This window comes from Heterodontus francisci, unplaced genomic scaffold (assembly GCF_036365525.1).
Source record: "Heterodontus francisci isolate sHetFra1 unplaced genomic scaffold, sHetFra1.hap1 HAP1_SCAFFOLD_935, whole genome shotgun sequence".
Taxonomy (NCBI): Eukaryota; Metazoa; Chordata; class Chondrichthyes; order Heterodontiformes; family Heterodontidae; genus Heterodontus; species Heterodontus francisci.
In genome coordinates, this window is record NW_027141705.1 from 150334 (window position 1) to 222422 (window position 72089).

At 44.2% G+C, this 72089-nt stretch overlaps 1 protein-coding gene across 1 annotated transcript; it reads left to right on the forward strand.

Moving 5' to 3' along the window:
- Positions 1–34447: 34447 nt before the first annotated feature.
- LOC137364440 (probable G-protein coupled receptor 139) lies at positions 34448–38166 on the forward strand. The gene is made up of 3 exons (XM_068027666.1): positions 34448–34574; positions 35353–35391; positions 37265–38166. The coding sequence occupies exons 1-3, from the start codon at positions 34448–34450 to the stop codon at positions 38164–38166; spliced, it is 1068 nt and encodes a 355-aa protein (XP_067883767.1).
- The last annotated feature ends 33923 nt before the right edge of the window (positions 38167–72089 follow it).

Consider the following 72089-nt stretch of genomic DNA (forward strand, 5'->3'; position numbering starts at 1 on the left):
GAAGGTCTGGATGTTGTATAAGTCTGAGCTTTTACATTCCATTATTGTCGGTATTAATTTGAGAGATAATATTTTTTGAGGGACAGTTTTAGTTTAAAACGCTGTTTTAGTTTAGATTCTATATTATCATGATGAACTGTGTCCTCTGTGAGACTGCTTTAGTTTGATGGGCTGCATTAGTTTGAGCAAATAAATTAGATTTCTATAATTAAACAGAAGTAGAATATTGCAGATGCTGTAAATCTGAAAGACAAGCAAGAAATTCTGGACGTACTCAACAGGTCTGGCAGCATCTGTGGAGAGAGAAGCAGTGCTACACTTTCAGGTCAGTGAACCTTCATCAGAACAATGTCCCAGACATTGGCATCACCATTCCCAGGTATGACCTGTCCCACCGCAAAGACAGGTCAACCAGTGATGGCAGCACAGTGGTACACAATCGGGAGGGAGCTGCCCTGGGAGTCCTGAAAATTGACTCCGGGCCCCATGAAGTCTCATGGCATCAGGTCAAACATGGGAAAGGAAACCTCCTGCCGATTACCATCCACCGCCCTCCTTCAGCTGATGAATCAGTACTCCTCCATGTTGAACACCATTTGGAGGAAACACTGAGGGCGGCAAGAGCGCAGAATGTACCCTGGGAGGGGGACTTAAATGCCCACCACCAAGAGTGGCTCGGTAGCACCACTACTGACCGAGCTGGCCGAGTCATAAGGGACATAGCTGCCGGACTGGGACTGCGGAAGGTGGTGAGGGAAGCAACAGGAAGGAAAAGCTTTCTTGACCTTGTCCTCACCAATCTTCCTGCCGCAAATGCATCTGTCCATGACAGCATTGGTAGGAGTGACCACCACACAGTTTTTGTGGAGACGTGGTCCCCCCTCTACATTGAGGATACCCTCCATCGTGTTGTGTGGCACTATCACTGTGCTAAATGGGATAGATTTCGAATAGATCTAACAATGCAAACTTGAGCATCCATGAGGCGCTGTGGGCCATCAGCAGCAGCAGAAATGTACACAACCACAATCTGTAACCTCATGGCCCGGCATATTCCCCACACTACCAAGACCACCAAACCAGGGGACAAATGTTCAATGAAGAGTGCAGGAGGGCATGCCAGGAGCAGCACCAGGCATACCTCAAAATCAGGTGCCAACCTGGTGAAGCTAAAGCACAGGACTACTTGCGTGAAAAACTGCATAAACAGCATGCGATAGACAGAGCTAAGCGGACCCATAACCAACGGATCAGATGAAAGCTCTACAACTAACTGGAAGAGGTGGCTCCACAAATATCCCCATCCTCAATGATGGGGCAGCACAGCACATCAGTGCAAAAGAAACGGCTGAAGCATTTGCAACAATCTTCAGCCAGAAGTGCCGAGTTGATGATCCATCTCGGCCTCCTCCTGAAGTCCCCTGCATTACAGATACCAGACTTCAGCCAATTCGATTCACTCCACGTGATATCAAGACAGGGCTGAAGGCATTGGATACTGCAATGACCATGGCCCATGACAATATTCCGGCAATAGTACTGAAGACCTGTGCTCCAGAACTTGCCGCACCCCTAGCCAAGCTGTTCAAGTACAACTACAGCACTGGCATCTACCGGGAATGTGGAAAACTGCCCAGGTATGTACAGCCCACAAAAAAATAGCACATGTCCAATCCAGCCAATTACCACTCCATTAGTCTACTTTCAATCATCAATAAAGTCATGTAATATGTCATCAACAGTGCCATCAAGCGGCACTTGCTTAGCAATAACCTGCTCAGTCATTCCCAGTTTGGGTTTTGTCAGGGCCACTCAGCTCCTGATCTCATTACAGTCTTGGTTCAAACATGGACAAAAGCGTTGGACACAAGAGATGAAGTGAAAGTAACTTCGCTTGACATCAAGGCAGCATTCGACCGAGTATGGCATCAAGGAGCCCTAGCAAAACTGAAGTCAATGGGAATCGGGGGAGGGGGGGGGGACGCTCTGCTGATTGGAGTCATATCTAACGCAATGGAAGATGGTTGTGGATGTTGGAGGTCAATCCTCTCAGCTTCAGGATATCACTGCAGCAGGTCCTCAGGGTAATGTCCTGGGCCCAAACTTCTTCAGCTGCTTCATCATTGACCTTCCTTCAATCATAAGGTCAGAAGTGGGGATGTTGCTGACGATTGCACAGAGTTCTGCACCATTTGCGACTCCTCAGATACTGAAGCTGTCCGTGTAGAAATGCTGCAAAACCTGGACAATAGCCAGGTTTGGGCTGATAATTAGTAAATAATTTTTATGCCACACAAGTGCCAGGCAATGGCCATATCCCACAAGAGAGAATCTAACTATCTCAGCTTGACATTTGATAACCTTACAATCGCTGAATCCCCATAACATCTTAAGGGGTACCATGGACCAGAAACTGAACCGCAGTAGCCATATAAATACCGAGCAGATCAGAGGCCAGGGATCCTGCGGCGAGTAACTCACCTCCTGACTCCCCAAAGTCTGTCCACCATCTACAAGGCACAAGTCAGGAAAATGATGCAATACTCTCCAGTTGCCTGGATGGGTGCAGCTCCAACAACATTCAAGACGCTCGATACCATCCAGGATAATGCAGCCCGCTGCATTGGAACCCTATCAACGTACATTCACTCCGTACACCACCGGCACACAGTGGCTGCAGTGTGTACCATCTGCAAGATGCACTGCAGCAACGCACCACGGCTCATTAGGCAGCACTTACCAAACCTGCGACCTCTAACAACTAGAGGAACTAGGGCAGCAAATGCATGGGAACACCACCACCTGCAAGTACCCCTCCAAGTCACACACCATCCTGACTTGGAACTACATTGCCGTTCCTTCACTGTCACTAGGTCAAATTCCTGGAACTCCCTTCCTAGCAGCACTGTGGGTGTAACTACTTCACATGGACTGCAGCGGTTCAAGAAGCAGATCCCCACCACCTTCTCAAGGGTAATTAGGGATGGGCAATAAATTCTGGCCAAACCAGCGACGCCATCATCCCATGAACGAATAACAATAAAAAAGAACTGAAAAGTGTTATAAATGTAATAAGTTTGAATCAAATAAAGTGGGGGCGGCGGAAGTCATAACAAAATGCAAGGTGTTGATAGGACAGAGGGTCACAGAGAAGAACGAACCAGAATCAAAGAGCAAAAGCAAACGGTATGATAATGGTGCGCTGAAAATCAATGCGTTTGTCCAGAGAGGATATTAATTGGCACAAAAATGATCAGCCTTGGATCAAAGCACAGATACGAATAAAAATGCGTAGTCACGAGGTTAAAAATAGGAATGATGAAACAAACTCAATTAAAATAATCAATTTTTTTACAAAAAATACTACAAATGAAAAGCGGGTCCATCATGCTCTGAAATTATTGAACTGAATGTTCATTCCGCCAGGCTACAGCATGCCTAATCGGCAAATGAGATGCTGTTCCTCTGGTTTACGTTCATGTTCACTGGAACACTGCAGCAATTCCAGGAGAGATTTGTGGGCATGAGAGAAGGTGTATGTGTTGAAATGGCTAGCAACCGGTAGATCAGAGTCATGCTTTCAGACTGAGTGGAGGTGTTCTGCAAAGTGGTCATCCAATCTGCGTTTTGTCTCCCCAATGTAGAGGACACTACATTGTGTGCAGCGAATACAGTGTAGTAAGTGGAAAGAAGTGCAAGTAAATCCCTGCTTCACTTGAACGGAGTGTTTGGACCTTGGATAGTGAGGAGAGAGAAGGTAAAAGGGCAGGCGTTACACATCCTGCGATTGAATGGGACTGTGCCTTGGGAAGGTCTCGAGGTGTTGGGCGTAAGGGATGGGTGCACCAGGGTGCCATGAAGGGAACGATCCCTTCGGAATGCTGACAGGAGAGGGGAGGGAATGTTACGTTTGGTACTGGCATCATGGGTGGATGTGGCGGATATGGCAGAGGATGATCCTTTGGATGTGGAGTCTGATGGGGTGGAAAGTAAGGACAAGGGGAACCCTGTCGCGGTCCTGTGAGGGAGGGGAAGGGGTGAGGGTGAAGATGTGGGAAATGGACCATGGACGGTAAAGGACTGGAGGGGAATCCTCGGTTGAGGAAATAGGAAGACATATCAGAAGTGCTGTCATGGAAGGTTGCACCATCAGAGCAGAAGTATCGGAGATGGAGAAACTGGGGGAATGGATTGGAGTCCTTACAGGAGGCAAGTTGTGAAGAAGTGTAGTCGAGGTAGCTGTGGGAATCGATGGGCGTATGATGAATATTAGTGGACAGCCTATCCTCAGGTTCCAAAATGTTCTGCTATGGTTTCCTGCATGGGTCCCAGTTATGCCTATCTTTTTGTTCCTGGTTTCCGTCCGAATCAGGCCCCCTCCCCCAACACTTTTTCCATTACATTGATGAATGTATCGGTGCTGTTTCCTGCTCCTTCCCGAACTGAAAAACTTTTAAAACTTTGCATGCTTCTCTCACCTTTACATGGTCCATCTCTCACACTTCCCTTCCCTACCTCGACTTCTCTCCCACCATCTCTGGGGATTGGCTGTCCTCTGAAATTCATTATATTCCCACCGACTCCCACAGCTACCTCAACTACACTTCTTCACACCCTGCCTCCTTTAAGGACTCTATTCCATTCTCCCGGTTTCTCTGTCTCCCACGCATCTGCTCTGATGATGCAACCTAAAATAACAGCACTTCTGATATGTCGTCCTTTTTCCTCAACTGAGGTTTTCCCCCCACTGTGGTTGAGAGGGCCCTCAACCGTGTCCGGCCCATTTCCCACAACTCTACCCTCAACCATTCCCCTCCCTCCCAGACCACGACAGGGTTTCCCTTGTCCTCATTTTCCATCCAACCAGCCTCCACATCCAAAGGATCATCTCTACATCTGGAGTATTGTGTGCAGTTTTGGTCTGCTTATCTGAGGAAGAATATTCTTGCCATGGAGGGAACGCAGAGAAGATTTACTAGGCTGATTCCTGTGATGGCAGGATTGATGTATGAGCAGAGATTGAGTCGACTAGGCCTATAATCACTGGAGTTTCTAGAAATGAGAGGAGATCTCATAGAAACCTATAAAATTCTAACAGGACTAGACAGGCGAGATGCAGAGAGAATGTTCCCGTTGGCTGGGGAGTCCAGAACGAGGGGTCACAGTCTTAGGGTACGGGCTATACCATTTACAACCGAGATGAGGATAAATTTCTTCACTCCGAGAGTGGTGAACCTATTGAATTCTCTACCGCAGAAGGCAGTGGAGACCAAGCCATTAAAAATATTCAACGAGGAGATGGATACATTTCTTAATGCCAAAGGGATCAACGGATATGGGGAGAAAGTGGTAAGATGGCACTGAATTAAACGATAAGCCATGATCTTCTTTGAATGGCGGTCCAGGTCCGAAGGGCCTACTCCTGCTCTAATTTTTCTATGTTTCTATCATCCTCCGCCATTTCCGCCACATCCAGCATGATGGCACTACCAAACGCATCTTCCCCTCCCCTGTCAACACTCCGAAAGGACTGTTCCCTCCGCAACACCCTGGTCCACTCCACCATTACACATACCACCTCGCCCCCTTCCCACGGCACCCACTCATGCAATCGCATGAGGTGTAACACCTGCCCTATTACCTCTGCTCTCCTCATTATTCAAGGCCCCCAAAGAACTTCTTTCAGATGAAGCCGAGATTTACTTGTATTCTTTCAATTTAGTATACAGTATTTGCTGCTCACAATGTGGTCTCCTCAAATTTGGGGAGACGAAACGCTGATTGGGTGACCGCTTTACGGAACACCTCCACTCAGTCCAAAGAAATGACTCTGTATTTCCGGTTGCATGCTATTTCAACGTCACCTCGCTCTCATGCACACATATGTCTCCATGGCTTGCCGCAGTGTTCCAGTAAACAACAATGCAAGCTCGAGGAACAGCATCTCATTTACCTATTAGGCACGCTACAGCCTGCCGGACTGAACATTGAGTTCAATAATTTCAGAGCATGACAAACCCCCTTTTTATTTTTAGCTATTTATGCTTTCTTAAATTTGTTTATTTTATTTTAGTTTGCTTTATCATTCTTTTTTTTACTACGTGCCTACCCTCTGTTTTTATTTCATCTTTGTGCTTTGGGCCAGGGATGTTCATTTATCTGTCACCGAACACACTCTCTGCACAAACGCTTTGTCTTTCAACACTCCACTGACATACCGTTTGCCTTTGCTCCATCACCTTCTGGTCAGTTATTCTATGTGCTCCTCTGTCCTATCAACGGCATTCATTTTGTTATCTCTTGCCAGACCCCCGCTTTAGTTGCTTAAAACCTGTTACGTTTCTAACACTTGCCATTTCTGATGAAGGGTCACTGACCTGAAGAGTTAACTCTGTTTCTCTCTCCACAGATGCTGCCTGACCTGCTGAGCATTTCCAGTATTTCTTGCATTTATTTTATATTAAATTTTTGGTGCTGCATTAGTTTGATAGATTGTATAGTTTGACGATCACGAGACAATTTATATATTGAATTGTTTAATTGAATTAACACAATAAAAGTCAAAAAATCAGAGAGCTGTGGAGGAAGCCGGAGAGTGAAAACTAACATCAGGATTTCAATTTCAGAATGGCCACACCAATATGAAAGCGAACACTGACACAATATGAGATCTAGAGATGGGACCGGTGATATTTGAAGGAATATATCAATTGTTGAGTGCATACGACATTAAATTATCTTGTGTTAATTCATGCAATGTGACGTGAACTTATTCCAATTCAAAATAAGAGCTAAATATAGTCCAGCACAACAGGGACTTAACTCAGCTGTCATAATCTGTTTGTTCAAAATACAAAAAAAGACAAATTAAACAGGTTTAAATTTGCATACTCCTTGGAGATTCCACAAGATATAAATTAAAGGATTTGGGAATGCATCGTCTCAACGTTTCTTTCATATAGATTTCTGAAGCACCAAGGGATAGATCACTTCACGTAAAGAAATGCATCTTCCAAGACAAATGGTTGACAAAATATTCTATATGGTTCTTGCCATTGTTGGTGTTCCCAGTACTTCACACAATATTGAAGTGGAATTTGTTTGAAATGCCTCTAGTTTTAATGTGTGATTTATAAAGTGAAGTGCTGAACTCGTGCTCGCCGTTTTAAAGATCTGTGCTATTATGTAATTAGCCAAACAGATTGAATTGCCTCTGCGTTTTATTCCATTAGCTACAATGACAACAAATCTGTCTGCGGCATACACTAAGGCAGAGGTAGATAGATTTGTGACTAACAACAGAGTCAATTATTCTTGGGGGTAGGTGGGAATGTGGGGTTTAGGCCACAATCAGATCAGCCACGAGCTTGCTGAATGCCAAAGCAGGCTAGAGGGGACAAATATTCTCCTCATGCTCCTACTTTGTATGTTGGTATGTTCGGATGAACACTTTCTTTCATTCTCAAGTAATTGCGTTTAGTTAAATATGGTGTAATGTTGAGTCAGATGTTAGTGTAGGTACCTAACTGAGGGAAGGTAGTAGTACGAGGAACTGTAATTACAGAATTTTACTGGGCACATGTCACTAACCGGATCAGAACTCCTACTCACAGTGACATAACCTTACTTGGAGTATCTGCTACTGTGAATGATACCATGGATCTCTAACTGAAATGGAACAATCCGGTTTTCCTTTGTAATCATTGTGTCACGAAATTGATCTCTGCAACCCATGGTACTGTTGGTGTGTTTTATGGATGTAAACGTTGACAAGGGGCATGCTATCTCTGTACGTTGAATATGCTTTATACTACGTGTTTAATGTGAAATGCATTGGTGTTTTTCTGTGATCAATTGCACATCCCCGACTAAATCAATTCACTGAGGTAAATAGCCAGTGAACACCGTTAGTTCTTTCAAATCCTCTGCAAATTTACTTATAGTTACTCTAAGTTTAATTACTGAAAACACTTTATGGTGCTGAGGATTTCCTATACCTCAGTATGGCCCTGAGAATCTGGGAATCCTGGGTGCTGAATTTTATTACCTTGTTGTTACCTGGATGGATATGTGGCTGTCATTATAAACCATCTCACTTCTGTATATGATTAAGGTTTGACGAACCATTTAATAATAAAGGACCTAGGAATAGGAGAAGGCCATTCTACCCTTCGAGCCTGCTGCACCATTCAATAAGACCATGGTTGGCTGGATGCAGAACAAAATTCCATAACAATATTTTGAAGAAGAGTCGAAGAATTATCCCCAATGTGTTCGGCAAGAGTTAAATCTCAATTATAACCACAAATGGAACAAATGTTTTTGTCACTATCACATTGTGGTTTGTGGAAGCTTGCTTCGAGCAAATTTGCAGATTGCACCTGTGAGGACACTAATGGGGAGAAGGCAAAGTGAGACCTAAGCTTGGGGACTTTGACAGATTTGCAGTGTATCGGGAGTGGTGGAAACAGCAGTGGCTGTAGCGTTTGGGATAAAGTCAAACCGTAATATCATCAGAGAGTGGTGAGTTGATTGGCTAGTGTGTATTGCTGCTCGGGGCTGAATCTAAACAACTGGGAGAATAAAATTTTATAAAAGATTTCATATTATAAACAAGTAAAGCATAGTAGCGGGTAAGTCTTATATTTTATTTTAAGTAAAATATTTAACTATTAGTAAGTTTCACTATGATTGGAAAAGTGATTAATGATATTCTTAATTGATATTACCTTCGTTAGGTATTATTACTGTTGGTAAGGCATATTACCATCAGGAAGAGTTATTGGAATAGCAAAGTATATAAATAGTAGTAAGGTTTATTATTTCTGGGATGGTTTATTAACAGCGGTAATTTTTATTCGTAAAAGTAAATTTTATTCATAGTATTGAGCTTTACTATTAACAGTAGTAAGGTTTCTGAGAAAGTTAAAGCTTATTCGCAAGAGGTATTAACTAGAAATAGAGGAATGGTAGAGCTACACCGACCACTAGTGGGCACATTCTGCGCTTTGGGGGAACTTCAAGACGCTTCTTGAATTCTGCATAAATATTTGAGCAGTAAGTTTCAGCATCTTCCACCCTGATGGCAAGTTCAAGAATGCCACTGACAGCTGCATAACTCGCTCAGCGGGAGGGAGGGGCTGAACAGGCAGCAGATGCAGTCCACATTGGCGTGAAGGTATAGGTGGAAAGAGTGAATCAGCCATGCCGTCAGAATTTGGTAGTTAGGTAGAGAATTTGAAAGGAGGACTTCAAATGAAGCAATCTCTAGATTACACCCTGTACCACGTGCAAGGGAGTAGAGGAAGAGGCAGGATTTTATAATGTCTAGATATTGAGAAAACTGGGTGTATATTTTCGAAAGCATGGTTGTCACATCTTTTAGGGTGGAGGGTAGCTTTGCGATTTTTGCTTGGTCTCGGGATCTGATGAGAACATTTCGGAAGTTAAAGGTACTAAAAACGTATCGTACCAATAAAAAACAAAAAAAATGGGCATTTTTGTGAAGAAACTTTGAAATGAGAATACTAATTTGTTGAATTACTTTCTGGTCATTATATTGCAAACTGATTTAGTGACATACCCTGCATTATTTGTGCTTGCATGCACAGTCTATCTATGCCCACACACTTGATGTAGCGATGCAGAGTATTCTGGATAGATGTTTATCTCTCAGGAGAGACCATGATCCCTCTTGCCCCTCTCCCCGTGCTCTGTGTGTGTGTCTCCTTCTCTCTTTCTCTCTCTCCCACTTACCCCCCACCACTCATCTCTCTGACTAAGGGGCACAGAAGAAAATCGTTGTGCAAAAGATGAAGGAAGAATCTGAGGAAGCACTTTCTTACACAGCGGGTGATAATGACCTGGAACTCGCTGCCCAGAAGGGAGGTGGAAGTGGAGAGAAGCAATTATTTCAAGAGGAGGTTGGATGGCCACCTGAGTGAAGTAGAATTGTATGGCTACAGGGATCTGGAGGGGAATGTGGGACAGACTGCATAGCTCCGTGGAGAGCCAGCATGGACTCGATGGGCTGAAGAGCCTCCTTCTGTGCTGTAAGGAAATGACTCTATGTCTTCTCTCTCCTCCTCTCTCACACTCACTATCCCTCTCTCAGTCTCTCTGTCTCTCACTCCCTCTTTCCTACCTCCGGCCCTCTCTCGCCCTCTCTTAGTACCTCTTTCTCCACTCTCTCTGTCCCTCTCTTCTCCCCTCTGTTTCTCTCTGTCTGCACCGACCTCTGTCCCTCTCCCAGTCCCACTCTCCCCCTGCGCCCCATCTCTCTCCTCCCTTTTTCTATATGTCTTTCCCTCTCTCCCCTCCCCATCTCTTTCTTTCCTCTGTCCATCTCCACCCCACCTTGTCTTCCGTCTTGCTTGCTCCATCTTCCCTACTCTCCGCTCAGTGTCCCTCACTCAGTCTTCCAGTCTCCCACTCAGTTTTTCCTGCAGCAGCCATTCCCACAACTGAATACCTACCATGCCTGCATTATTTACGATGGGGTGAGCGGAGGCGTTCACCTGCTCACGATACAAGACATTTACTGAATAGCTCGAAAGCAGCAGGGGCAGCCGATTCCAGGGTCCCGTCTCCGCATTCCACCAATCAGCGCTAACGCTGCCTGGGCAACCGCAGTCAGCAACGGGGAGTGACAAATGGCAAACGGGGGTAACCCGGCCCGCCATAAACAGGTCCCGTCTACGCTCTCCGTCTGAGGTACATGGGAGTTGTCAATCAGAGCTGAGCCACAGGGCGAAAGGAAACCATCGGCGGACCGGATTCAGGCCCAGAGATTATATCTTGAACATCCTCGGTCTATAACCATGTGACATAGCTCCAGAACATGTGGCAGGTCATTTAAGACAGAGATGTGAAGTACTTTCTTCACTCAGGTGGTGGTTTATCTTTGAAATTCCTACCTCAGAGGACTGTGGAAGCTTAATCATTATTCATGTTCAAGACAGAAATCAATAGATTTTCAGATACTAATGACGTCAACATGGGGATAGCGCCGGAAAGTTTTTTTTATTCATTCATCGGATGTGGACGTCACTGGCCAGGCCAGCATTTGTTGCCCATCCCTAACTGCACTAACTAAGTGGCTTGCTAGGCCATTTCAGAGGGCATGTAAGAGTCAACCAAATTACTGTGCATAAATAAAAGCAAAATACTGTGGATGCTGGAAATCTGTAATAAAAACAAGAAATGCTGGAACCACTCAGCAGGTCTGGCAGCATCTGTGGAAAGAGAAGCAGAGTTAACGTTTCGGGTCAGTGACCCTTCATTCCGATGAGTGATTCCAGCATTTCTTGTTTTTATTTCAGATTACTGTGGATCTGGAGTCACATATAGGCCAGACCAGGTCAGGGCAGTAGATTTCCTTCCCGAAGGGACATTCGCGAACCAGATGGGTTTTAACAACAATCGACAATGGTTTCATGGCCATCATTAGACTAGCATTTTTTAAAAAAAAATTGAATTCTAGGTTTATTATTTGAACTCAAATTCCACTTTTATCAATGGTGGGTTCTGAACCCACGTCCCCAAAGCAGTACTCTGGGTTTATTGGTTTAGTGACAATACCACTGCGCCACTGCCTCCCCTAAAGTAGCGCTTGGGTCGATAATCAGCCATGATCAAATTAAATGTGAAGGAGTCTCGGCCGGCTGAATTGCCTGCTCCTGTTTCGATGTTCTAATGTTCCAAGTTGATGAGGCATCAAGATGAGATAACATGCGTCCAAGGACATTGAGGCAAGTGAAAGTGGAAATCGAAAAGACGTTGCCCATAATTTCCAAGAATTCCATAGATGCAGGGTGAAGCCAAAGGACTGGAGAATTGCAAAAGAGGGTGTAAAGATAATTACAGCTACTGCAGGTCTGTCAGTTTACCTTCAGTGGTATGGAAATATCGAGAAACAATAATTCAGGACCATATTAATCGTCGCTTGGAAAAAAAGGCAAGTTAATTAAGGCAATCCAGCGCGCATTTCTGAAAGGATAATCGTGTTTATGTAACTTTTTGGATTAGTTTGAAGACATAAAAGAGCGGGTTGATGAGGGTAATGCTGCTGATGTGCTGTACATGTACTTACACTAGGCATTTGATGCAGTACTGCACAACAGAACAAGTTATATCTCATGCAATAAAAGGTACAAGATCTTAACGGATATACAGCTGGTTGAATGATGGGAAATATAGTTTATTGGTGAACAGATTTTTTCTGGACTAGAGGAAGGTTTCCAGTGGAGTTCCTCAGGGGTCAGAGTTGGGATTGGAAGAATAGATAACATCGGCTTGATCAGTCATTTCCATGTTCTGTTCACTTCTCTCTCCCTCTCTCGCTGCAGTTAACTTAATGGCGATCCTGATCCTGTTCCGGGGAAAGTGCGGCCTCTCCACCTGCACCACTCGTTACCTGGTGGCCATGGCGACGGGTGATCTAATGGTTAGAATTAGAATTAGAATTAGAATTAGAATATTACAGCGCAGTACAGGCCCTTCGGCCCTCGATGTTGCGCCGATCATCTGACCTACACTATTCCATTTACATCCATATGTCTATCCAATGACCACTTAAATGCCCTTAAAGTTGGCGAGTCTGCTACTGTTGCAGGCAGGGCGTTCCACGCCCCTACTACTCTCTGCGTAAAGAAACTACCTCTGACATCTGTCCTATATCTTTCACCCCTCAACTTAAAGCTATGTTCCCTCGTGTTTGCCATCCTCATCCGAGGAAAAAGACTCTCACTATCCACCCTATCTAACCCTCTAATTATCATCACTGATGTCATACTGAGGCGGTTCCGTTATTATTATTACCCACTGTGTTTCCTGGACATGACCCTCGTGTGTACTGTTATCAATGTCCTGCTCCGTGCAGCAATTGACTGTTCTGTCTGGCTCACTGTCGTGTTCTCCTTTGATAGATTTGTTGCCATTTGTTGTCAGAAGCTGAAAACGAAATATTGCACAAAGAAAACTGCAGCTGTGGTTCTTGCAACAACCTGCACTGTGCTCTGTTCAAAAAATGTCGCCTGGTACTTTAGATTTAAATCTAAAAGAATAATCAACAATGTACCCTGGTTCTGTTCCAATAAGAATAGCTATTTTACTGACCCTAGGTGGGTGGCATTTACTTGGTTTTCAATGGTATTAACACCATTGATCCCATTTGCTTTAATCCTGATCCTTAACGCTCTGACAGTCAGACACATTTTAATGGCCAGCCGAGTCCGTAAGGCATTGAGGGGTCAGAGCAAGGGACAGAATCGCAGTGATACAGAGATGGAGAGCAGAAGGAAGTCCATGATTTTACTGTTAACCATTTCTGGCAGCTTTATTCTTCTATGGTTATTGTATATTTTGTATTTATTTGATGCCCTGGATCCCCATTTAGATGGTAATGCTTATGATATCTTTGAACAAGTCGCATATATGCTGCGAAATTTAAGTTGCTGTACAAACACCTTTATTTATGTGGCGACTCAGTCCAAGTTCAGAGAACAGTTCAAGACAGCGGTGAAATATCCGGTTGCATCAGTTACTCAGTTCATTAATAAATGCAACAACTGAGTGCAGCCCTAAAGTCCAGAGTGTATGGGGCAAAATTTGGCTACTGAAGGACCAGAGCAAAGAGTCTATTTGAGGAGCTACATGACCAAGATCCAGCTGACAAGTAGCAAGATGTGACTGCTGGAGGATAGGAAGGTAAGTGTCTTGAGGATCAAACAACCTTAAAGAGCTGGGAGAGGCGGGTAGGAGGTGACAGAGCTGGAAAACCGACGATATATTGGCAGGAAAAGGTCAGGGCAAGTGGGGATCCCCATAGAACGAAACATAAATGGATCTGAAACATTGTCACTGTGCCCACGGATAGTCAAAAGGGGAAACAACACAAATAATTCTCACCCCTACATCTATTGCTTCGATTCTCAGCACCTCACATCTGCACGCAATAAACTTATTCGAAAAAAGCAAAATCTTGCTGATGTTTGAAATCTTCCGTAAATTGATAATGATGCTAATAATAGCGACAATCATATCAAGCCCAACAAGTGGTAGAAGTGTCAGTGGGGGAGCATTTCGGGGACAGTGACCATAAATCTGTAAGATTTACGGTAGTTATGGAAAATGACAAAGAAGGGCCGGAAATAAAGGTACTGAATTGGGGGAAGGCCGATTTCAATCTGATAAAACAGGATGTGGCCAATGTGGACTGTGAGCAGCGACTTGTAGGAAAGCAAACATCAAACCAGTCGGAGTCATTCAAAAAAGAAATAGTGAGAGTTCAGGGCCAACATGTTCCCGTAAATGAACTACAGGTCCATGGAACCCTGGATGTCAAGGGATATAGAGGATTGGATAAGGAAGATAAAAGAGTCTTTTGGCAGATGCAGAGTGCTGAAAACAGCGGAGGCCCTAGAGGAGTATAGAAAACTGCGTAAGCAGCATGCGATAGATAGAGCTAAGCGATGCCATGCTCTGAAGTCCTGTCACATCCGTGAATTAGCCGTGAATGGTGGTGGACAATTAAACAACTAACTGGAGGAGGTGGCCCCACAAATATCCCCATCCTCAATAATGGGGGAGCCCAGCACATCAGCGCGAAAGATAAGGCAGAAGCATTTGCAACAATCTTCAGCCAGAAGTGCCGAGTTGATGATACATCGCGGCCTCCTTCTGAAGTCCCCAGCATCACATTGATATATGATATTGATATATATTGATATATATCGCCGTTCCTTCACTGACGCTGTGTCAAACTCCTGGTGCTCCCTTCCTAACAGCACTGTGGGTATACCTACCCCAAATGGACTGCAGCGGTTCAAGAAGGCAGATCATCTTCTCAAGGGCAATTAGTGATGGGCAATAAACGCTGTCCTGGCCAGCGTCGTCCACATCCCATGAATGAATTACAAAAAAGAAATTATAGGGGGGTACTTAAAAAAAAAGTAATTAAGATAGCAAAGAGGGGCATGAAAAAGCACTGGCAGGAAGACAAAGGAAAATCCCAAGGCATTTTATAAATATATTAAAAGCAAGAGGATAACCAGGGAAAGTTTAGGTTCCAATCTGTGTTTGGAGCCAAGGAAAGTAGCTGAGGTATGAACTGAACTGTGTTCACTATGCAGAAGGATGATGTGGGAGTACAGATCAGGGAGGCGGAGTGTGATATACTCGAACAAATTAGCATTTAAAGGGGCGAAGTATTAGCTGTTTAAGCGGGGTAAAAGTGGATAAATCCCCAGACCCAGATGAGATGCACCCCAGGATTTTATGTGAGACATCGGGGGAGAGAGCAGGGGCTCAGACGCAAATATTCCAATTCTGTCTGGCCACAAGAGAGGTGCTAGGGGACAGGAGGACAGCGAAAGTGGTACCATTACTCTTGAAGGGCAGCAGGGATAAACCAGGCCAGTGAGTCTAACATCAGCGGTAGGGAAATAATCGGAAAATAATTCTGAAGGACAGGATTAATCTCAAATAGGACAGACAGGAATTAATCAAGGATACTCAGCCTGGTTTTGTCAGGGGGATATCATAGTTAACAAACCTGATTGAATTCTTCGAGGAGGTGACTGGATGAGGGTAAAGCAGTTGATGTAGTCTACATGGACTTCAGCAAGGCTTTTGATAAGGTCCCAAGTGGGAGATTGGTTAAGGCAATTTGGAAAATTGGATCCAAAATTGGCTTAGTGGCAGAAGGTAGAGGGTGATGGTCGAGGGTTGTTTTTGCGATTGGAATCTTGTGACCAGTGGTGTCCCACAGGGATCGGTGCTGGGACCCTTGCGGTTTGTGGTGTACGTTAATGATGTAGACGTGAATGTAGGATGTATGATCAGTAAGTTCGCAGATGACACGAAAACTGGTGGTGTTGTGAATAGTGATGAGGAAAGCCTTAGATTACAGGACGACATAGATGGGCTGGTAAGATGGGCGGAGTAGTGACAAATGGAATTTAATCCTGAGAAGTGTTAGGTGATGCATTTTGAGAGGACTAACAAGAGGGTCAGCGTCTGAGGGACCTTGGTATACTTGTCCATAAATCACTGAAGGCGGCAGCACAGGTAGATGAGTTGGTTAAGAAGACAGATGGGATACTTGCCTTTATTAGCCAAGGCATAGAATATAAGAGCAGGGAGGTTATGATGAAGCTGTACAAAACGCTAGTTAGGCGACAGCTGGAGTACTGTGTACAGTTCTGGTCACCACACTGTCGGAAGGATTTGATTGCACTGGAGAGGGTGCAGAGGAGTTTCAACTGGATGTTGTCTGGGCTGGAGCATTTCAGCTGTGAAACGAGACTAGATAGGCTCGGGTTGCTTTCCCTAATGCAGAGGAGGCTGACGGGGGAGCCTTATCCAGGTGTAAAACATTATGAGGGGCATAGATAGGGTAGATGGGAAGAAACTCCCCCCCCCCGTTAGGCAGTAACCAGGGGCATAGATTTAAGGTAAGGGGCAGGAGGTTTAGAGGGGATTTGAGGAAATTCTTTTTCACCCAGATTGTTGTTGGAATCTTGAACACACTACCTGAAGGGATGGCAGAGGCAGGAACCCTCACAACATTTAAGAAGCATTTAGTTTAGCATTTGGAACGCCATAGCAAACAAGGCTATGGGCCAAGTGCTGGAGAATGGGATAAGAAAAGATAGGTGCTCGATGGACGGCACCGACACGATGGGCCGAAGTGCCTGTTTCTGTGCTGTATAACTCTATGTCTCTAGGACGAACAAAGGGATCCGGGTTTAGTACTGGAGCTGACCGTCCCAGCGCCTCAACTTTGCTGTTGTTTAAAAAATTAATTCTTCTTCTGCCAACTGCCTCAGGATGAACCAGACTGTTCACAACCTCGATGTCATATTTAACCCTGAGAGAGGTTGGGAGAATATATTCGCACCATCCACTACATTTTCTACCATCAGCTCATCCTAAGCAGTCTCAGCTAATCTGCTGTTCAAACTCTTGCCCTCTCATTCCTTAAATCTGTAGTCCATAATTCCAACCAACTTTCAGGTGAAGTAGCAATTTACTTGTATTTCTTTCAACTTAGTATACTGTATTCGCAGCTCACAATGTGGTCTCCTCTACATTAGGGAGACCAAACGTAGATTGGGTGACCACTTTGTGGAACACCTCCACTAAGTCCGTAAGCATGACCCCGAGCTTCCAGTTGCTGGCCATTGAACCCCACCCCAGCCCCACCCCCACCATGCTCTCATGCCCACATCTCTGTCCTGCGATTGCTGCAGTGTTCCGGCGAACATCAACGCAAGCTCGAGGAACTGCATCTCATTTATAGAGTAGGCACACTACAGCCTGCTGGACTGAACATTGAATTCAATAATTTCAGAGCATGACGCCTCGCCCGCCCCCCAACTGGTTTTTCTGTTTAGTTATTTTTTTTTCCTTTTTTCTTTTATTATTTGGTTATATTATTTTAGATTTTTCAGTGTGTTCAGTTTGTTTCTACTGTGCCTACCCACTGTTTCTGTTTTATATATATTTCTTTAATGTTGGTGTTTGGAGTGATTTGTGCTTTACAGGCAATTGACACCCTTTCTGTACTAATGCTTTGTCTTTCAGCACACCATTAGCAATCCGTTTACCTTTGCTCCATGACCTTATGATCAGTTATTTGCTTTGAACTTGTCCGAGCAACACCTTCTCTTTTGTTATACCTTGCCCCATAGCGCCCCCCCCCCGCCCGCCCTCTCCTCGCTTTACTTGCTTAAAATCATTTACATTTCTAATATTTGTAAGGTCTGACGAAGGGTCACTGACCTGAAACGTTAACTCTACTTCTCTCTCCACAGATGCTGCCAGACCTGCTGAGTATTTCCAGCATTTCTTGTTTTTATTAATAGTAAATCCAATGTTCACCTAACTGCCGATTGGGTGCTTTGTTGGAGTAGATTACTTGTTTTCTTTTTAATCTACGGCTTGACTTGATTTGTTTCTGTTTTATCTGGTTATTATCACAGTGCTGTTTGTGGGAGCTTGCTGTGGGTAATTACTGCTGCGTTTCCTACTTTACAACAGTGAAGTACAATTCTCAAAGACCTTCATTGGGTGGAAAGCGGTTTGGGACGTCCTGAGGTTGTGAAAGGTGCGAGAGAAGAGCAAGTCTTTCTTTGTGGAGAGAAAATGGATAATCTCATGAGAAGATTGCTTAAAAGTCATGAGGCTGTCGAGATGTTGATAGAAACTTTCGGAAGAGACAAGCTTATATTTCTGACAGAAAGGAGAAACACTGTATGTATTTGAAAGTTATCTACAAAACATAGTTCGGCTCCTAGAGTTGGGATCTTTAATTTTATGTACTCAAGGAATTGGAAGAAATATGTTCAATAAATAGCTAACTCTATTTGATCACTGTTTGATTATTTGTTTTGCATTTTAATACTTCGAATCAGGGCTCCTGGGATGTTTTATTTCTTCTAAAACTGAACTGTAATTTTATAGAGGAACAAGACAGTCCAGTGTGTAAAAACAATTAACAAGCAGCCCTTGCTGTATCTCTACCTGGCAGTGCGACAAAAACTTACAAAGATCTCAAAGGATAGATGGACACTATGAAATCTATTGATATTCTAGAGCAAGAATATTTGTTTTTAAAAAGTGATACGAACCTTTATGTAAAATTGTATCAAATTTCAATGCTAGAAATTGTTCAAAATAATTTGTCAACTTTAACATATCCGTTACTTGTTTGCTTTGTCGGCTATTCGAGGTGCTGGCCATTATGTGCACGCTGATCAACCAGAATTCTTCAATCAAACACTACTGTCGATCTGTATATCGTAGACTAATGATCAGATAGTACCGGGAATCTGCAGTACTGTACATTAACTATCAAAATGTACGGGGAAAGCCTGCTAGCTGACCTGCCATTTTTCCAATCAATCAATTTTTCCTTTCACTGAAATTTACCTTACAGTCCAATCTCTCTGAATTGAATTCACTGAGCTTATGAAAAGCAGTAGAAAATGATCATTGGCTTCTGTGTTGCTCATGTTCAAATCTTCATGGCCTTGCACCCACCACAATCCACTCCAAATCTTTACAGCATTGCAACCGTCTGCAAACTGTGTCGACCAAAAAAGGGAGAGGGTAAGGAAATCATTAGGTTTCTACCCCTGATCATGTCCAATGCACTCGCCCACAAAGTGCTCATGTGTGAAAGTTGAGGGATGGGGGCGTTGGCTCGTGCTGATGTGATCAGGATCAGATTACCCACAACTCCATCTGCAAGAATAGCCTGCTGCTGGAACGGATGAACCGGATCACAACATTTGGATAAGGTAGAGCGCAATAACCTGTTTGATATCAGGAACTTTATTGCGATAGTCGGATCTAGTTGGGTCGGGTCGGGTCGGGCACGAAAAAAAATGAAAGAACTCGGTCCTGGGTCCGGTTCGGGTTGGATGTAAGGAATAAACTAAATGAGTTGCAGGCGCAAATTCAAATGGAAGATTATGATGTTGTGGCCATTGGGGAGACGTGGCTGCAGGATGGTCTGGACTGGGAACTAAATATACCTGGTTATAAAGTTTACAGGAGGGACAGGGATGGCAGAGGGGATGGCGTAGCCTTAGTGATTAGAAATAATATCACCACATTAGTGAGGGAGGATATAATGAGGGGAAAGGATCCAGTATAGACCTAATGGGTGGAATTGAGGAACAAAGAATGATCTAAAACTGTTATGGGTGTTGTGTAGCGACCCCCTGGTAGCAGTTCTGAGGTGTTAGATTGTATAAATGCACGAATTAGGCAAGTGTGTAACAAAGGCAAAGTAGTATTAATGGGGGATTTTAACTTACACATAAATTGGGAGAGGCAGAGTAGCACCTGTCAGAAAGGTAGCGAATTTCTGGAATATGTTGGCATAGTTTCCTACAGCAATACGTCCTAGATGTAACACGGAGACATGCAATATTAGATTTAGTTATGAGTAATGAGCCAAATTTAATTAGTAGCCTATATGTCCGTGAACATTTATCAAATAGTGATCACAACATGATCAAATTCAAGGTAGCGTTTGAAGTGAAAAGCACGAATCGGCGACTAGAATTTTAGACTTGGGTAAGGCTGACATAACCGTGTTGAGACAGAGGCTGGGTAGATCTGTTAATGGGTGAAACGACTGAAGAACAGTGGAGAATATTTAAAGAAACATTTAACGAAATACAGAGTGATATATACCCCTGACAGGAAAAGAGCTCCATTTCACAGAAAAAACAGCCATGGACAACTGAAGAGATTAGGGATAGCATAAAACAAAACGAAAGGGCTTGCAAAAATGCAAATCGCAGCATAGATCCGGCCGAATGGGATCGATACAAACACCAGAAAAGGGTCACAAAGCAGCTTATAAGAGCTACTAAAAAGGATTATGAAAGGAAACTTGTAAGGGACATCAAAATCAAAAACAAGAAATTTGATAACTTACATAAAGGGAAAGCGGGTGTTCAAGAGCAATGTAGGCCCACTAAAAGCTGAAATGGAGATATTGTCATTGAGAATGGGGAAATGGCAGACATGTTGAGCAATTACTTTGCCTCAGTATTTACAGTTGAAAGGAGGATAACTTGCCGGAAGTCCCGAAAAAATTAATAGCCGACAGGGGACAGGGACTTAATACAATTAATGTAAGCAAAACATCAGTAACAAGGAAATTAATGGAACTAAAGAGTAAGAAATTCCCAGGACATGACGGTTTCCATCCGAGGGTGTTAAAGGAAGTAGGGTAGCACATTGTAGATGCTCTAACTAATGTCTTTCAGAGTTGGCTAGATTCTGGATTGGTCCCTCTCGATTGATAATTTGCACATGTCACTCCTCTTTTTAAGAAGGGTGAAAAGGGAGAACCAAGGAAATTGCAGACCAGTTAGCCTGACATCTGTGGTGGGCAAGTTGCTGGATTCCATAATCAAGGATAGGGTGACTGAACACCTAGAAAAAAATCAGTTAATCAGGGACAGCCAGCACGGATTCATGATGGGAAGGTCATGCCTGACAAATCTCACTGATTGGCTTGAAGAGCTGACAAAGGTAGTGGACAGGGGAATGTTTGCTGATGTTATTTATAGAGATTTCCAGAATGTATTTGATAAAGTCCCGCAGAAGAGACTGTTAACTAAGGTAGAAGCCCATGGATTTGAGGGCAAATTATTGACATGGTTAGGAAGCTGGCTGAGTGGTAGGCGATAAATAGTGTGGATAATGAGTAGGTATGCCAAGAAAACCGGATCTCAGTGATGCCATTGATTCTCCAGCCAGTGGAAAAGCCCCTGGGAAGGAGGACATTAGAGTCATAGATAGATACAGCACTGAAACAGGCCCTTCGGCCGACCTAGTCTGTGCTGACCAACAACCACCCATTTGCACTAATCCTACATTAATCCCATATTCCTTACCACATCCCCACCACTCTCCCACCAACTGCCTGCACTAGGAGGAATTTACAATGGCAAATTTACCTAGCAACCTGCAAGTCTTTGGCTGTGGGAGAAAACTGGAGCACGCGGTGGAAACCCACACAATCACATGAAGAGCTTAGGGCGGCACAGTGGCGCCTCACAGCTCCAGGGACCCGGGTTCGATTCCAGGTACTGCCTGTGTGGAGTTTGCAAGTTCTCCCTGTGTCTGCGTGGGTTTTCTCCGGGTGCTCCGGTTTCCTCCCACAAGCCAAAAGACTTGCAGGTTGATAGGGAAATTGGCCATTATAAATTGTCACTCGTGTAGGTAGGTAGGTGGTAGGGAAATATAGGGACAGGTGGGGATGTTTGGTAGGAATATGGGATTAGTGTCGGATTAGTATAAATGGGTGGTTGATGTTCGGCACAGACTCGGTGGGCCGAAGGGCCTGTTTCAGTGCCGTATCTCTAATCTAATCTTATCTAAACTCTGCATAGGCAATACCCAGAATCGAAGACAGTTTGCTGCAGCTCTGAGGCTGCAGTGCCAACCACTGCGCCACTGTGCCGCCCATCACCACTAGCATAATCAAGAGTGCCAAGCCTGCTATACTCTCAGCACTCCATGAACTGCTTTGCCTGTGCTTGGTTAAGGGAGCAGTACAACAGGACATGCGCGATGCCAATAACATCAACCTCTATAAGAACAAGGGTGACCGTGGTGACTGCAACATAGTGGGGAAAGTCTTCGGTCGAGTCATTTTAAACATGCGCCAGAAGCTGACTGAGTGTGTCTACCCTGAGACACAGTGTGCTTTCGAGCAGAGAGATCCACCATTGACATGCTGTTCTCCCTTTGCCAGCTACCGGAGAAATGCCGCGAACAAAGATGCCCCTCTATGTTGCTTTCATAGATCTCACCAAAGCCTTTGACCACGGCAGCAGACGTGGTCTCTTCAGACTACTAGCAAAGAAGGAATGTCCACCAAAGCTACTAAGTATCATCAACTCAATCTATGACAATATGAAAGGCACAATTCAGCATAGCGGTGCCTCATCAGACCCCTTTCTTATCGTGAGTGGCGTGAAACAGCGCTGTGTTCTCGCACCTACACTGTCCGGGATCTTCTTCACCTTGCTGCTGTCACATGCGTTCAAGTCTTCAGAAGAAGGAATTTTCCTCCACACAAGATCAGATGGCAGGTTGTTCAACCTTGCCCATCCAAGAGCGAAGACCAAAGTACGGAAAGTCCCGATCAGGGAACTCCTTGTTGCTGACGATGCTGCATTAACATCTCACACTGAAGACTGTCGGCAGAGAGTCATCGACAGGATTGCGGCTGACTACAACGAATTTGGCCTAATCATCAGCCTCAAGAAAACAAACATCATGGGACAGGACGTCAGAAATGCTCCATCCATCAATATCGGCGACCACACACTGGAAATGGTTCAAGAGTTCACCTACCTAGGCTCAACTATGACCAGTAACCTGTCCCGCGATGCAGAAATCAATAAGCGCCTGGGAAAGGCGTCCGCTGCTATATCCAGACTGGCCAAGAGAGTGTGGGAAAATGGCGCACCATCACGGAACACAAAAGTCCGAGTGTATCAAGCTTCTTTCCTCAGTACCTTGTTCTACGGCAGCGAGTTTGGACAACGTATGCAAGCCAAGAGAGACGTCTCAATTCATTCCATTGTCGCTGCCTCCGGAGAATCCTTGGCATCAGGTGGCAGGACCGTATCTCCAATGCAGAAGTCCTCGAGGCGGCCAGCATTCGCAGCAAATGCACCCTTCTGAGCCAGCGGAGCTTGAGATGGCTTGACCATGTGAGCTGCATGGAAATGGTAGGATCCCCAAGGACACATTATACAGCGAGCTCGCCACTGGTATCAGACCCATCGGCCGTCCATGTCTCCACTTTAAACACGTCTGCAAGCGTGACATGAAGTCATGTGACAGTGATCACAAGTCGTGGAAGTCAGTTGCCAGTGATCGCCAGATCTGGCAGACAGCCATAAAGGCGGGGCTAAAGAGTGGCGAGTCAAACTGTCTTAGCTGTTGGCAGGAAAAAAGACCGAAGTGCAAGCAGAGAGCCAACTGTGTAACCGCCTCGACAATCAATTTTATCTGCGGCACCTGTGGAAGAGTCTGTCACTCTAGAATTGGTCTTTTTTGCCACTACAAGCGCTGCTCCACACACCACTGACCACCTCCAGGAGCTTACCCATTGTCTCTCCAGCCAAGGATGCCAAAGGAGGCTCCGATTGGCAAGATGTGACTACTGGTGTCCCGCAGGGATCAGTGTTGGGGCCTCAGTTGTTCACATTATTCATTAACGAATTGAATGATGCCATAGTAAGCCATATATATTAATTTGCTGGTGATACAAATTCAGGCGGCATTGTAGACAGTCTAGATGATAGCATAAAATTGCAAAGCGATATTGACAGACTAGGTGAGTGGGTAAAACTGTGGCAGATGGATCTCAATGCGGGCAAGTGCGGGATTATCCATTTTGGACCAAAAAAGGATAGATCCGGGTATTTTCTAAATGGGAAGAGTTTAATTGCAGTGGATGTCTAAAGAGACTTGGGGATTCAGATGCATAGATCTTTAAAATGCCACGAGCAAGTGTAGAAAATAATCAAAAAGGCTAATGGAGTGCGAACCCTTATATTTCCACGATTGGAGTAAAAAGACACAGAGGTTATGCTGCAGCTGCACAAAACCATATTTAGACCCGACGTGGAGTGCTGTGAGCATTTCTGGGCACTGCACCTTCGGAAGGATATATTGGCCTTGGAGGGAGTGCAACATAGGTTTACAAAAATGATACCTGGACTACAGGGGTTAAGTTATGAGGAGAGATTGCAGAAATTAGGCATGTTTTCGCTACAATTTAGAAGGTTAAGGGGTGATCAGATCGTAGTTTTGAAGATATTCACAGGAAAAGACAGGCGAGATAAAGATAAACTATTTCCACTATTTGAAAATTCTAAAACTAGGGGGAATAGTCTAAACTTTAGGATCAGTCCGTTCAGGAGAGATGTCAGAAAGCACTTCTTCACGCAAAGGGTGGTAGAGGTTTGGAACTCTCTCCCACAAACAGCAGTTGAAGCTACAACAGTTGTTAAGTTTGAATCTGACATAGATAGATTTTTATTAAGCAAAGATATAAAGGGCTATAGGCCAAAGGCAGGTATATGGAGTTCGGTCGCGATCAGCCATGATCTTATTGAATGACGGCTCGAGGTGTTAAATGGCTTACTCCTGTTCCAATCATCCCATGTTCCTATGATGTCGTCGGGTCGGATTTCAGTATTATACCCGAGCAGGCCTTTACTCCAAATCCCACAGCGAGGTCACCCTACTTTACTGGCCTTGATTCCAGCAATAATGGGAAGAGGCCCTCAAGTAGGTAATAATAGGCCTCATTAAGGCCTCCAATGGCCTCTGGGCGGAAAGGCCGTTGCTGGTCATTTCCAGTCCCAACTGATTGCAGTGCAATGCGAAGATGACAGGCCCTCCCTCCCATGCCTGCCATAGCAAATCTATGGGTTACATGCTTCCTAGCCCATCTCTGGGAGTGCGGTGGCATTAAATCCAGGCCTAGGATTCATTACACTTCCTCCCTTGGGAAAAAAAGAATGTCTTGCTGCAGTAAGGATTTCATTCAAACAGTTCGAAAATACAATTAATTCTTAATACCGTAAACATTTTTAGCAAATAACTTATTGCGTCCTGCAGAGGAGACACTTTCCTATGCTACAATAACACGTACCATATTTTATTAATACTATTTACAGTCTAGCTGACAGTGGCTGCTCGCTTCATCAAAGTACAACTGCTCTCTGGTGTGGGTATGAATTTTCACCTGGATGGGAAACTCATTAACCTCATTCACCTCTGTGCCAAAACTAAACTATGCATCATAGACATACATGATCTGTCGTTTTTGGATGACTAAACTGTCATTGCCCACTCTGCGTCAGATTTGCAAACCATTCTCGATCTCTTCACTTCTACATGGAGAGGACTTGAATGCCCTCTACGGTTGTCAAAACAAAACTCATATATCAGCCTATACTTGGTCATAGAAGTATTCCATATCCCACATATGTTGAAGGAGAAACTCTAGAATACATTGAAAACTTCCTAAAGCTTGGCAGCTGCCTCCCTTAAAAGGCCACCATTGATGGGGAGATCCAACACAGGATCAACTGTGCCAGATCAGCCAAATACAAACTTACAGAAGTGAGTGTTTGACAATAAAGACTTCTGCAAGTCAGCAAAAGTCTTAGTTTACAAACAATTCTCGTCACCACACTCCAGCACTGCAATGAGGCCTGAACTGTGTATCACAGACAAATAAAACACTAAAGAAATTCCCTCAGCACTCCCTCCAATGCATCATCCAGATTAAAGGGAAGGACCATAGAACAAATGCTAGTTACCTTCTTGAAGCCAACTCCACTAGCATCCAGGCAAATTTCCTGAAAATCCAACTTCGATGGACTGGACACTGAGTTTGCGTAGCCAAAAACCGTCTGCCCCGCCAGGTCCTGTTTTCCCAACTCTGAAATGGCAAGCGTTACAGGGAAGGACAAAGGAAATGCTTTAAAGAACACTCTGAAGCTCTCGCTGAAGCTCAGCAGCATTGACATTTATGACTGGAAGGAGCTCGCGACTAATTGTTCAAAATGGTGGCAACTTGTCCATCACTTTGAGTCCAAGTGCCTTAATGATAAGGAACAGTGGCCGCAGAGAAGGAAAGAAACGGAAGCAAACTCCACACTTGGGATCCTTGTGAAATCCTCTCCCATGTGCTCAAAGATCTGTGGGCCTAGACGTGGCCTATTCATTCACATGAAGACCCATAGCAAAAACTTGTGACCCTGTGTAGACGTCATCCTCTAACAGCTGACGATTTTACAAAATTGCTGAATTTTACCAATAACAAATGAAAGATTAGTAGGATTCGGACATGGCAAAATTCTCACATTTCAGAGCCTCCCTTCAGACTTACGCCTTCTCTTTGAACTTTGGGCAGAGCATCAGCAATGACATTGTTTTCCCTGCAAGATGTACAATGAACAGTGCAACTGGCTGTAACGATATTCTCCACAGGAACAATATGGCTTCCTTTGCTCTGATTTTTTTTTGCAGAAACACGAGTGGTTATCTGTATAAAACAAAATTTCCCCGTGACATTTGGTGACATCTGCATCAAACTGTTGTAAAGCCAGTACAAGATGGCAACACGGGTTGAAATACCACCAATAAAGTTGTTGAAAATTGATTTAAATTCAAGTTATTAATAGAATAAATCAATTAGTGCAGCACAATTTGGATTTGAAGGCTATTGTCAGTCATGATGCCATAACAACTTAGATCTGGCGTCGCAAACACCCACCTAGTTGACTAAGGCCCTTTGGGAAAGGAAATAAGCTTCTCTGGCGGACATGTGATTCCAGACCCACAGCAATCTGGTTAACTGTTAACTGCCCTCTGAAATGTCTTCGCAGGCCATTCAATCATCAAGGACAACTGGTGATGGGCCGTAAATGCTGGCTGTGCCAGGGACTCCCACTTCCCGTTACTGCAGCATATCTTATTTTACAAACTTAATGTCTTCCAGGTGGCACAAAACCCCTGACGGGACACTATTACGAACTCTTCCATCGAATTACATCCCTAATGTTCTCAAAGTATTTTGCGAACATTATCGATTTCTGCCATCTGCCAAACTTCATTCTCTCAAGCAAATTCCATAGAATGATTGGTCCTGCTTCGTTTTGTAAATTCATTTTTTCTGTCCTTGGGCCTCTGGTAACAACTCGCAGGGATTTGCAACAGTAGTCTTTACTTTGTCATGGTCACGTGCGTGATCATCTGAAGGAGACTTCCATTCAAAACCAGTCTCCAGGAGCTTGTCTAAGATGATTTGGGCCAATCCATATTGTGGAAGATCTCAAATGGCACAATGTGAACTTCTACTCTCTCTTATATATATACTTTATATATACTTTGCCGAATCAAAACTACCAGGAATTTCTCCTTATTAAATCTCATCTTACACCTCCAAATCACGTCCTCCAGCTTTGAGCTTTCCATTCTCAATTCACGATTTAATGCAAATTAAACATGCACTAACAGTTAACTCACGTTCGATGTTTGTTTATCTGAAAGATTACACGTTAATTAGCATATGCAATAACGACAGTCTGTAGTCATCCACTGAACAGGTTTATCAACAAGATGGTGCCAAACACTTCCACAGTACAAGAAAATCGAGAATTTTCTCTGGTAGTTTTCTAAGTCTTTCCCTCCAAGATGCTAATATGGAAGTAGTGTTTCAGTGCCAGATGAGCTGAGGCAGTTCTTGAGGCTGGTGATGTTCAGGAGGTGGAAATAGGTATATGATTCAGACGCGTTGAGATCTGCGGGTCAGTTCAGGGGAAACCAGTGGAGAAAATTTACAAAGCATAATATTCAGCCTGACACAACTGCTAGGATGGCGAATGGTGTCAGTGAAATGTGTATGGAGTTTGTGGCAGAGTAAAGGATGATTGATTTTTTATTTCATATATTTAATTGGAGAAAATTGCAGCTTCTGCTAAGCAGACATTTCTAATCTTGTCACACAGAGGCAGTGGAAAGTCAAGGGAGATGGTGGAGACCTGGACCTTGGTGTTGTCAACACACATGTGGAAGATGGCCCATGCCTGTAGTTGCTGTTGACATTGGGAAACATGTAGATGTGCAAGAGTAGGAGGCAAAATATGAAGGTCAGGCACAGGCGAATTGATAGTGCACGTAGGTGGACGGAATCCATTGCGAGGTAATCTGTGACTATTATCGTATCGGGAAGACAGGAACCAAGAAAAGGCAGTCCCACAAAAAGTGCCCAATATTAGAGATATGGAGAGATCACGGGCGAGGTTTGATGGATGTTTGGAGGAATGAGTTGAGCCGGTGAATTTTGAGGCATGGATAGAGTTTAAGCTGAGGACGAGAATTTTAAATTTAAGCCATTGAGCGGACTGAAATCTAATGCGGGTCAATGAAAACCATTGTGTTGTGCGAGCTGCCAGATGTTTTGGCAGATAAAGAAGTGTAATAAAGTTTTGGAAAGAAAGAGAGTGGAGGTTTGGTTGTCAGTGAGCAGTGAACTGGGGGAATAGTGTCAGGAGATGGCCCAGTTCTTATTTAACTGGAGCCTTTAGCCACTGTAGAATGAACTGATAAACATGTGCAATACAATAATAGAGAGAGGAATGTCAATGGAGTACGCTCAGAGTCTGTCCCCTAATTCCACCCACAGTAAGTTCTCAGCTGTAATCTTTAACATGGATTTAATTGTCCTCGTGTCGAAGTTTACATTTTAATTGCATCTGCCGCTGGATTCAGTGTATACTGTGGAGAAAGCCGGAGAATTTATGCATGAACCATTATCAGTGAAAATTGTCATTACAATTACATGAAGCCGCTCATCATTGTGGGATCTGTCCTGTATTAGCACATGTTTCAGCCTTATCCCCAAGATAGGTCTGATTAAGTTACTTTGCTGGACTTTGAGATATTCATGTCAAATGCACCATTTTATTTACATGCCAGTCAAAGCTGCTGATGTAATGTGTTTGTTCAAGTGACTGTCACTAATAGCAATGATCAGGGGTATAACCATGTCAGTGGAGACTTATCCCCTGTATAAATCAGGGCCTATTAGTATGTATCAGCTCAGAGTGAGTACCGGAGCTGTCGGTTTCAGAACAATACCAGCTGTTGCTTCTCACAGAAATGAGATATCCAGTCCTATATCAGATTGAAGATATTTACTATCCCATTCTTGCAGCCATTGGAGTTCCCGGTAAGCTGCTGTCTCCAGCTCTTAATGTTGCAAATAAATATTAAATCGACTGCTGTACTTGATAATGTTTTCCTTGCTGAATGTTTTACGCAGTTGTCTATTCGGTTCGGTCAGTATAATAATGGGCTGTCTGGAGGCTCGGCTTATTTGGTGTTGTAGCAGATGCATAATGACTGTGATAATCTTTGTGCATCAAATCCTTGCATTAGTATTGCATTATTCACTGGGCTGAATGTATTTTCCTTTGATACAATGTCCTTAGATTCTAAATGTACGAGCTCATTTTTCTTTCTTTATCTGTAATTGTTTGTGTTGACCCATTCCTGAGAATGTGATCAGATTAATATCTCAACTTAATGTATTGGGATCAGATGCTCGGGCTAAGTACGTAAGAATATATGCAATAGGAACATGCATAGGCCATTTGGTCCCTCGATCCTGCTCCACAACACATTCAGATCATTTGTGATTTGATCTCGACCTCAAAACCATTTTCTTGCTTGTTCTCCATAATTTTTGACTAGCCTATAGTTTAAAAATCTCTATATCTTAGCTTTGCATATAATCAATGACTCAGCCTCCACAGCTCTCTGGGTCGAGAATTCCAAAGATTCATGACTATCACAGAAAATAAATCCTCCTCAGCTCCGCCTGAAATGTGCACCTTTTGTCCCTTAGTTCCAGATTCCTCCTCGAAGGGGAAATATCTTCTCCCCACCAGACTCTGAAGCTTCCTCAGAATTTCACATTTCAATGTGTCTCTCATACTTCTAAACTCTGACGTTTATTGGCGGAAACTATTCAACCTCTCCTCGCAAGACAGCCCCTTTTAACACCAGGAGTCATGGGAGTGAAGCTTCTCTGAACCTACCTCAATGCATGTCTATTCGTCCATAAATAAGGACAACACAACTGCACACAGTAGTCTCGGTGTGTTGCCACCAACGTTCTAAGAGCAGTTATCAGACCATCAGGAGTTGTTAACAGTTTCATGCTGTGGAACTAACCTGCTTGGAATGTTATTTCATCAAAATAATTTCAATGATTTAAAATCAGGCAGATCCATGTCCTGGTTCCCAACATCAAGGGCTGGATTGTAAAGGGAGTCCAACGTTGGTAAATGTGGCGGGGCGGAGCGGGGGTGGGGGTGTGGGGTCGGGTTGTGTAGGTTGGGAGGGGGCATGAAGATCGGAGCGGGTGAGGCCCGTCACCAACCCGAAGTCGGCAGGACCCCTCCCTATCTCAGCGGCGACTATCTCAGTTTTATTAAAGACAGAGTGCACAGCAACTCGACGTCCTGTGAGCTCGTAATAATGTCCATCATATCAAGTGCATTATCATATCACCAATCAAAAATCTCAATCAAATCAGTTAAACTCCTTTTTGCATGAAATTATTGGTGCTTCCTTTATTTAATTAATCGCACTTGCCCCAGTGACTGTTCGTTTCTTGCCAGTTTACCGTTTCTGAACTTTATTTTCCTATCACACATGTTAAGCACACTGGCCTGCAATAGCTCTGTTTATCTTTAAAGCTCTTTTTGAACAAATTCGTACCGTTTTCTTTTCTCCAGTTCTCTGGCAGCAAACCTTTATCAACAGGGGATTGCAAGATTATGGGCATTGCCTCTATAATTTCCACTCTTACTTCCCTCAGTATGATCGAATGTACCTGATCCGTCCCTGGCGACTTATCAATCTCAATTATAACCAGCGTTTCCAATCCCTGCTCCGTATCGATTTGAGCCAATCCAGTCTCTCGATACCTTATTATTCATTAGGTATTTTGGAGCTTATTTTCCTTGTTAAAGTAGTAAAAGGTACTCATTTAGCACCTCAACTATGCCTCTGCTTCCATGCACAAATCATTACTTTTTGTTTCCTAATCGGCCCTATTCCTTCTTTTATCACTCTCTCACTTCTCATACAGACATATATGAATGTACAGGCTTTTTAAATTCCCTTTACCTTGTCTGCCAGTCTCTGCTCATACTCTCTTTGCTGCTGTTATGATCCCTTTTAAGACCACTAACAAATCAAAAGAACTAAATGCACCCATTGACCCTAAAATCTGAAACAAAAACAAATGGACAAGATTTCACTTTTATCAATTTTACTTTAACTCTCAAACAAAACTAGCAAAAATTAAACATGAACAGTTGAGTTACGATCAATGTTTGTATATCTCAAAGGTTGCTCATTAATTAGCAGGTGCAGTGAAGGTAGTTCTTATTAATATTCTGAACAGTCTGATCAGTACAATGATGCCAACCATTTCCACAGTACAAGACAATCGGGAACTTCCTCAGGTATTGTTCCAATTCCTGTCCTCCAGGATGCAGATATGGAATTAAAGATGTCCAGTCAATAGCAAACAATGCAATCTTCCAGTTAATGGTTCTGTTTTGTCATCTTTCAAACACCCTCAGCCATTAATCAGCTTTCAGCTGTGTTCAATCCCCCAGACTCTTCTTGTAATACAGAAACCTCAGCTACAATCATATATGCCTTGTAAAAATAAAAACAGCTTGTGTTCTTTTAGTTTCGAGATACAGCATTGAAATAGGCCCTTCGGCCCACCGAGTCTGCCCTTCGGCCCAACGAGTCTGTGTCGACCATCAGCCACCCATTTATACTAACCCTACACTAATTCCATATTCCTACCTGTCCCCACCTGTTCCTATAATTTCCCACCAACTACCTATACTACGGGCAATTTACAATGGCCAATTAATCTATCAACCAGCAAGTCTTTAGCATGTGGGAGGAAACCGGAGCACCCGAAGGAAACCCACGCAGACACAGGTAGAACTTGTAAACTCCACACAGGCAGTACCCAGAATTGAACCCGGATCGCTGGAGCTGTGAGGCTGCGGTGCTAACCACTGCGCCACTGTGCCACCCGAGAACGTTAAAGCTTTCGATCTCTTTTCAAATAAGGGTCTGTCTCAAATAAGCTCGCTTTGAATCCTAATCACAACACCAAACATGTCAGCTGCCAAGAATGCAGTCCACACATGAGGCGTTGCGAGGTGTTGGAGCCGGTGGAACTTTGGGAGCTGGTCCAAAAGAAGCAGTGGGAATTCCACCTCTGCCATTCAGAACCACCCATCTCTATTTGATAGCACTTGGGCAATTTACTTCCTGGTGCCAGGGTCCCTGTCGTTTTTAGGACTGGGATTCCGACTCCAAGAGCCAATCATAGGGCAGGTGGCTCAGTTCTACTGGTAGCGCCACCTGGAGTGTACTACTAAGGGCCTTGGACCGAGGCCAACCACTGGAGACGCGAACCTCAATTAAGTGAGGCGAGATTACCGAGGGCAGGCTGACAGGCAGCGATGATGGGGCAGGAGGGTGGGAGATGAGGGGAGAAGAATAGGCTTTCCAAAGGAGTGGGTTGCTTTCTGCTGGGGACCTCTGTGGGCCACAGATTGCCCAGGGAGGAAGAGCCCTAAGCTCACAAGGAGTTCACTTCATTTTTCAGGGCTTATTGCCAGCAGCGGCAGGAAGAGGCCGTGAGGTAGTTAATAATAGACCTATTCAGCGCCTCAGCTGTTCTCTGGGTGGGAAGGCCGTTGCTGGCCTTTTCCACTCCCAATGTATTGACTGCAATGGAAAGATGACGGGCCCTTCCTTCCCTGCCTGCCATCGCACATCTATGGTGCACATGCCTCCTAGCCTACCTCGGGGAGAGGGGCGGCATTAAATCCATGCCTAGGATTCAGCACACTTGCCTCCTTGGGAAAAAAAGAATACCTTCCTGCAGTAAGGAATTCGTTCAAACAGTTAGAAAATACAAGTAATTAATAGGGTAAACATTTTTTAACAAATCACTCATTGTGTACTGCAGAGGTGACACTTTCCTTTGCTACAATAACACATTCCATACTTTACAAATACTGTTCACTATCTAGATGACAGTGGCTGCTCGCCTCATGAAAGTTCAACTGCCCTCTGCTGTTGGTATCAAATTTTGCCTCGCTGGAAAAATCTTAAACCTCAGTAGCCCCTCTGCTGGCACTAAACTATACGCCATAGACATTCATGATTTGCAGTTTGCGGATGACTGCAGTGTCGTTGATCGTTCTACTCCAGATCTGCAAGCCACTCGTGATCTCTTCAGTTCTCCATCAAGGGGACTTGAATGCTTCCAGAACAAATCTAATATATCAAGCTACACCTGGTCAGCGAAACAGTCCATATCCTACATATGCTGAAGGACTAATCTTCTACTCACTCTTCACTAAATATAGGTACCAGATATATATATACTTTGCCTAATCAAAACTGTGAGGAATCTCCGCTTGGTCAACCTTATCTTTCACCTCAAATCACGTCATTCAGCTTTGAGCCCTTCCATTTTCAATTGAATCTTAAAAGTAAATTAAACATGAACAGCAGTTAAATCACGTTCAATGTTTGTATCTCTAAAAGGTTGCACATTTATTAGCATATGCAAAAATGCTAGTCCGTACCAATTCTCTGAACAGAATCATCAACAAGATGATGCCAAACAGTTCCAGAGAACAAGAAAACCACCAATTTCCTCAGGTAGTTTTCCATGCCTTCTCCTCCAAGATGCACATGTGGAAATAGTGATTGAGTGTTTCAGTGACAGATGGACTGAGGTGGTCCTAGAGGCTGGCGATGCTAGGGAGGGGGAAATATGTATCTTTTCTGATCGAGGGGCAATGAGATCTGAGATTCAGGTCAGGAAACAATAGGGTAAGGTTCACAAAGCATCATATTCAGCCTGACACAACAGCTAGGATGGCGAATGATGTCAGTGAAATGGGTATGGAGTTAGTGGTAGTTCAAAAGATGATTGCTTTGAGAAAATTGCAGCTTCTGCTAAACAGACATTTGTATTATGGTCACAAAGAGGCAGTGGAGGGTCGAGAGAGATGGTGGAGAGCTGGACCATGGTGTTGTCAGCACACATGTGGAAGCTGACTTCATGTCTGTAGTTGCTATTGACATTGGGAAACATGTAGATGTGGACGAGGAGGAGGAAAATCGAAAGTTCAGGCACAAGTGAATCAATAGTGCTGGGAGGTGGAGGGAATTCATTGCAGGTTTTCGTATTGGTAAGAGGGAACCAAGAAAGTGCGGTCCCACCAAAAGTGGCCAATATCAGAGGTATGGAGAGTTCATGGGCGAGTTTGATGGCGGTTTGGAGGAATGGGTGGAGATGGTGAATTTTGAGACCACAAAGAGATTTGAAGCGGAGGAAGAGAATTTTAAATTTGAGCCATTGAGCGGATTGAAATCAAATGCGGGTCTCTGAAAACCATTGCATTGTCCAATCAGCCGGACGTTTTGGGGGATGGAGATGTACGGAAGAGTTTTGGATAGAAGGAAGATGGATGTTGGATTGTCAATGAGTAGTGAACAGGAGGAATAGTGTCAGGCTCTGGCCCACTTCTAGTTTTACTAAAACGTTTAGCCACTGTAGAATGAACTGATAAATATTTGCAATAAAATAAGAGAGAGACGAATGTCAATGGAGAACGTTGACAGTCTGTCCCTAATACCATCCATAGTAAGTTCTCAGCTGCAATCCTGAACATGGATTTAACTGTCCTCGTGTCAAAATTTACATTTTAACTCCTTGTGTCCCTGGAGTCAGTGTATAATGTGGAGAATTCCGTTTCATTTTTAAATGAATCGTGAGGAGTGAACTTCATGACTACAATGACATGAAACCTCATGAGAAGCCGCTCATCATTGTGGGATCTGTCTTGTATGATTGCATGTTTCAGCCTTATCCCCAAGAGAGGTATGATTAAGATATTTTGCTGGACTTTGAGATATTTATGTTGTATGCACCATTTTATTAACATCGCAGATAAAGCTGCTGTATTGTGTTTGTTCAAATAACTGTCTCTAATCGCAATGTTCAGGGGTATAACCATGTTAGTGGAGACTTATCCCTTTATAAATCAGGGCCTATTAATATGTATCAACTCAGAGTGACTACCGGAGCTGTGGGTTTCAGAAGAACACAGTTGGTGCTTCTCACATAAGTGGTATATCCGGTAATATTTCAAATTGAAGATATTTACTATCCCATTCGAGCAGCCATTGGAGTTCCCGGTAAGCTGCTATCTCCAGCTGTTAATGTTGCAAATCAATATTAAATCGACTGTTGTACTTGATAATGTTTTACTTGCTGAATGTTTAACACAGTTGTCTGTTCAGTTCGGTCAGTTGAATGATGGGATGTCTGAAGGCTCCGCTCATTTGGTGTTGTAGCAGAAGCATAATGACTGTGATTATATTTGTACATCAAATGCTTGCATTAGTATTGGATGATGCACTGTACTGAATGCATTGTCTGATGATAGAATGCCCTCAGATTCTAAATGATCGGGATTTCTCCCATGCTTCGAAACTCTGATGTATCTAGGTCCAAACTGCTCAAAGTTTCCTGATAAGACAGCCCCTTTAACACCAGGCGTTAACCTAGTGAAACGTCCCTGAAGTTCGCTCAATGCATGCATATTCCTCCTTAAATATGGGGAACAATGCTGTACAGAGTAGTCTGTGTTTCCCACCAACGTTTTAAGACCAGTTATCGCACCATCAGGGGTTGTCAACAGTTTCAAGTTGTGGATTTCGTTGATTTATAACGACACAGCTCACAGTAACAGTCTTACAAGGAGGCAGCACATTGTCCTCCTTCCCCAGCATCATGTGTCGGTCTCACTGGGATTTCAATATTTTGTTGGAAATGACTGTTATAAAATATGTCCTTATGGGAATCTAACGCTGCTTCAGAGGTCTGGCAACTGAAGTGAGTTTGTTGCTCACACTTTAACATCTCCTTCACTGATTCACTGCGGTTGAATTCATTTACAGCTGCTTGAATTTACTGTAATAATAAATGTACTGGTTTTATGTTGCATCAGTTTGGACTGGATTTGTTGGAATCACGAGCCCTTCTAGTTAATTGCAGATTATAAAACCTAGTGTTGATCTATATTTGTTTGTTGAACAAACCCACATTTTTACTCTGAACTTACGAATTATGAGAGATGAAATTTCAATTTTGCGTGTTCCGTCTGGAAGAGGCACTCGGTTTTACGTATTCTTTGTATTGCAGATAGAGTTAACAGTGCAAGTTGTGGGAATGACGGTCCATCCTAACTCGTAAATGAATGTCCTGGGTTATTTGAGTGATGTGTACACGATGAGGTCAAACAACTTTCAGTATGTGTGCATACAGTAGTTTATTCGGAACTCTTAAACTAATTATATCTTTGCTCGCTGCATTCTATGCAAACTAACACTAAATAATAGTACATCAAAGATGCACACACTGCAATCATTTTCTGTGATGTGCCATTAATGACCAGATGGGGAGAGAGAGAGAGAGAGAGAGAGAGAGAGACATCCACGTCATTATTTCTCAACTGACTAAATAACTAAATGGAACCAGTTATTTACCAACTGAAATGTTTACTTCACTTTGTTCGCTTTCCAAACCCTTCAGGACCTGCCTCCCCTCCAGTTCTCAAATGTCCTTTTCGTTGTCTCCCACCAATCCACTCACTGGTTCAGCCTCCATCGGTCTCTTCCTCCTGATCTAAATTCTGAAACGCAGCGCAGCGGCTCTCGACCTTTTCAGATTTTGAGACAGCCTCTGTTGGCTCTCTTAACAAATAAAACAAAAACAGCTCCCCTGTCCCCTCTCGGCCATTGGTCTGGAGGCTAATCAGGATTTAATCAATTAGATTCTTTCCTAAGCCCTTCCACTGCGTCCAATGCTCATTTTCATTCGCCTGCATTTTTGTTTTCAAATCAATTTTCCAATCAATAGTTGATAATTGCTCTCAGAAGAATTCCCTGCCCGAAAGTGCTGGATGCTGCAACAAGGCTGTAAATTTCACACAGGATCCTGTCGAACTGCTGCTTTAGTTTGATCTCTGATCAATAATTTCTCTGTTTCCCTTTCTATCTCTTTCAGTTAACCTGTTGGCGATTCTGATCCTGTCCCGACGAAAGTGCGGTCTCTCCAAATGTATCACTCGCTACCTGGTGGGAATGGCAGTGGCTGATCTCCTGGTCATTATTACAGATCCCATATTGAGGAGGCTTCCAGTGAATTATTTCCCAGATTCATTCCTGTCCCTTACTCCCATCTGCAGTTCAATTGTTTTCCTGATCTTTGCAATCACAATGGTTTCGGTATGGCTGACAGTCGCTTTCACCTTTGATCGATTTGTGACCATTAGTTGTGAGAAGTTGAAGACAAGATTTTGCACTGAGAGAACAGCGGCCATTGTTATCGGAACAGTGACTGTGCTGTGCTCTTTAGAAAGTGTTCCCTGGTACTTTATATATGAACCTAAATATATAATTAATAATGTTCCTTGGGGCTGTATGACTAAACAGAGCTTCAGTACTTCCCCTGCATGGACCAGTTTTGTGCTGTTTCACCGCATTTTAACACCTTGTGTCCCGTTCTTTCTGATTCTGCTAATCAATGTTCTGACAGTCAGATGTATTTTAACGGCCAGTAGAGGCCGCAGGGGACTTCGGGGCCTCAGCACTGGAGAGAAGCCAAATGACCCTGAGATGGCGAATCGAAGGAAATCCATCATTTTGCTATTTAGTATATCTGGAAGTTTCATACTTTTATGGATGACGCAGGTTGTATTTAACATCAATAGGCGAATTACAAAACAATATAATTTCTCTATCAATGACCCTCATTTTATCACACAAAGAGCAGGTGGTATGCTGCAGCTTCTGAGTTCCTGCACCAACACGTGTATTTACACTGTGACCCAGACTAAATTCAGAGAGGAGCTGAAGAAGGCCCTGCTATACCCACTAAATCTAATTGTGAAATTCGTTAAATCATAGTTAAAGCAAGGGTTTTCAAGTTCCAGCACTAAAATTCATTCCAGTCGGCATAGCCTAACTCATTGCAGGGCGGACCATTTTCTATTCACAGAATAGATCCCTGAGATGATTGTAAAGCTCATTTTGTAATATTTTATTAAACATCCGACCTAATGAGACTGGTTATCTTTGCAGAAGACACAGGCATTCTTTCTCAAAAATGACGGTGCTAAAGAGCACAGCTGAACATCATCTGAAGCAGCTCTGAATCAAAGAAGCTTCTGTTGGCTTGATGGCAAAGTGACAGGGTGGTGTACTGGTTAAGTCACTGCGTTAATAATCCAGAGGTCCATGCTAATGTCTTGGGAACACGGGTTCAAATCACCCCACAGCTGCTGGTGGAATTCAAATTCAAGTGATTCAGAAAAATGTGGAATCAAAGGCTTGTCTCAGTAATAGTGCCATGAAACTACCATCAACTGTCGTTAGAATCCATTTGGTTTTCTAATTCCCTTTGGGAAATTAAATCTCCCTTCCTTATCCGATCATTCCTGCATATGAATCCAAATCTTCGGCAATCTGTTTGACTTAACTGTTCTCTGAAATGCCTGAGCAAGCCATTCAGTTGTCAAGGACAATTGGGGATTGTCAGCAAAGGCTAGAGCTGCAAGCGAAACCCACGTCCCGTGAAATACTAAATAATATAAGATGGAGGATGAGTAAGTCACCCAGGAAAGTAAAGGCATGAATGAGGAAAGAGAGTGAAAATCAAACAATAAAAACAATAAGTGAGCATGACTAGCAGAACGAATTAAATATTAAATACAAAGAGAGAGAACAGAGTAGATAAATGTGGAAAAAAGAAGTCAAACAAAGAGAAGTGGCGTTCGACAGAGCAGGAGCATGAAGGACCGAAATATTAACACCTCAAAACCCAGGAAGAGGCGCACATTGTTTGCTGCATAAAGCAATTATTTCTTTCTTTAAGTTGCATGCATACAACCTCTTTGAACATGGAAATATCTCAGAATATTTCATACACAGAATGGCGTCTGAAGGGTTGGAATCTGTTGGCACCAATGCGATTCCTGGTGCCAGGAGGAAAAGGCAGGGCGAACACAGCTATGGCCTTTCCGAGTCCTCCCCCATTCAAATCCCGACCACCAACGATCGTCCCCACAGCCTCCCGGACCCCAGGCGCGAGCTTACATTGTTGAACCACTTAAGTGCCCGGCGCAGGGATCTCCATCCATTTGAAGACGGAGGTACCCACCTCAAAGAATTGGGGGCCAATCATACGGCCAGTGTCCCAATGTTATTGACAGCCCCAGTGGCGGTCAATGCTGGTACTGAAGAGGCCTTGGGACAGGTCCAGCATTGGAGCCTCGAACCTCTGGTAAGTGAGGCCGGGTCTCTGGGGCATCTGTCTGGCCCCGACAAGGGTGGGGGATTGGGGAGGGGGTGTAGTGGAGTGAGAATAAAGGATAAGGGAGGAGTTAAGGGCGGCACAGTGGCGCAGTGGTTAGCACTGCAGCCTCACAGCTCTAGCGAACCGGGTTCAATTCTGGGTACTGCCTGTGTGGAATTTGCAAGTTCTCCATGTGTTTGCGTCGGTTTCCTCCGGGTGCTCCGGTTTCCTCCCACATGCCAAAGACTTGCAGGTTAATTGGCCATTATAAAGTGCCCCTAGTATAGGTAGGTGGTAGAGAAATATAAGGACAGGTGGGGATGTGGTAGGAATATGGTATTAGTGTAGGATTAGTATAAATGGGTGGTTGATGGTCGGCACAGACTCGGTGGGCCGAAGGGCCTGTTTCAGTGCTGTATCTCTAAACTAAACTAAACTAAATATTGAGCTTTTTCCCATGGGTTTCCTCTGTTGGCCACAGATATCCACCAGAGGAGTGTCTCCGATGCCTGCAGGGAAGGTGCGCCGTATAATTAGGCGATGTCACGGCTGATGGAGGCAACCTAAGGTTCTTAATTGTCCTCTGCTTGGGAAGACCAGTATCCACCTGTCCGAACCCAAGCAAAATGGCGTGGCGAGGACCCATCTGCCTTCTGAATGCGACCCAATATGTTGGGGGATACATAAACTCTAACCGGAATTGTGGAGGCTGTTACGGCATTTGGCATGGAAACCACACCATCTTCCTCCAACGGCTCTTCACTGTCATCAAGCTGGCTGATGCTTCTCTCGCCTGGTTCCATTCTTATCTAGCTAATCATAGCCATTGTATCACTTGCAAAGGCTTCTTTTCCTGTTCCCACAATGTTAGCCCTGGTGTCCCCCAAGGAACTATCTATGGCCCTCTCCTGTTTGTCATCTACATACTATCTCTGGGTATAACAGACAGAAGAAAAAGACGTGCAGAAAACGGACAGAGCAAACAACATACACTCAGAGAAACAGAGACAATGAGAGACAGACATAGATAATTAGAGATGATAAAGGCAGTGTCAGAAAGTCAGTTTAACCCACAGAGTGCAAAGACTATATGTGTTGGTTGGCTGAGTATTCAACAGATGAAACAAGCAGGCAGTTTATTGTCTTCCCTGGTTAATACACTTTAGGCTTTTATGTCAATTCTAAAGTTTATGCGTGTCGGATGAGCAATGATCCCACCCAGTCTTGTGTAACTGATCGTGTTCGCATTTAATGCAGGAGTTTAAACTGCTGTTATGTACAATGTGTAACTTTACTAGTGAACTTCAGTCTTGTGAAATCAATCAGAATGTATTCTTAACCCTTCTTCTCTGTTACACAGTAGATCCCACTGCACAGTCCCTTTCTCTGTTTTCGTGCTATGTTTCATTTTTGATTCACATTGAATATTAAAAATGGTGATTGGCGAGATAGAAACTAAACACTGGATCTGAAACACTTTCAGACTCAGCCCAGTTTTATCTCTGACGTTTGACATAACTGGACAATATGTGCATTCCTACTGTGTATTATCTCACAATAATAAACTTCCGTCCATTTACTTTAAACAGATGACATTATTTCATTTTCTTTGTGCAATATCATAGAATTACAAAATTAACACAATATTCTCTCTACAGTAGCTCGCATTTCAAGGTTTAATTCACTCAATCCATTACATTCTCTGTGTTAATTCCCATCATGTGTTTTAAGCACAGTTTGCAGGACTGATTACATTAAACTAGTTCAGATATTGTAAACATTGATTTAAAATTATAAACAAATTAAGTTTTTCGATGTATATCGCCTGTGAGCTCTGACACGTCTGAAAGTTTCAAGGACACTGAACAGCCTATTCCACCTCTCATTACATCGTACAACGGACTGCAACAGACAGCGACAAACTCAAAGAGAATTTGATGGTCAATAGCTCATTTCTGCCATTCTTGGCACCATTTTCGTTAAATAAAGTGGGATAGGAGAAATTAATTGTTGATGCTCAAATGTGTTGCAATGGGAGAAATCCGTTATGATTCCAGAAATTTATGAGAACAGGAATAGAACCATCGGGATTCTATATATCGATTGGAATGGGAGAAACCATCTGTTGTTTTCCAGAAATCAAATCAATCAGGACCAAAAAAAATGAGATTCCAGATATCTACTGCGAAAATAGCATCAGGCTTCTTTATGTCTATTGGTACTTAAGAAATCGATTGGGAACCAAAAATATTGGAGAAAGAATGGGTTTCTGTAGATCACTTGGACGTGCGAAATCAATTATGTTTACAGAAAGCAATTGGAACGGGAGAAATCCGCTGTTTTGAAGAAACCAATTGTGTTCGAGAAATCAATTGAGGCAGAAAATTCTGCTGGTGCTCCAGAAATCCAGTAGGGTGCTGGAAATACAGAATAGGTCGAGAAATGTAAATATAATTGTTACACTATTGTACAGATTCGTTCCACACATGTCTTACCTGGACAGCTGCAAAAAATGAGTCAGATAAGGTGATCAAGGTAGAGCGAATATGATCCCACCACACATTGAGACACTGCATTCAGGAACATACGAACTCAGGTGGTTAGAAACAGTTTTGTCATGTCATGTCTGGTACCTTTGCATCGGTGTCCTCCAGTTAGGAGTTATCCTACCTGTGGAAATAGTATCCCCTTATTCACTCTGTGAAAACAATTGGTGTTTTGAGACATCTCTATCAAATTTACTGTCAACTGTCTCTGTTCAAAGCGGCATTTAATTCCCCAACGGGGAGATGTTACTATTTCAAATGCAACCGTGGAAATTTGATTTGAATTGGATTTCGAGTTTGGAATGGACACTCTCAGAAAGTGGGCTGGCAGCGACTTCTGAAAAATCACAAAGAGCAACATTTTCTCAGAGACTATGATATCAGAATCACCTGAGAACAACTGCCCCTTTTCACCATAAGACAGGCTGTATTTCCCGTTCAAGACAGAAATCAGCTATTTCAAAATCGATTGCAGGTGCTGATAATTTCTCTAAAGACAGATGATTTTTGCAGTGAATCGAGGTCAGTTTCCTGAAAGAACATGCTTCAGAAACGACAAGAGAACAGGCTAAACTAAAATTTGTAATGAGTAACGAGACAGAATTAATTAATATTCTGACATCAAATAAGCAGCAAGCAATGAGTGGTCATAATATGTTCTGTTTGAGGAGAAACGTAACGGAAATGCTCTGCTATTCACCTTAAGTAAGGCTGACGTGAAGTAAGATGCAGACTGAGCACGTTAAACTCGGATGTGTTAATGACAGCCAAAACTAGACATTAACAATCTGAGGCACTGAAAGAAGCATTTAGTAAAGTAGCTTTTTAACATAGAGCCTGTGCTAGCTCTTTGGAAGAGCTACTCAATTAATCCCTGCACTCTTTCCCATTAGCTCTATTTTGTGTTTGCCTTGCAGTATTTAAACAATTCTATTTTGAATATTGATATTCAATTTAAAACCATCAACCTTGCAGACAGCACGTTCAAGAGCCTAATAGCCCACTGTCTAAAAACAAATAAAAATCCCTATGTAGCTCCTGGTTCGGTTGCCAGTCATCATAAATATCTCTCCTCTAGTTACCTTCCCTTCTGCCAGGAAAGGGTTTACACTGGGAAAATGGGCGGCACAGTGGCATAATGTTTAGCGTTGCAGCCGCACAGCTCCAGCGACCTGGGTACTGCCTGTGCGGGGTTTGCAAGTTCTCCCTGTGTCTGCCTGGGTTTCCACCGGGTGTTCCGGTTTCCTCCCACCTCCAAAGACTTGCAGGTTGATAAATTCCCCCTGGAGTAGGTAGGTGGTAGGAGAATTGTGGGGATGTGGTAGAGAATATGGGATTAATGAAGGATTAGTATGAATGGGTGGCTGTTGGTCGGCACAGGCTCGGTGGGCTGAAGGGTCTGTTTCAGTGCTGCATCCCTAAATAAAACAAATAAATAAATTCTCGATTTGGAAAACGTCTGCCAAATTTCCTCATGGATTTGCTGATTTAAGAACACATGGCTAAACCATTAATGCACTACTCCAGGTTGATATGTAGCGCTCCCCTTCCCTTACTCACATCGACTGCTCAAAGAAAAGCGCCAACTCCGTATAGATAAAAATCTGCATCGTTGTGAGCATCCCCTGGATCAGAAGATTCTCCAAGAACATTATGAGAACAAATCGGCCGCTGACACTCAGAATAATGACTGAGTTCAAGGCACAAAGAAACATTGATGTAAATAGAACATATCCCCCCAGGAGCAGCTGTCGCAGCAGAGCAAGGTAAGTGGTGTAACACAATGACAATGAAAGTTAGAGTCAGCTCGGTCGTAGTAAAATGTCAGTGAAATGTAAGCAGATCAGTATTAAAACTGGACAGGAGAATAAGCTGGGGGAAGAGGTAGGTTTGCATGATGGACAGGGCACTACAGATATGTGCAAGTGCGAGGATGTAAAAGGAGAACAATGGGTTTTGAACATCGAGAACAAATGCATTTACATGGAGTGATGTTTGTTTTTTGTTACAGTTCTATTAGCAGGTGTGGCAGCTGCTTAAGACAGAAAGCAAGATAAGCCTTGTTACAGATTTGAATTGACACTGTTGTGCAGAGTTTTAACCATTGTACGGTCACAGCCTGCGAAAATCCGCTGTGGTAGTCTTAAACAGGCCATTGCAATGCTGGTGAAAGGAAGATATATTTGATAAAGAGCATTACTCCAGAAAATCTGCCCACAATGCTGAAAGTTTTGCAGTCAAATGCTTTCATTTCGATTTTCTCTTCTCAGCAGTTTTTCTGGCAATACAACGCCAATAACAGCATTGATGGTTTTGAGCTTGGAAGAAATTCGAGCCTAAATCCAGCGCCTTTGGCCGCTCACTTCCGCCACCACGCTGGGCCCAAATCAGTGTTGATGCTGTTGCCCGGTGGGTGAAAGCTGTCATTCTTGCTGTTTATCATCTGAGTGGAGTGATTTGCAGTGAGAAAGCAGGAATTAAGAGAACATTGTGAGCTCTGTTCACGGGATGAAGTAACCGAGAGGTTAAAGCAGCGGACCATTAATCCATTACTCTCTGCATGTATGGCTCAGAATTCCACAAGCATTGTAATTGTATTTCAGACTAGATGTGTTTTTCCCCTTTCTTTAACAAATCCAAGAGTCCAACATCTGAGTCCCAGCCTTCCACAATCCGCAGTTTGGGTGCTTTGCAGAGCGGTCTCAATCATTTTGCTCAAATCAGCACAGTCATAATTTCCACCCAAACTGTTTCTTCACAGAGGTGTTGATAGAGGAAGGTCTGAGCTGCCTGAATTCTCATTCCAAGTGGCCAATGGCATCCTGGTAAAAGAAGTATCTCTGCACAGATGCTGCCTGATTTCACCAAGGTTTGCATCATTTCTCTGTTTTAAAATTTCGGATTTCGCAGCAGTATCAATGAAAACACAAAACCTGCCTCATCTTCGCAGCTCCAGACATCCCTTTGCTCAGCTTTTCTCAGACACATGTTCACTCTTCACTTTCTTACAGGTACTGTTAATTGCGGCGTTTCCACACACAGTAGCCTGAAGGATGGCTTCCCAAATGCACATTGCTCATGTTATCAGTGTTTCTCAGTGAATTCGCAAGGGAAGCATTCCAAAGTGCTGTGAGGGAATATAATGGATTATTCAGTTGGCAAGCGGATTTGAAGGCTTTAAGTGGGGTACCGAAAAAGTAAGGGAGTTTCACAAAATGTGGGAGAGGTACGAGAAGATAATAAGCTCCAGGAGAATGAGAGCATGTCAGGCACGCTCAGGAGATATCAGAGAGAGTCGAGACACTTTAGGGACAGCGGAGATGGTAAGGAACACTCAAAGGCATTACATGGGCTAATGGAGGCTCTAGATGTCTCAGAGACCAGAAGGGACGTTTAGGAGTTATTGGAGAAGGTAAAGCATGCTCAGTTTTTACCAAAGAGCGTAATGAACCGCTCAGGTGGTTTCAGTAAAGGTAAATTAGGCGCAGACGATTTCAGAGAATATAAAGGACACTTATGCACCTCAAGTGCTTAGTTCAGGCATTTTGGCATGGAAGCTTCAAGTGTGATATCGTTGAGGCATTTAAAATATTTAATGGATTGAGTGGATTGATCGAGTGAAACTACCTGAACAAGGGATCGTAGCGAGAAGTAATAATAGACTATAAAGAAACATGAATAATGCAGGAAATGAGGGCAGGAATATGAACACTCAGGCACACGCACTATAAACTAACAGGTAATGACAGGGACATAGCGATAATATTCAAACACACGCCTGGCTAGTCTGCCACATTCGATTTTCCATAAACTTGAAATGATCCAAAGCTCTGCTGCCCATATTTTAACTTGCACCAAGTCCATTTTGCATTATCACCCCTGTGCTCGCTGGCCTACAGTGGCTCCCGGTCAAGCATGGTCTTGATTTTAAAATTGTCCTTGTTTTCTGTAATCTCCTCCAGCCCCACAACCCACAGAGAAATCTGCACTTCTCCAATTCTGGTATTTTGTGCATCCCTGATTCTAATCGCTCCACTATTGGTGGCCACACCTTCAGTTGCCCAGGCTGCAATCTCTGGAATACCCTCCCTACACCTCTCTGCTTCTCTACCTTGATCTCTACCTCAAAGACACTCCTTACAACCTACCTCTTTGACTCTTTTGGTCATCTGTCCTACTATTTCTTTATGTGGCTAGATGTCATACTTTGCTCTATAATTCTCCAGTGAAGCACCTTGAGACGTTTTATTACGTTAAAGGCATTATATGCAAATAGGTTTCTGCTATTAGTTAGATGACCCCTCACTTTAAACTCCATCTGCCCGAAGTATGACTCACATAATTAATCTATCAGGAATGTTTGACAATACACTAATTCCCAAAGGTTAGGCTATTGCATTGCAAAAGGCTACTGCATTTCATGAGGTTCATGCATTTCAAGCTGCTATTCCACTGAAAGTGGCTATTGCAAGCGTCTGTTGCATCACAAGTAGATTTTGTATTACAAGTGGAAACTCAATTGCGAGAGTATTGCTATGCAAGATGTTGTTGCATTGCATGTGTATACACTACTGCAAGAGCCTAATGCACCGCAAGGAGCTGCTGTATGCATCAGGACAGCACATTGCAAGGCCTATTGCAATCTGAGGAGCTGTTACTCTGAAAGGGCCGAGACTATTGCAAAAGTATTTTGCATTGCCACGTTCTGTTTTCCTGAATAGGCTATTGCATTCCTCAGGGCTATTGAATTGCAAGTGGATGTTTCACGACAAAACAAAAACAACATTGCACAACAAGAAGGTGTTTCACCTTTGCATTGTAATGGACCATTAGCATGTCAGAGGCATCTGCATTTTAGGTACCATTGCATTGTAAGAGTCTATTACATTTCAAAGGGGTATAGCATTACATTTCAAGTTGCCGTTTTATTGCAGATGGTGTCTATACTCTAACAGGCACTGCACTACATGAAAATGTTGCACTGCATCAGGGTTTCGCAGAGCCAGCAACTATTGCACTCTAAGTAGCTATTATCCTGAAAGGGGCTATTGTACTTCAAGACACTCTTGTCATGCCAGGGACTGTTCATTTCAACAGATTTCTTAAGGCTTTTGCATTCAAAGTGGATATTGCATTGGAAGAGGTTGTTGCATTGCAAAGGGCTATTGTGTTGTATCATGCTTTTACTTTTTAAGGGGCAAGTGTTATTTGCATTGAGAGAGATGATATTGTAGTCAAGGGGCATTTGCATTGCAGTAGAAAGTCGCACCGCAAAGGAAGATTGCACTGCAAAAGTCTTTTGCATTGCAAGCAGCTTTAACAATCCAATATGATCCTGTCTTGCAAGCAGCTATTGCATCACAACAGGATTTTGCCTTGAAAATGTGAATTGCACTCAGTGGACTGTTGTGTTGTAAGGGAAAGTGGCATTGCAGAGAGCCTATTGCACTGCAACATGCAGCTCCAGTTCAAAAGGCTATTGAATTGCAAGAACCATTGAACTACAAAGTGGGATGGCACTGCAAGGGGCTATTGCATTGCAAGTGATTGCTGTGCAATGTAGTGTTTGTACTACAGGGGAATATTGCATTGCAAGGGGCTATTGCATTGCAACAAGATTTTTAAAATGCAACTATCTATCGCACTCAAGGGGACTGTTACATTGTCAGTGAAGGTTGTTTTCCAAAGGTAGCATTGACCTGTAAGAGGTTACAGCATTGCTCGGGGTCATCGCACCGCAAGCAGTTATTCCATTGCAAGCGATTCCTTTGCCTGTTCGAGGCATTTGCATTGCAGGTGACTCTAGCTTTGTAAGGTTGACGACTTTTGCATTGAAAGGTTCGATTATACTCAAGGATCTATCGGATTGCAATAGAACGTTTCATTGCAAATGGTTATTGCATTGTAAAAGGCTGTTATACTGCAATTGAGTCATAGAGTCAGAGAGTCGCACAGCATAGAAACAGGCCCTTCGGCCCACCCTGTCCATGCCGACCATAATGCCTATCGATACTAATCCCACCTGCCTGCATTAATTCCATATCCCTCTATGCCTTGCTCATTCAAATACCTGTCCAAATGCCTCTTAAATTTCGCTACTGTTCCTGCCTCCACCACATCCTCAGGCAGCTCATTCCAGATACCCACTATTCTTTGTGTGAAAAATTTACCCGTTGGATCCATTTAAACCTTCTTCCTCTCACCGTAAATCTATGTCCTCTAGTTTTATTCAACGCTACCATCGACAACAGACTCTGGCTATCTACCCTACTTATGCCTCTCATAATTTTATATACCGCTATCATGCCCCCTCTCAGCCTCCTTCGCTGCAGGGAAAACAGACCCAGCCTATCCAATCTCTCTCTATGACTCAAGCTCTCCAAACCAGGCAACATTATTGTGAATCTTTTCTGCACCCTCTCTAGCTTAATCACATCTTTCCTGTCGTATGGTGACCAGAACTGCACACAGTAATCCAAATGCGGCCTAAACAACTTTATGTACAACTGTAACATGACATCCCAACTCTTGTACTCAATGCCTCGGTCGATGAAGGCAAGAATGCCACATGTTTTCTTCACCACCCTGTCTACCTGTGTTGCCACTTTCAGGGAACTATGTACTTGCACCCAAGTTCTCTCTGCTCAAGAACACTCTCCAGGGCACTGCCATTCACTGTAAATGTCCTGCTCTGGTTTAACTTCCCAAAATGCATTACTTAGCACTTGTCTGTATTAAATTCCATTTGCCACTCCCTTGCCCACTTTCCCAGTTGAGCTGTCTGCTGTTGTAAACTTAGACAACCTTCTTCACTGTCCACTGTACCAACAAATGTTGGTGTCATCTGCAAACTTACTCATCGTGCTCCTTACATTCACATCCAAGTCATTAATATATATGACAAACAACAGAGGGTCCAGCACCGATCCCTACCACACACCACTGGTCACCGGCCTCCAATCTGAAAAACAACCCTCCACTAGCCCCCTCTGCCTCCTGTAACCAAGCCAATTTAGTATCCAATTTGCGAGCTCACCCTCGATCCCATGTGTTAGAACCTTCTGGACCAGCCTACCTTACGGGACCTTGTCAAAGGCCTTGCTAAAGACAATGTCCATCACCCTGTCCACGTCAATCCTCTTGGTCACCTCCTTGAAAAACTCAATCAAATTCGTGAGACTTGCTTCCCACGCACAAAGCCATGCTGACTATTCCTAATCAGACCATGGCTTTCCAGATGTATATAAATCCTGTCTCTCAGAATCCCTTCCAATAACCTTCCCACCACTGATGAAAGGCTCACTGGCCTGTCGTTCCCTGGCTTATCCCTGCTGCCCTTCTTAAATAAAAGCACAACTTTAGCTATCCTCCAGTCTTTGGTACCTAAACCATGGCTAACAACGATACAGAAACCTCTGCCAGGGCCACAGGAATCTCCTCCCTTGCTTCCCATAGCATCCTAGGATACACCTGGTCAGGTCCTGGGATTTTATCCACCTTAATGTACTTCAATACCTCCTCCAATATAGCAATGTGCTATTGGACTGCAGTGAAAAATGCTTTTGTATTTCAAGAGGCTATTGCAATGGAAAGAGGCATTAAAGAGCAAGAGGCTATTGCTTTGCACCAGGAATTTGCATTGCAAGGGTTTATTTCACTGAAGTGATTTTCCATTCCAAGTAATATTTTTTATTACTAAAGGTCTATTTCGTTATAAGAAGCTATTGCATTCTCAGGAGCTGTTGCATTGCAAAAGGCTGTTGCTTTACAGGAATCTATTGCATGTCATGATCTATTGTATTGCAAGCGGATGTTGCAAGCGACTTTTGCATTTCAAGAGGCTGTTCTGCTGACAAAGTGCCTTCACATTGCAAGGGATTATCTCAGTGCTAGAGGTTCCTGCAATGTAATGACAAGAGGATTTTGCATCACATTGCAGGATTATCTTATGAGGACATATTGCAGAAACTGAGCAGGCATTCTCTACTGTCTCGAAAAATGAGAGGTGACGTCATTGAAACTTACGAAATTTTTAAAGGGTGTGGCAGGGTAGAGGTGTCCATAATGTTTCCTCACGCCGGTGAGTTCGGAACCAGGGCACACAGTTCCAGAATAAGGGACTGGACATTTAAGTGTGAGATGAGGAGGAAATGATTTACATAGAGGCTGGTGAATCTGCGGAATTCTCTGCCCCAGAGGGCTGTGGAAGCTCAGTCATTCAGCATGTTCAAACCAGAAATTGAGAGATTTCTGGATACTCATGACATCTAGGGATATGGGAATATTGGGGGAAATGGTGTAGAGGTAGATGATCAGCCATGATCGGTTTGAATGACACAGGCGGCTTGATGGGCTAAATGACCTACTCATGCTCCTATTTCCTATAACACTATGTTCCCTGACAGCTATAGTGTAATAGCACCTTACAATACGGCATCCTCTTGCAATGAAATACCCTGAAACAATGCAATAGCCTTTTGAGCACAAAAGACAATGGCAATGCAGAAGTGACTTTGTAATGCAATAGCTCCACACGCCAGGAGACCAACCCTGGTTCAATGAAGAGTGCAGGAGGGAATGCCAGGAGCAGCACCAGGCATACCTCAAAATGACGTGTCAACCTGGTGAAGCTACAACCCAGGACTACTTGCATGCCAAACTGTGTAAGCAGCATGCGATAGACAGAGCTAAGCAATCCCATAACCAACGGATCAGATCCAAGCTCTGCAGTCCTGCCACATCCAGCCGTGAATGGTGGTGGACAAGTAAACAACGAACTGGAGGAGGTGGTTCCACAAATATCCCCATCCTCAATGATGGGGGAGCCCAGCACATCAGTGCGAAAGATATGGCTGAAGCATTTGGTCCAATCTTCAGCCAGAAGTGCCTAGTTGATGATCCATCTCGGCCTCCTCCTGAAGACCCCAACATCACAGATGCCAGACTGCAGCCAATTCGATTCACCCCACGTGATCTTAAGAAACGACTGAAGGCACTGGATACTGCAAAAGCTATGGGCCCTGACAATATTCCTGCAATAGTACTGAAAACCTGTGCTCCAAAACTTGCCGCGCCCCCAGCCAAGCTGTTCCAGCACAGCTACAACACTGGCATCTACCCTGCAATGTGGAAAATTGACCATGTATGCCCTGTACACAAAAAGAAGGACAAATCCAACCCGGCCAACTACCGCCCCATTAGCCTCCTCTCAATCATCAGTAAAGTGATGGAAGGTGTCATGAACAGTGCCATCAAGCGGCACGTGCTTAGCAACAACCTGCTCAGTTTGGGTTCCGCCAGGGCCACTCAGCTCTTGACCTCATTACAACCTTGGTTGAAACGTGACAAAAGAGCTGAACTCAAGAGGTGAGGTGAGAGTGACTGCGCTTGACATCAATGCAGCATTCGACCGAGTATGGCATCAAGGAGCCCTAGCAAAACTAAGGTCAATGGGAATCAGGGGGAAAACCCTCCGCTGGCTGGAGTCATACCTTGTCACAAAGGAAGATGTTTTTGGTTGTTGGAGGCCAATCATCTGAGCTCCAGCACATCACTGCAGGAGTTCCTCAGGGTAGTGTCCTAGGCCCAGCCATCTTCAGCTGCTTCATCAATGACGTTCCTTCAATCATAAGGTCAGAAGTGGGGATGTTCGCTGATGATTGCACAATGTTCAGCACCATTCGTGACTCCTCAGATACTGAAGCAGTGTGTGTCGAAATGCAGCAATACCTGGACAATATCCAAGCTAGGGCTGATAAGTGGCAAGTAACATTCGCACCACACAAGTGCCAGGCAATGACCATCTCCAACAAGAGAGAATCTAACCATCCCCCCTTGACATATAACGGCATTACCATCGCTGAAACCCCCACTATCAACATCCTAGGGGCTACCATTGACCAGAAATCGAACTGCAGTAGCCATATGAATACCGTGGCTACAAAAACAGGTCAGAGGCTAGGAATCCTGAGACGAGTAACGCACCTCCTGACTCCCCAAAGTCTGTCCACCATCTACAAGGCACAGGTCAGGAGTGTGATGGAATACTCTCCACTTGCCTGGATGGGTGCAGCTCCAACAACACTCAAGAAGCTCGACACCATCCAGGACAAAGCAGCCCGCTTGATTGGCACCCCATCTTCAAACATTCACTCCCTCCACCACCGACGTACAGTGGCAGCAGTTTGTACCATCTACTAGATGCACTGCAGCAATGCACCAAGGCTCCTTAGACAGCACCTTCCAAACCCGCGAACTCTACCAACTAGAAGGACAAGGGCAGCACATAAATGGGAACACCACCACCTACAAGCTCCCCTCCAAGTCACACACCATCCTGACTTGGAACGATATCGGCGTTCCTTCACTGTCGCTGGGTCAAAATCCTGGAACTCACTTCCTAACAGCACTGTGGGTGTACCTACCCCACATGGACTGCAGCGGTTCAAGATGTCAGCTCACCACCACCTTCTGAAGGCCAATTAGGGATGGGCAAAAAATGCTGGCCTGGCCAGCGAAGCCCACATCCCATGAAAGAATTTTTTAAAAACACGCAGTGCGCTAACTCTACAGAGTGCAATGATCCCTTGCAGCACAATTTCCTCTTGAAGTGTAACAGCACTATGCAGTGCTTTAGTTCCTAATGGCACAATTACCACGAGTAATGCAACAACAAATTGCATTGCACTGTAATATCACCTTACACGGACAAACCTCTTGCAATGAAGTAGCCCCTTGCTGTGCCATAGACATTTGTAGAACAATGTAACAGAGACCTTCAATGCAGCATTCACTTGCAATGCCATGGACTGTTTAAGCATGCTTTACCATTGGAATGCAAAGGCTTGTTGCACTGCAATATCATATTGCAGTTCAGGATCCATTGGCAGTGCAATAGCACCTTACAATGCAAAGGCCTTTCCTGTGCATTAGGCCCTTGTATGCAATAGGACTTGCTACACAGTGCTGAGGCCACTTGTAGTGTAAAAAGCACCTTGCGATGCCTTGGACATTTGCAGTGCAACACACATTTGCAATCCCATTGACCATATTGTGCACTGGACCTTTACAATGCAAAATAAGTTTGTGGTGCAACAGCCTTTGCCGTGCAAAATCCACTAGCAAAGCAGTAGCCCCATGCATTGCAATACCTGGCATTTTTATTTCTGCATCCACAAGTAGTCAATGTCTGCGTGCACACCTGTTGTAGTGATGTAGAATATTGTGGATAGGTATGCAACTGCCAGGAGTGATCTTGATTGCTCTCTGTTCTCCACTCTCTCTTGTGTCTGTTTCTCTTTGACTCCTCCTCTGTGTCCTTCTTCTTTCTCCCCACTATGTTGTTGCCCGTGTCACCCCCTCCTTTGTATTGTTTCCTCCCCTCTCTATCATTCCCCTCTCTCTGTGTTGTCACCAATTCTGTGTGTCATATCCCCTCTCAGTGCGCACGTACTCTGTATGTCCTCCACTGTCTCTGTCATCCCCTTCTCTCTCTCTCTCGCGGTCTCTGTCCTCCACTGTCTCTGACATCCCCTTCTCTATCTCTCTCTCAGCCCGCCACTGTCGCTGACATCTCCTTCTCTCTCTCTCTGTCTTCCACTGTCTCGGGTCTCCCCTTATCACTCTCTCTCTCTCTCTGTCCTCCACTGTCTCTGACCTCCCCTTTTCTCTCTCTCTCGAAATGCCCTCCACTGTCTCTGGCCTCCCCTTCCCTCTCTCTCACTGTCCTCTATTGTCTCTGGCCTCCACTTCTCTCTCTCTCTCTCTCTATACCCCTCTCTCTTCCCCCTCACGAGGCCGCAAAACAGTGTAATAGCCCCCTACAATGCAGTAGCAAATCATATTGAAAAGCCCATGCAGTGCCATAACCACTTGGAGTGCCATAGCCACTAGCAATTGCACATTCTCTTTCAGTGCCATAGTCCCTTGCAATGCAATAGACCTTGCCGTGCAAGACCCCCTTGTAGAACGACAACCGTTGCAGTGTAGCGTCTGCTTGACGTGCAAGAGCTACTTGTGGTGTAATGGTCCCTTCTAGTGAAATGGCCCCTTGTAAGCCATATTCCTTTACAATGCAAACGACACTTGACGTAAATGGACATTTGAAAAGAAAATCCGTTGAAATGGAATAGTCCCATACAATGAAATCACCTCTTCCAGTGCAATACCCTCTTGCAATGCAAATTCCTGCTGCAATGCAACAGCTCCTTAAGAACACTAAAATCTTTCAATGCAAGAGCTTCTTGTAATGCCTGTTGCAATGCTACAGCCCCTTGCAATGGAAGCATCATTACAAAGAATAAAGGCAATTGCAGTGGAATAGTCTTTTTGATTGGAACGTGCAATATCCCCATGCAATGCCAATGCATGTTGCTGTGCACAAGTCCGTGCAGAGAAAATTGCCTGGAAGTTTAGCAGACACTTACAATGCAATAGCCCATGGGACGGCATAGCACTCTCAGTGCAATAGTCACTGGCGATTCATAATCCTGTTACAATGCAGCAGCCACTTGAGTACAGTAGAATATTTCTAGTCAAAAGCAAATAATTGGCCTTGTAATTGTACAGCTCCATGCAGTACATTCGTCAGTGCAGCATAAAAGTGACGAAGCTGTGGCATAGTGATGTGATCACTACACGAGCAAACCAGTAACCCAGAGCATTGCTCCAGCGAGAAAAGTTCGAATTCCACCACAGCAAAAAATGGAATTTGAATTCGAAGTTAATCAATAAATCTGGAATAGCAATGATCAGGGGTATAATCAGATCAGGGAGGACTTATCTCCTGTATAAATCAGGGCTTATTAATATGGGTCAACTAAGAGCGACGAGCTGAGCTGTGGATTTCAGAATGACATCAGTTGGTGCTTCTCACAGAAATGAGATATCCAGTAATATTTCAGATTGAAGATGTTTACTATTCAGTTCTGGTAGCCATTGGAGTTCCTGGTAATCTGCTATCTCCAGCTCGTAATGGTGCAAATCAATAGTAATTGGAAAGTTGTACTTGGTAGTGTTCTGCTTTCTGAATGTTTCACACAGTCGTCTGTTCAGTTCGATCAGTTGAATGATGGGATGTCCAAAAACTCAATTAATTCCATGTTGTACAGCTGCATAATGACTATGATGATTTTTGTCCATCAAATCCTTATGTTAGTATTGGATCATGTGCTGTACCGAATGCATTGTCTGTTGATAGAATACCCTCAGATACTAAATGTTCGGGCTTGTATCAGTTTCTTTATCTGTAATGATTTTTGTTTTTTGCAACCCTGAGAATATGATCAGATTAATATCTCAAATGTACGTCTTGGGACCTGGAGCTCAGGCGAAATACGTGAGAACATAAGCAATATGAAGAGGCATGGACCTTTTTCCCCTCGAGCATGCCTCAAAACCACCTTCTCGCTGGTTCTCGTTAACCCTTGACTAGCCTTTGGTTCAAAAATCTCTCCATCAAAGCCTTGAATATAATCAATGATGCAGCGTCCACAACTCGCTGAGGTCGAGAATTCCAAAGATTCATGACCCTCACAGAAAATAAATTCCTCCTCATTTCGCCTGAAATGTGCCCCTTTTGCCCCCTAGTTCTAGATTCCCCTTGAGGAGAAATATCCTCTCACCATCCGCCTGTGGAGCTTCCTCAGAATATTATGCTTCACTATGTCTCTCATACTTCTAAACTGTGAAGCATATAGGTCCAACCTGCTAAACCTTTCCCGACAAGACAGCCCTTTTAACACCAGCGGTCAGGTAGTGAAGCTTCTCTGAACCTCCCCCAATCCATGTTTATTCGTACTTAAATAAGGAGAGCAAAATGTACACAGTTGCTTCGGTGTGTTCCCACCAACGTTCTAAGAGCAGGTATCAGATCATCAGGCGTTGTGGTACTAGCCTGGCCCGGTTATTCCCTGTATTGTAGACAGATTTAACAGTGCAAGTTATGGGAATGAGTGTCCACCCTACCTGGGTTTATCAATGTCCTGTATACTTGTGGGATGTGCACACGACGAGGTCAAACAAATTTCATTATGTTTACATACGGTATTTTATTCACAATGCTTACACTAATTCTTCCTTTCATCTTTGCATTCCATGCAGACAACCACTGTATAATAATTCATGAAAGGTACACATATTGGAATCACTTTATGCGATGTGTTATTAAACAACGAAATTTATATCGTTATATAAGATACTTGTGTACTCTGGTTTTTAACGTAACAATTTGAATTAAATCAAGGAAGCAATCCAATACAGGATGCAATTATCGGTGTCTCCCAGTGATTTGGACTGGGGGCGGAGCATTTTACTGTATTTCCAGATAACTTGAATTAAGGTTTCGAGGGCTGTACAACTAAGATTGCAGAAGACCATAGGTTTAGTGACTAAGTACATAGTGAAGATGAAAATAAAAATGTGCAAATGTCTGTCGATAGTTTAAATGATTTGTTAAGTTAATGGAGTTTTATGTGAGGTGTTACGAGGTCATCCACCTTGTATCAAAGAGAGATACATCAGAATACATTTTTAAATGTGAGAAGCTGGGAGCGGGGGACAAGCTGAGAAGTTCGCTGTGGCGTCATGGTATTGTCACCAGACTAGTAACCCAGAGACCCAGGCTGTTGCTCGGGGGACATGTGTTCAAATCCCACTGCAACAAGAGGAGAATTTGAATTCAATTAATGAATATGGAATTAAAAGCAAGTCTAATGATGCCCATGAAACCATTGTCGATTATTCTAAAAACCCATCTGTTTCACTAATGTCCTTTCGGCAGGACAGTGGTATAAAATCGGGAGGGTGTTGCTCTGGGAGTCCTTAACATCAACTCTGGACGCCATGAAGTCTCATGGCCTCAGGTCAAACATGGGCCAGGAAGCCTCCTGCTGATTACCACCCACTGCTCCCACCCGCCCTCAGCTGTTGTAGCAGTACTGCTCCATGTTGGAGGAAGCACTGAGGATGGCAAGTGTGCGGAATGAACTCGGAGTGGAGGATTGCAAAGTCCATCACCAAGAGTGACTCGGTAGCACCACTACTGACCGAATACTTAAGGACATAGCTGCTAGATTGGGTATGCGGCAGATGGTGAGGGAACCAACACGAGGAAAAAAAGGGACAGACAAACATCGTCTTCACCAATCTGCCTGCTGCAGTTGCATCTGCCCACGAAAGTATTGGGGGGAGTGGCCACCGCACAGTCCTTGTGGAGCCGATGTCCCGCCTTCACAATGAGGATACCCTCCTTGGTGTTGTGTGGCACGACCACCGTGCTAAATGGGATAGATTTCGAAAAGATCGAGCAATGTTAAACTGTGCATTGTGGGCCAGCATCAGCAGCAGAATTGCACTCTACCACAAACTGTAACCTCATGTTCCCGCATATTCCCCACTCTACCATTACCATCAAGTCGGGGGACGAACCCTGGTTCAATGAAGAGTGCAGGAGGCCATGCCAAGAACAGCACCAGGCATACCTCAAAATGAGGTGTCAACCTGGTGAAGCTACGACCAAGGACTACTTGCGTGCCAAACTGTGTAAGCAGCATGTGACAGGCAGAGCTAAGCGACCCCATAACCAATGGATCAGATCTAAGCTCTGCAATCCTGCCACATCCAGCTGTGAATGGTAATGGACAAGTAAACAACTAACTGGAGGAGGTGGCGTTATAAATATCCCCATCCTCAATGATGGGGGAGCCCCGCACATCTGTACGAAAGATAAGGCTGAAGCATTTGCAACAATCTTCGGCCACAAGTGCCGAGTTGATGATCCATCTCGGCCTCCTTTTGAAGTCCCCAGCACCACAAATGCCAGACTTCAGCCAATTCGATTCACTCTGTGGGATATCAAGAAACGACTGAAGGCAGCGGCTACTACAAAGGCTGTGGGCCCTGACAATATTCCGACAATAGTACTGAAGACCTGTGCTCCAGAACATTCTGCAACCCTAGCCAAGCTGTTCCACTTCAGCTACAACACTGGCATCTACCCGGCAATGTGAAAAATATTCCTGGTATGTCCTGTGCACATAAAGCAGGACAAGTCTAACCCGGCCAATTACCGACCCATCAGTCTACTCTCAATCATCAGTAAAGTGATGGAAGGTGTCATCGACAGTGCCATCAAATGGCACTTGCTTCGCAATAACCTGTTCAGTGACGTTCAGTTTGGGTTCCACCAGGGCCACTCAACTCCTGACCTCATTGCACCCTTGGTTCAAGCATGGGCAAAAGAGCTGAACTCAAGAGGTGAGGTGAAAGTGACTGCTCTTGACATCAAGGCAAGTTGACCGGGTATGGAAATAAGAATCCCCAGCAAAACTGATGTCAACGGGAATCAGGGGGAAAACTGTTCGCTGGTTGTAGTCATAGCTAATGCAATGGAAGATGGATGTGGTTGTTGGAGGTTAATCATCTGAGCTCCTGAACATCCTTGCAAGTTTTGCTCAGGGTAGTGTCCCAGGCCCAATCATCTTCAGCTGCTTCATCAATGGCCTTTCTTCAAACATAAGGTGAGAATTGGGGATGTTCGCTGATGAAAGCACAATGTTCAGAACCATTCGCGACTCCTCAGATACTGAAGCAGTCCGTGTAGAAACGCAACAAGTCCTGGACAATATCCAGGTTTCGGCTGATAAGTGGCAAGTAACATTTGCGCCACACAAGCGCCAGGCAATGACCATCTCCAAGAAGAGAGAATCCAATTATCGCCCCTTGACATTCAATGGCATTACCAACGCTGAATCCCCCACTTTCAACATCCGAGGGGCTACCATTTACCAGAAACTGAACTGGAGTAGCCACGTAAATACGGTGGCTGCAAGAGCAGGTCAGAGGCTAGGAATCCTGCGGTGAGTAACTCACCTCCTGACTCCCCAAAGCCTTATCACCATCTACAAGGCACAAGTCAGGGCTGTGATTGAATGCTCTCCACTTTCCTGGATGGTTGCATCTATAACAACATTCAAAGAGTTCTATACCATCCAGGACAAAGCAGCCCGCTTGATTGGCACCCCATCTACAAACATTCACTCCCTCCATCACCGACACACAGTGGCAGCAGTGTGCACCATCTACAGGATGCACTGCAGCAATGCACCAAGGCTCCTCAGACAGCACCTTCCAAATCCGCGACCTCTGTCAGTAAGCAGGATAAGGTCAGCAAATGCATGGTAACACCGCCACCTGCAAGTTCCCCTCCAAGTCAGACACCATCCTAACTTGGAACTATATCACCATTCCTTCACTGTCGCTGGGTCATAATTCTAGAACTCACTTCCGAACAGCACTGTGGGTGTACCTACCTCACATGGACTGCAGCGGTTCAAGAAGGTAGCTCACCACCACCTTCGCAAGGGCAATTACGGATGGATAATAAATGCTGGCCTGGCCAGCGAAGCTGACATACCATGAATGGATTTACATTTTAAAAAAAGATAAATAGTGTACAAATTAAAATTACAAAACTGAGGATGATGGATTTTTTGAGGTAACCAGATTAAGAATTGAGGGAACAATGTAGAGCATGGCTATCAGACCCGAACCCGACGCAACCCGACTCTGTCACCACCTCAGGTAAGTGGCTCCAATGTTAATGCACTTTCTGGGGCTGAAAGTTGGTTTTCTTGCAGTTTTCTTAAGCTTGTGCAGATAAGTGACCAAGGGAAAACGGAAGATAGATTAACTGATGGCCATGTCAGGCGCGGGAAAAAAAAGGAAGGATCCGGGCCAGGTCGGGCTCTTTCGAGGTTACCTTGGACTCGGGTGGAGTTTCGTTTCGACCCGGCCTTAAGTGCAATGCAGTGGACGGAATGAATAGGGATAGATGAGGTTTTAACGGTTTGAAATGCAAGGAAGGAAAAAGTAAATAAACTGGAGGTGTTGGGGTTCCCCATGCAATGCTGGTCAGCAAATAGAGCACTGATTTTGAGATGAACCTGGTCTGGCATAGGATAAAAGCAGCAGAGTGTTGGATCCACAAGGAAATGGGCGTTGGGGAAGGGCCGTCAGCCAGGTGACAATTGGTACATTCGAGTCTGGATGAGACATGGCATGGTTGTACGTTTCAATGTCTGATGGACTGAGACAAGTGTGGAAGAAAGAATCGTGATACTATGATGTGGAAGGAGGGGATAACTGTTACGGCGTGACACATGGTGTTATGAACGTGACTCTATTTGTCAAAAATATATTTTTACAAAATTATAGTCGAGCTAAAAAATACTGTCAGATTGTTTTTTTATCAAGAGGACTGAGGAAGCTGGATTGGCAACAGTGTTACTGTTTGTCACATGGCTTGGGTTAAAGACGAGCAGAAGCCCTGGTAATAGGGGCATAAAAGTGACAAGTACTCCTCTGATTGGATTAGCCCAGTAGCAACAGAGAGCAAGCCTTCTGGTTTTCAGTCACTGCATGTATGTGTGTGTGATACCTTCTAGAAGGAGACTAAACTCAAGTTTCTGCAGAAGAAGGGGAAAAGCTTAAGGGCGAACAGAAGACCACAACCCAGCTCGTTTTCTCGCAATTCCCAAAATAACTCCATGAAGTTCAACGTATCAATTCTTCTTGTTTCCTGTATTGCAAGAAGGCCTCCTAAAATCCTTTCCAATGTCACCTGAAGACAACTAATTGCGCAAGATCCTGAAGATCTTGCCTGCGTGTGCTCGGAGGTTGGTCTTTGAGCCAATGTGTTGCATTGTTTCTCATCTGCGATTTATATAATTTTTTGAGGGCAAGTTATCTGCCCGAGTGTGATTTTTGTCTCTAATAGAGATGTGATCTTAATATTGTTTGTATATGTTTGTGTGTGTGTGTCGCGCTCTGTGTGTGTAGATATGTGCGTGTGTGAAGAGTTAATTTAGAAATGGTGACCTTTATAAATCTTAATGTTGGATTTTTAAAAATATGATATCTGCGATACTTTGTTACTTCACTACTAGTTAAGACTTGTTCCATAATAAACTGGTAACTTTGCTGTTCAGTAAAGAAACATGGTCAATGCGTTCTATTCTGGGGAATATAGTTGACTGTCAGAAATTGGGAAAAAATAAAGAATATGCTGTGACCTATGCAGTGGCGGACTAAATTAACAGTGCACACCTCCAGCCTCGGTCACAACAATGAGTATCACGCATAACCTGGGGTCAGATAGTGTGCTGAGGGTCACTCAGAGACAGCAGTCATCATGTGGATTGGAATGGATTCCAGGGATACAGTTTCTGGATTGGAATAAAGGTGATGGATTCAGTCCTGACAATGTTAGATAAACAACAATTATGACCCATCCATAGAGATTGCGTTGGATATGTAAATAAAAGTAAAATACTGCAGATGCTGGAAATCTGAAATAAAATCTGAAAGTGCTGTAAATACACAACAGATCTGTCAGCATATGTGTAAGGATAAACAAAAGTTAACTTTCCAGGTCCGTGCCCTTTTATCAGAACATTCTGAGTTATACTCAGGCTGGATTGTGGAGGGTGGGTAACCTCACCGATCATGTTGAGTGAACATGTGGACGCTTGGATAATCTGGAGAAGCGATTGGAAAGAGTACGAGCTGAGGATAGATAGAGAAGTTGTCTGAGAGAGACAGCAAACAAGCAGAAATGGAGAGGAAGAAACGGAACGATTACAGTGAAACCGAGAGTTGAAGATATGATGAGACAAGGAGTCGTACAGCATCGAAACAGGCCCTTTGGCCCACCGCGTCCATGCCGACCGTAATGCCTATCTGTACTAATCACACCTGCCTGCATTAATTCCATATCCTTCTATGCCTTGCTCATTCAAGTCCCTGTCCAGATGCCTCTTAAATGTCGCTGCTGTTCCTACCTCCACCACCTCGTGTGGCAGCTCATTCCAGATACCCACTATTCTTTGTGTGAAAAATTTTCCCCTTTGATCCCCTTTAAACGTCCTCCCTCTCACCTTAAATCTATGCACTCTAGTTTTAGTCACCCCTACCATGGGAAACAGCTTCTGGCTATTTACCCTATCTATGCCTCTCATAATTTTATATGCCACTATCATGTCTCCTCTCAGCCTCCTTCGCTCCAGGGAAAACAGAGCCAACCTATCCAATCTCTCTTCATAACGCAAGCCCTCCAAACCAGGCAACATCCTTGTGAATCGCTTCTGCAAACTCTCTAGCTTAATCACATCTTTCCTGTAGTGTGGTGACCAGAACTACACATAGTACTCCAAATGCAGCCCAACCAACGTTATGCACAACTGTAACATGACGTCCCAACTCTTGCACTCAGTGCCTCGGTCGATGAAGGCAAGCATGCTATCCGCCTTCTTCACCACCCTGTCTACCTGTGTTGCCACTTTCAGGGAACTATGCACTTGCACCCCAAGATCTCGCTGCTCAAGAACACTCCCCAGGGCCCTGCCATTCACTGCATATGACCTGCCCTGGTTTAACTTCCCATAATGCATCACTTCACACTTGTCTGCATTAAGCTCCATTGCCACTCCCTTGCCCACTTTTACAGTTTATCTATATCCTGTTGTGACCTTAGACAACCTTCTTCACTGTCCACTGTACCACCAATTTTGGTGTCATCTGCAAACATACTCATCATGCCCCTTACATTCTCATTCAAGTCATTAATAAATATGACAAACAACAGAGGGCCCAGCACCGATCCCTGCGATACACCACTGGTCACCGGCCTCCAATCTGAAACCAACCCTCCACTATCACCCTCTGCCTCCTATCACCAAGCCAATGTTGTATCCAATTTGGTAACTCACTCTGGATCCCATGTTTTCGAACCTTCTGGACAAGCAATCCATGCAGGACCTTGTCAAAGGCCTTGCTAAAGTCCATGTAGACAATGTCTATCGCCCTGCCCTCGTCAATGCTCTTGGTCACCTCCTCGAAAAACTCAATCAAATTCGTGAGACATGATTTCCCACGCACCAGGCCATGCTGACTATTCCTAATCAGACCATGCCTTTCCAGATGCATATAAATCCTGACTCTCAGAATCCCTTCCAATAACTTTCCCACCACTGATGAAAGGCTCACCTGCCTGCAATTCCCTGTTATATCCCTGCTGTCCTTCTTATATAAAGGCACAACATTAGCTAACCTCCAGTCTTCCAGTACCTCACCCATGGCTAACGATGATACAAAAATCTCTTTCAGGGCCCCAGCAATCTCCTCCCTTGCTTCCCATACCTTTATAGGAAACACCTGGTCAGGCTCTGGTGATTTATCCACCTTAATGCGCTTCAATACCTCCAACGCCTCCTCATTTGTAATGTTGATGTGCTCCAGGATGTTGGTGTTCCCTCCCTTGAACTCATCAGCTTCCATGACCTTTTCCACGGTAAATACGGACGATAAATATTCATTTAAGACCACACCCATTTCCCGGGGCTCCGCACATAGATTGCCACACTGATCCTTAAGGGTACCTTCTCTCTCCTTAGCTATCCTTTTACTCTTAATATACTTAAAGAATCTTTTAGGATTATTATTTATCTTATCTGCCAGGGGAATCGCATCGCCCATTTTCGCCCTCCTAATTTCCTTCATAAGTGTATTCCTACATCCCCTCTACTCCTCGAGGACTCGCTCGATCCCAGCTGCCTATACCTGACATATGCCTCCTTCTTTGTGCTGACCAGACCCTCAATATCCCTCGTCAACCAAGGTTCCCTAAACTTGCCAGCCTTGCCGTTTCATATAACAGGAACATACCGGCCCTGAACTCTTCCTATCTCAATTTTAAAAAGATCCCACATGCCAGACGTCCCTTTACCTGTAAACAGCCATTCCCATTCAACATTTGAGAGTTCCTGTCTGATGCCATCGAAATTATCCTTCCCGCAATTTAGGACTTGAACCTGAGGACCAGTCCTATCCTTTTCCATAACTACCTTGAAGCTAATAGAGTAATGGTCACTGGTCCCAAAGTGCTCAACCACTGACACATCAACCACCTGCCTATCCTCATTTCCGAAGAGGAGGTCGAGTGTAGCCCCTTCTCTGGTAGGGCCATCCACATACTGCTTCAGAAAACTATCTTGGATACATTTCACAAATTCTTCCCCATCTGATCTCTTATCACGAAGGCAGTCCCAGTCAATATTAGGGAAGTTAAAATTACCTACCATTACAACCCTGTAATTCCTACACCTATCTGATTTCCTGACATATATGCTCCTCCACTTCCCTCTGACTATTGGGGGCCTATTGTATAATCTGATCAAAATGATCACCCTTTTCTTATTGTGTTCAGTTCTGGTCGCCTCATTATAGGAAGGAGGTGGAAGCTTTAGAGAGGGTGCAGAGGAGATTTACCAGGATGCTGCCTGGACTGGAGGGCATGTCCTACGGGCTTTTCTCATTGGAGCGAAGAAGGATGAGAGATGACTTGATAGAGGGGTACAAGATGATGAGAGGCATAGATAGAGTGGATAGTCAGAGACTTTTTCCCAGGGTGGAAAGGGTTATCACCAGGGGGCATAATTGTAAGGTGATTGGAGGAAGGTTTCGGGGAGATGTCAGAGGTAGGTTCTTTACACAGAGAGTGGTGGGTGCGTGGCGTGCACTGCCAGCGGTGGTAGTCGAAGCAGATATATTAGGAGCATTTAAGCGACTCTTGGATAGGTACAAGGATGATAGTAGAATGAAGGGTAGGTAGTTAGTTTGATTTTAGAGTAGGTTAAATGTCCGGCACAACATCGTGGGCCGAAGGGACTGTACTGTGCTGTACTGTTCTATGTTCTATGTTCTATGTTCTCTTACATCCACCTCTGTCACGCCGGAAGGATCGGTACCCCAGAACATTGAGCTGCTAGTCCTGCCTATTCCTCAACCACGTTTCCGTAATAGCTATAATATCACAATCCCATGTACTGATCCATGCTCTGAGTTCATATGTCTTACCTGTAAGGCTTCTTGCATTAAAGTAATTGCAGTTTAGCCTACCAGACCTTCCACGCTCCCTGTCCTGCCTACTGGACTTGCTTGCTTTAACCTCTAAATCTGCCACAACTATCTCATCTGAGAGACTACTACTTTGGTCCCAACCACCTGCAAGACTGGTTTAAACCCTCCAGAGTAGTACTAGCAAACCTCCCCGCAAGGATATTGGTCCCTATCCAGTTAAGATGCAACCCGTCCTTCTTATACAGGTCACCTCTGCACCAGAAGAGATCCCAATGATCCAAGTAGCTGAAGCCTTCCCGCCTACACCAGCTCTTCAGCCAGGCATTCATTTGCCTAATCCTCCTCGTCCTACCCTCCCTCTCACGGGGCACCGGGAGTAATCCTGAGATTACAACACTGGACGTCCTGCTTTTTAACATTCTGTCTAACTCCCTATATTCACTTTGCAGGACCTCATCTCTCTTCCTGCATATGTCGTTAGTACCAATATGGACCATGACCTCTGGCTGCTCACCCACCCCTTACAGAATGTTCTGCAGCTGCTCCGAGACATCCATGCTCCTAGCACCAGGGAGGCAACATACCATCGTGGAGTCGCATTTGTGGCCACAGAAACGCCTTTCTGCACCTTTTACGATAGAATCCCCTACAACTGTAGCGCTTCCAACACTTTTCCTGCCCTGCTATGCAGCAGATCCCTCAGTGGTGCCACGAACTTGGCTGTTGCTGCTTTCCCCTGGGAGGTCATACACCCAAAAGTATCCAAAGCGGTATATCTGTTTGAGAGGGGGATGGCCACAGAGGACCCCTGCACTACCTGCCTGCGCCTACTACTCCATCTTGTGGTCACCCATCTCTTTTCGGCCTGCGCAGCCATTACCTGCAGTATGACCACCTCACTAAACGTGCTATCCACGAATTTCTCAGCAAGGAGGAGGTGTTTGGTGTCTTGCAAAGCATTAAGGTAGATAGGTACCCAGGGCCCGATGGGACCTACACTGGAATACTGAGGGAAGCAAGGAAAGAAATTACTGGGGCCTTGACAGAAATCTTTGCATCCTCATTGGCTACAGGTGAGGTCCCAGAGGAGTGAAGAATAGCCAATGTTGTTTCTTTGTTTAAAAAGTGTGGCAAGGATAATCCAGGAAATTATAGGCCGGTGAGCCTAACGTCAGTGGTAGGGAAACTATTAGAGAGGATTGTTCGGCACAGGATTTCCTGCCATTTGGAAAGAAACGAACTTAATAGCGAGAGACAGCATGGTTTTGTGAAGGGGAGGTCGTGTATTATTAATTTGATTGAGTTTTTTGAGGAAGTGACGAAAACGATTGATGAGGGAAGGGCAGTGGATGTTGTCTATATGGACTTTAGTAAAGCCTTTGGCAAGGTACCGCATGGCAGACTGGTGCAAAAGGTGAAGTCACACGGGATCAGAGGTGAGCTGGCAAGATGGATACAGAACTGGCTCAGTCACAGAAGACAGAGGGTAACAGTGGATGGGAGTTTTTCTGAATGGAGGGATGTGACTAGTGGTGTTCCGCAGGGATCAGTGCTGGGACCTTTGCTGTTTGTAGTATATATAAATGATTTGGAGGAAAATGTAGCTGGCCAGATTAGTAAGTTTGCAGACGACACAAAGGTTGGTGGAGTTGCTGATAATGTTGAGTATTGTCATAGGATACAGCAGGATATAGATCGGTTGCAGACTTGGCGGAGAAATGGCAGATGGAGTTTAATCAGGAAAAATGTGAGTTAATGCATTTTGAATATCTAATGCAGGTGGGAGGTATACAGTAAATGGCAGAACCCTTAGGAGTATTGACAGGCAGTGAGATCTGGGCGTACAGGTCCACAGGTCACTGAAATTGGCAACGCAGGTGGATAAGGTAGTCAGGAAGGCATACGGCATGGTTGCCTTCATCGGTCGGGGCATAGAGTATAAAAATTGGCAAGTCATGTTGCAGCTGTACAGAAGCTTAGTTGGGCCACACTTAGAATATTGCGTGCAATTCTGGTCGCCACACGACCAGAAGGATGTGGAGGCTTTGGAGAGGGTACAGAGGAGGTTTACCAGGATGTTGCCTGGTCTGGAGGGCATTAGCTATGAGGAGAGGTTGGAAAAACTCGCATTGTTTTCACTGGAACGACGGAGGTGAAGGGGCGACAAGATAGAGGTTTGCAAAGTTATGAGCGGCATGGACAAAGTGGATAGTCAGAATCTTTTTCCCAGGGTGGAAAAGTCAGTTACTAGGAGACATAGGTTTAAGCTGTGAGGGGCAAAGTTTAGAGGGGATGTGCGAGGCAAGCTTATTACACAGAGGGTGGTGAGTGCCTGGAACTTGCTGCCAGGGGAGGTGTTGGATTCAGATACGTTCGCGACGTTTAAGAGACATATTGACAAATAAATGAATAGGAAGGGAATAGAGGGATATGGGCCCCAGAAGTGCAGAAAGTGTTAGTTTAGGCAGGCATCAAGATCGGCGCCGGCTTGGAGGGCCGAATGGCCTGTTCCTGTGCTGTACTGTTCTTTGTTCTTTGTTCTTTGTTCATCGCGGATGCTCCACAGTGAATCCACCCGCAGCTCCAGCTCCGTAATGCGGTTAATCAGTCGCGAAAGATGGGTACACTTTCTGCACACATGGTCGTCAGAAACACTGGCAGTGTCCCTGATTTCCCATATAGAGCAGGAGGAGCAAATCACGGCGCTGAGCTCTCCTGCTATGTCTTACCCTTAGGTTACTTAGTTACTCCCTTGATTAAAAAAAAATACTAATTCTGCTCGGGGTCTTGTTCTACCCATTCAATCTAAAGTCCTTTTAAAAAAAACATTTTTGTAGTACTCACCTTTTCACCAGAGATTTTTTTTTCCAGCAAAAAAAACAGACCGCTTTTTTAAAAGATATTCTAACAGCTGCTGCTCACCAACCAATCACCCTGCAGCTCTCCTCTGACGTCACTGGTGGCCTTTTTTTTTTTAAACTCTGGCACGCTGGAAGAATTACTCTCCGCTCCCGGAAGATAAGAGGATTTTGCCAGACCAGGTGAGGTTTACTGCTGGACTCACTTCCTGTGTGTTTAACCCAGTCATATCCTCAACCTGTTTTCGTGAATGTTCCTCTTCATTATTTCTGAACTGAGTAGATAACTGAATGGAATCAATTATTTACCGAATAAATTGGTTGCTTCACTTTGTTCGCTTTCCAAACCCTTCAGGAACAGCCTCCCCTCCAGTTCCCTAATATACTTTACTTTGTCTCCCTTCAATCCACTCACTGGCTCTGCCTCCAACGGCCTCATCCTCCTGATCTGAAGTCTCAAACTCACCACAGCGGCTTTCGAAATTTTCACGTTTTGAGACAGCCCCTGTTGGCTCTCTTAAACATTAAAAGATAAAATCTCCCCTGTCCCCTCAGTTTCTCGGCCATTAGTCTGAAGTCTAAACCGGATTTAAACCATTGGATTCCTTCTTTGAAAACCTCCTTCTCCTTCCACACTGGCACTGCGCCCCCAATAAATGCTTCCACTGTATCGAGAGATCATTTAATTTCACGTTTATTTAAAATCAATTTCCCAATCAATTATTGATAACTGTGCTTAAAACCATTCTCTGCCCGAAAGTGCTGGATGCTGCAAAAAGGCTGCAAATTTCACACTAGATCCTGTCAAACTGCTGTTTCAGTTTGAGGTCTGATCATTAATTTCATTGCTTCCCTTACTATCTCTTTCAGTTAACCTGGTGGCGATTCTGATCCTGTCCCGAGGAAAGTGTGGTCTCTCCAATGTATCACTCGCTCCTGGTGGGAATGGCACTGGATGATCTCCTCGTCATTAACTCAGATCCCATACTGACGAAACATCGGGTGATTTATTTCCCAGATTCTCTCCTGTCGATTATTTCCTTCTGCAGTTCAGTTAATTTCCTGTTTTTTTGCAAGAACAATGGGTTCTATCTGGCTGACAGTCACATTCACCTCTGATCGATTTGTGACCATTTGTTGTTAGATGCTGAACTCAAAATATTGCACAGAGAGAACGACGGCTGTGGTTATTGCAACAGTGAGTATGCTGTGCTCTTTAAACAATGTTCCCTGGTACTTTACAACCAATGCTGAATATAGAATTGAAAATGTTCCCTGGGGTTGGATCATGAAGCAGAGCTGCTATACTTACCACGCATGGAGCTTGTTTGAGTTGTTTCACCACATTTTAACTCCATGTGTCCCGTTCTTTCTGATTTTGCTGCTCAATGTTCTGACAGTCAGACACATTTTAGTGGCCAGTAGAGGCCGCAGGGGACTCCGAGGCATCAGCAATGGAGAGAATCACAATTACCCAGAGATGCAGAATCGAAAGAAATCCATCATTTTAGTGTTCACTATGTCAGGCAGTTTTATACTGTTATGGGTGACGCAGACTTTATTTTACCTTTATCAGCGAATTACAAAACAATATCCTTCCTCCGGCAATGACCCTCTTTATATCACAGAGCAGACAGCAGCAATGCTACAGCTTCTCAGTTGCTGCACCAACACGTGTATATATGCTGTGACCCAGACTAAATTCAGGGAGGAGCTGAAGGACGTCGTGAAATACGCAGTGAATCTAATTGTTAAATTAGTTAAAGCATAGAAAAGTCAAGGTTTCAACGTTCTAGCACTAAAGTCCAATCCAGGCTCCACAGTCTGAACTCACAACATGGTAATTAATTTTCTATTCACAGTCCAGAGCGCTGATATGATTGCAAGCTTGATTTTGTAATATTTGATTAAACATCGGACCGAATGAGGCTGGTTATCTTTGCAGAAGACATATGAATTATTTTTCAGAAATGACGGTGCTAAAGAGCACATTTGAGCATCAACTGAAGCAGCTCTAAACCAAAGGAGCTTCCGTTGGCTTGATGACAGAGTGACAGGGTGGTGAACTGGTAATGTCACTGAGCTAATGATCCAGAGGCCTATGTTAATTCCTTGGGAACACGGGTTTCAATCACCCCGTGGCCACTGATGAAAATCAAATTCAATTAATTGATTTAAAAAAATCATCTGGAATTGAAAGCTGGTTTTAATAACAGTGCCATGAAACTATCATCGATTCTCGCAAAAACAAGAAACATTTTGTTTTCAAATTCCCTTTGGGGAAGGAAATATCCCGTCCTTACCCGATCTGTACTACATATGAATCCAGACCTGCAGTAATCTGGATGACTTAACTGTTCTCTGAAATAGCCTAGCAAGCCATTCAGTTGTCGAGGACAATTAGGGATGGGCAACAAATGCTGGCCTTGCAGCGAAACCATGTCCCATGACATAGTAAATAATGTCAGATGGAGGATGAGTAGGTCACCCAGGAAAGTAAAGACGTGAATGAGGAAAGCGATCGAAAATGAAACATTGAAAAAGTAGCAAGTGAGAATGACTAGCAGAGAAAATTCAAGAAAAAACAAAAAGGGAGAGAACAGAGCAGAGAAATATGGAAATAAGAAGTCAAACAAATATAAGTGGAGTTCAACAAAAAAGGAGCATGAAGGACGGAAGTATTAACAGCTCAAAAACCAGAAAGAGGTGGACATGGTTTGCTGCATAAAGCAATTATTTATATATTTAAGTTGCATGTACACAGCCTCTTCTTACATGTAAATACCTCTGAAAATTTTCTACACCGAATGGCGTGTGAAGGCTTGGAATCTGTTGGCACCAGAGCGGTTCCTGGTGCCAGGTGAAAAAGGCAGGTGGAATACCGCTTTGGCCTTTCCGAGTCCTCCCCCACCCAGAACACCCCCACCCCACCACCACCGACGGCTCACATAGCCCCACACCTCCCGCACACCTGGCGCCATCTTACATTGTTGAACCACTTAAGTACCCTGTGCTGAAATCTCCATCCCTTTAAAGCGGGGAACCCCGCCTCAAAGAATTGGCAGCCAATCATAGGGCCAGCGTTATTGACAGCCCCATCGGAAGCAGTGGTCAATGCTGGTACTGCAGAGGCTTTGGCACAGGTCCAGCATTGGAGCCTCGGCCCTCTGGTAAGTGAGGCCGGGTGCACTGAGGCAGTCTTTCTGGCCCCGACAGGGTTGCAGCGGGTGGGAGGGGGGGGAGGGGCGGCGGTGGGGGGGTGGGTGTGGGTAGTGTAATGGGTTGGGAAAGAAGTGAAAGGGAGCAGAGTATAGGAATATTAAGTTTTTGCCTGTGGGTTTCCTCCGTTGGCCACTGATATCCCACAGAAGAGGGTCCCTTAAACCTGAAGGGAGGGTGCCTCATATAATTAGGCGATGTCACGGCTGATGGAGGCCATACTAATCGGCAACCTAAGGTTCTTAATTGGCCTCTGCTTGGCAAGGCCATTATCGGCCGATTCCACCCCAAGCAAAATCGCTTGCCGACGGGCCATGTGCGACCTCATACGTTGGGGGGTCCGTAAAATCTAACCAGAATTGTGGAGGCTGTTATGGCGTTCAGCACGGTAAGCCACACCATCCTCCTCCAACGCCTCTCCATTGTCATCCAGCTAGCTCGGCTTTTGTTGCCTGGTCCCATTCTTACCTAGCTAGTCATAGCCAGTGTATCACTTGAAAAAGCTTCTCTTCCTGTTCCCGCAACATTACCCATGGTGTCCCCCAAGGATCTATCCACGGCCCCCTCCTGTTCGTCATCTACATACTATCCCTGGGTCTAAATAGGAAACATAGTCATTGCACTCTGTGGGTTAAACTCAGTTCCTGGCACTGCCATTATCTTCTCTTATTATCTCTGTATGTTTCTCATTGTCTCTGTCTCTCTGATTATATGTTGCTTGCTCGGGGTTTTTTTCTGCACGTTTGTTCTATTTGACACACCACTTATAATGAGCCTGGAGAATGTATGTGCTGGCTGTCTGAGAATCCACAGATAAAACAAGCAGTAATGTTAATGTCTGGTCTGGGTAATACATTTTAGGTTTAATTTCAATTCTAAAGGTAATGCGATAGGAAGAGCAATAATCACACTCAGTCTGATGCACCTGATCCTGCCCGCATTTACTGCAGGAGTATAACCTGCTGCTAGGTACAATGTGTAACTTTACTAGTGAGCTTC

What these genes read in the sequence shown, in the direction of transcription:
- LOC137364440 (XM_068027666.1), top strand. Translation starts at nt 34,448, where the DNA reads ATGGGCGAGTTTGATGGCGGTTTGGAGGAATGGGTGGAGATGGTGAAT. An exon ending in CGGATTGAAATCAAATGCGG is followed by an intron (nt 34,575 to 35,352) that starts GTCTCTGAAAAC and finishes TTCAAATTGAAG; the next exon opens with ATATTTACTATCCCATTCGA. An exon ending in AGCAGCCATTGGAGTTCCCG is followed by an intron (nt 35,392 to 37,264) that starts GTAAGCTGCTAT and finishes TATCTCTTTCAG; the next exon opens with TTAACCTGTTGGCGATTCTG.